Here is a 72,089-nt window from a genome sequence, read left to right as displayed (position 1 = left end):
GAAAATGCTATTAGCACTACATGTTATGTGATGAACATGGTTATTATAAGATCAATCTTGAAAGTTAGCAAGGTGTCTTTATTGTGTGACAACACAAGTGCTATAAATCTTACCAAAAATCAGATTCAGCATTCCAGAACAAAACACATAGAGAATCGTCATCACTTTATAAAGGATCATGTCAGTAATGGAGATTGTGAAGTGAAATTCATTGAAACAGAAAAGCAACTGACAGACATTTTCACTAAGTCTTTGCCAAAAGACAAGTTTTTTCTCTTAAGAAATTAGTTGGGTATTATTGATTCTCAAACTCTTTCTTAATTTTGTTTTTATCCCTTCTATTATTCTATTTGTGAAGACAAATAAGGGGAGAATATTCTAGTTTGTATGTTGCTTGTATGATGGTTTATAATTGTTTTAATTGTTGGTTTAAAGCTGTTGCAGAAACTTTGATTTTGCATACTTACATTGGTTTTTTTCACACTGATTTTGTTGATTTTCATTGTGAAAATCACATAGTGGAAACTGATTTAGTGGTGCAAGGGAACTTGGATATGATTACTCTCTCGTATTGCATATTTTAGTTTTTTTGCAGGTACCCTCAAATTCAAACAGAAAACACAAGCAAACCAGGGATTTGTCTTCATCAAATAGGTGGAGATTGTTGAACAAGAGCTTTGATGTCTCCAAATCTATATGGATTGCTTGAAGGTTGGATGTAGCTTGTGTGTGTGAGTTATGAGTAGTTTGAATTTGTAAATCCACTCTTAGTTAGGATTCAAATTTGGTTTAAATCAAATCCTTTTGAAAAAAAATGTTTTGCAAAGAAGTGGAAAAACAACCAGTTGTTTTATCGTTTCAATTGGTTGTTTGACACTTAGTGTTTTTGAAACAGGTTTTGACAAAGCTTGAAATTGGTTTAGTATGCAAGGGAATCTGAATATGATTACTCTTTGGTACTGCATATTTTAGTTGTTTTGCAAGTACCATTAAATTCAAACAGAACAACACAAGCAAACTAGGGATTTGTCTTCATCAAATAGGTGGAGATTGTTGACCACGAGCTTTGAGGTCTCCAAATCTATATGGATTTCTTGAAGGTTGGATGTAGCTTGTGTGTGTGTTCTGAGTAATTTTAATTTAAAAATCCACTCTTAGTTAGGATTCAAAGTTGGTTTAAATCAAATCCTTTTGAAAAAGAGTGTTTTGCAAAGAAGTGGAAAATTAACCAGTTGTTTTATCGTTTCAATCGGTTGTTTGATACTTAGTGCTTTTGAAACAGGTTTTGACAAAGCTTGAAATTGGTTGACTTGCTGTCAAGCCAATTCAATCGGTTGTTTCGACAATTCAACCGATTGTTTTTTGAAAACTCTTAACAAAATATGTTAAGTTTAGTAAATTTGTTTTAATTGATTCAAAACTGATTTGGCTCCTTATTAAATGTTTTCAACAACCTTTTGGAGTTTAAATAGTTTGTTTTACGCTCCTGGTAGAAATGATCTTAGATTAATCTTTTGAAATCAGTTCTCTCCAAGATTTAGATCAAGCTTATTGAACTTGTCTAAGAGTGGAATAGGACTGCTATGTTATCTTTTGTAATTCAATATGTATCAGGTGTGATCCTTCCTTATTCTCTTTTGATCTGTATTTCTGTAAAGAACTATGTTTCACAGAGTCAGAGTTTGTTCTAGTTTGTGGTGTGTTGTTTTGCCAAAGGAAGTGTGTGTTCTTGAGGCATTCAAGATCACTTCTTTGGTGTGTGTGTGGTTGTAATCTGTGGTTGATTACATAGTGGAATACCCATGGTTTCTGGGGACTGGATGTAGCTCTTGGTGTAAGAGTGAACTAGTATAAATGTGTTTGTGTGATTCTTTCTTTCCCTAATCTCAATTATATCTGTTTTAACTTATTTTTATAAACTGCTGATAAAAACAACCAATTGAACCGCATAAACAACCGATTGATTTTCTGGAAATCAATTAAAACAGTTTTGTAACTTGAGCATTTTTATTCCTTTGGCTTTGATTCTTCATTGGCTTTCTCCGTACCTTTAAAGTTTGCGAAAAATGTTAAAAAATAATTCATCCCCCCCCTCCTGTTTTAGGCCTACAATTCTAACACCACCTTCTTTGCTACCCACTTTAGAAGTGTAATGAGTCTTTTGGTATATAAATAATTTAAGAGTGTGTAATTTAGACAATGTGAGACTATATGCCTTTAGTAATACTCAAAATTCACAACACTAGATACATGGAACATGACCTACTAATATAAAGAAAGGGTTGTCCAAGACAATTATAGATTTATCAAACATTAAAGAACATAAAAGATGTCAAACAAAAAAATATGATTGTTTTTCTGAAGGTTAGTTTAGTCAAATTTTGTCAAAGTTTTTAGACCGTCTAAGTTTACACTAGAAGAAAAATACTGTATTTCGCCAAAAACAGATGCGTATGAACCAAAACCGACGAATAAACGTCAAATTTGCGTTGGCCAAGCAGCGGATGAAAAAGTCGTGGAAGCAAAGTGATATTTTCATCGGCCAGCACAAGCAATGGAAATTGCGTGGGCTAAGTCAACAAAAAACGCACACAAATTTCATCGGCCAGGATGATGTAAAAGTGACATAATATCGTTGACTTATGCGTGGGTCAAAGCGAAGAAAATGTATAAAAAAAAGCATATGCATTCGTTTGCCCGACGAAGAAGAGAAAAAAATAAAAATGGCATCATATTTTGCGTTGGCCAGGGTGATGCATAACTTAAGAAATAAAAACTTGTGTGGGCTTGGCCTATGCATAAATGGTAGCAAAAAAAATTAAAAATTATTTGTGTGTACTTGGCTTATGCATTAATGGTTTAAAAAAAACATTTTATTTTTTGTTCTAGCCATTTTTACCTGTAACAGTTACAGAATAACAAATCCCCATCATTCACACCACATTCACATTAAAAAAATTATCCAAATATGTAAACAAAGTCATTTAGATAATTTCATCCATCCAAATCATTCAATCTAAATATTAATACATAAAATAGAACTTAGAATTAAAATAAACCATAAAATAAAATTGTACTTTAGAAATTAACTAAAGGTACTAGAACTTAAAATGTTCGATAACACAATTACATAAAAATAATGCAATTGAAAATATAAAATGCATCCCATGAAGTAGAAATAGTAGTGATGTGATATGTAAAAACCTGTAAAAAAATACAAACAGTCTGGGATGCACTTTAAAGGAAGGGCTGGTCATCATGCTCTGGATCATACTTGTGTGGAATTAACTTGTGCTAGTGGAAGCATTATCACTTTGCAACACTGAGAAAATTTTTTCCTTTATGACCTTCATTTCGTCCTCTAATTGTGCATACTTTTAACCCCACATACTAAGTTTTGTACGAAGTTGTTGATTTTTAGTCAACTGATCAGATTGTGAAGCATTATATACAAAGGGTTGAGTGAGCGAAGAGACTCCTTGGCGGAAGTTACCAACCAAGTTTGTTGTACCATACACTCGACCTCTACTCTTTCATTCGGCAGCTTCCTTTCCAGTTTGAAGCTTTGTTGCTGGATCAACTTGATGGACATCGGTGCTAGAGTCTTGAGAACTATTTACTTGAAGGGTCCTCGAGCGCTCATGATAGTTTTCTTACATAATTCATTAGGAGATGGAAATGTTATGAAATTAAAATAAAAATTTAAAAAGACTTAGAACAATAACTTACATAAGTTTCGCGGACACGAGTATCAACTCAATCACCCTTCTTGTTTATGTGGGTGGCCATAAATAGTTCATCAGATTCAATAGGATGACCATATTGACGTTCCAAATAATGTTGTACAATTATAAGCATTATATGTTGCAAATGTAAAATGAATTCCATCTAAGACAGTGATGAGTACTTACCAAATTCACTACAATATCTGAATATGATGTTTGACCTGTGGAGTGCAATGCTCCACCATAAGCTGAAACACTTTTCACTTTATTCTGAGATGATTTATCTTTTAATATTTGTGTAGTCTAATAGTTCAGAAGCTCAACCCATGCCTACTCGCCTATCCAAGTAGGTCGGACACCCTTTGCCCTGGCTTTGGTAAACATGTCACAAAGTCATTTTTTGGCTTTAGGCTCATATACCTTTTTAATCTGCCACTCATCCTGAGGTGCCCAAGTGACTCTACTCTGTTAAAAAGAAGAAAATATTTTGTTTCAGCTTTACCATTCTGATTGATTTGTATGAAATTGTATTAAAAATTAAAATTATCTTAAAGTTAGTCTACCATTTTAGTTTATCCTCCTCAGTCATGGCATCAAACAAATCAAATTAGAGACATTTATTATATGAAGATAAAAATAAATATAACTTTAGGATGACTTACCCTTTACCAAGAAGTTGGATGATGACCCTACTAGCAGGGTGCCTAAAGGGGGAGGTCGTGCTCTGAAGCAGTAGCGGCGCCATGGTCAACATGGTCAGAAAGGCCTTGCACAGAGGCAGCAATAGTCGGGACAAAGGGAGAAGATGTGGTTTGGGAAATGGGACAAGGAGTGGCCTGCACAAATGTACCAGGGGTGGGATACAAAAATGTTCTAGGTGTTGAATCAAGTGTGATCAAAGGCTTTGAAGAATCCAAATCCAAGTGTTTGATGCAAGGCTGAAGTTGTTGTTGTGTTTAGGATAGGATCTAGGTAGTTTATCTGTATAATCCACTCTTTATTGAATCTAAAGCTAAAGTGTTTTTAAATCTTTTGAAATTAAAGTGTTTTTCAAACTAAGTGAAAAACAACCTGTTGTTTTGTCGAAACAACCGATTGTTTTACTCTTAGGTGTTTTTGAAAAGGTTGAAAACTGTTTTGGTTGGTTGACTTGCTGTCAAACCAAAACAATCGACTGTTTCGTGCTTTCAATTGATTGCTTGTTTGAAAATCCTAACAGAATATGTTTTGTTAGTTGAGTGTGCTTTAAATGATTTTCAACTTAATACGCTCCTGTATTAAATGCTTTGACCAATTTTTGAAAGCTTTAAATAGTTTGTTTATGTTTTATAACAAACAACAAAAACATATTTGAGTTTTTCAGTTGTGAGAAATTGCTTTCAAGTTTTGAACATTCACTTTTCAGCTTTGATTTTCTCAAGAGAGAGTGGAATAGGATTACATTTGTATTGATTTCAGTTTATTATGTAAACAAGTGTAATTCGTTCTGAATACTTTGTACTTTCTGGTGTTGTAAGCCAAGGAGTGTTGTGTGCTCTTGAGGTTGTCAAGATCAACATTCTTGGTGTGTGTTGTGCCAAAGGAAGTGTGTTTCTTGAAGGGTTCAAGGTCACTTCTTTGGTGGTTTTGTGTGTAATCTGTATTTGATTGCTTAGTGGATTGCCCAGTGGATTCTGGGGACTGGATGTAGCTCTTGGTTTAAGAGTGAACCAGTATAAATTGTTTGTGTATCTCTTTCTTCCCTTAAACTCATTTAAATTTAGTTGTTATTGCTTTGCTGGTATAAACAACCGATTGTTTTTCTGGTGCTTTGCTGTTTTGTGCTTTATGTCTTGGCTAACTGAATTTCTAATTGAGTTTCATTCAAAGGATTTTGTTCTAGCTTAAAAAGTTTTCGAAAACCCCCTTTAAAATATTCACCCCCCCCTCCCCCTCTCGTTTAAGGCCATATATTCTAACACTAGGGTGGGTTGCACAAATGTACCGGGGGTGGGCTAAAGTGGAAAACTCCAAGTGTGGTGGAGTGGTCTTTGTCATTGATTGAGTACACTTGTAAGAACAATCTTTGAATATTAATCGGAATTAGTTATCAAATTACACAACCTAAAATAATTTAATTCAAATTATGTACAATTAAAATTACTTAAGAAATGGTTTGACCTCATCGCAATTGATGAGGACTTGAACATGGGTAGAACGATGTTCTTTATCACTGAACAATAGTCTTTGTTAGAACCACTTGGGCATCCACATTTATTCAAAACCGACAATATGGATGTGTCTTCCTCATTTGTAAATGTTTGAGGATCATTTCTCAAACTTTTATTTGACAACAAGCTGACACATTTGAAATAATGAGAGCAAAAATATGTTATCTCTTGATGTAGGTAGAATGCATGTATTGATCCTTCTACTTATGAGTACCCATTGATTTCTTTGCATCTCTCATCATCTTAAACAAAAACAGTAGTTATTATAAGTTGCACACCTTCTTAAACATTAAAATAATTAACATAATTCTTACCTTTCAAAGGGATACATCCAACGATACTGAACAGGACCACCAAGTATTGCTTCCACAGGAAGATGAATGACAAGGTGTTCTATTGAATCAAAGAAAGTTGTTGGTGGAAATATTCGTTCTAACTTACATAAGATGCTTGGTATGTTTTCTTCCATTCTGACAAGATCATTCATCCTTAATGTATTAGAACATAAGTATTTAAAGAATCAACTTAAGTCATCAAGGGCACTCCATACAAATTTTGGCAATGACGGAAAACATATTGGGAGTAACCACTCCATGAAAACGTGTCAATCATGACTTTTCATGCCATGCATACTTCCCTTGTCTTGGTTTCCACACCTTGCAATGTTAGAGGCATAACCCTTTGGCATCTTCAACTCGGTAATCCGTTTGTAAATTGACTTAGCATCTTTCTTTGAGAATGTGTAGTTGGCATTTGGCTTTACAAACTTTCCATTTTGTAATTAAATCAACTCCAAGCCTCCACAGACACACAATTCAGCAACATCCATTCTCGCCTTTTGATTGTCCTTCGTTTTATTCTTAGCGTCCATTACAGTGATGAAGACATTATCAAAAAAGTTTTTTTCTATGTACATAATGTTGAACAAGATGCTTTGATGTCTCCAAATCCAAGAGGAAAGCTTGGAGACCTTGTTGTTGAGTGTGTGTGTGTGTGTGTTGTCTAGTTGTTTGAAACTTGTTAATTCACTCCTTAAGATGATCCAAGTTCATTTGAATCTTTAACCTTTAGAAAAGATGAGTTTTCTAAAATGCTGTTGAAAATTCAACAGGTTGAAATTTCGAAAAAACAGGTTATTTTACCTTAGTAGTTTTTGAAAAGGTTTAGAAAAGCTTGACTTTGCTGTCAAGTCAATTCAACCGATTGTTTCGACAAAACAATCGATTGTGTTTATGAAAACCTTAATAGAATTTTGTTAAGTGATTTTAATATGTTTTAAATGATCCTTACTACCTTGGCTCCTTTATTAAATGTTTTTTACCACTTGGTTGGTCTATATAAAGGTGGTTTTACGCTCCTAATCTTGGAGTAAGAGAAAGAGTTTATCAAAACAATTTTTCCAAGATTTGAAAGAGCTTTGGACCATCTTAAGTGTGTGGAATAGGATTGAGTTGTAATTCTAAACTTTAAGCTTTGTAATACCCATGTGTATTCTATTCCCTTCTTCCTTGATTACTGTATTTCTGTAGTTGTGTTTGCCAAGGAGTATTGTGTGTTCTTGAGGTGTTCAAGATCAATACTTTTGGTGTGGTTTGCCAATGGTAGTGTGTTTCTTGAGGGGTTCAAGGTCACTACTTTGGTGTGTGGTGTTTGTAATCTGGTTTTGATTGCACAGTGGATTACCCAATGGTTTCTGGGGACTGGATGTAGCTCTTGGTGTAAGGATGAACCAGTATAAATTTGTTTGAGTGATTCTCTCTTTCCCTTATCTCACATATATCTGTTTTAAGTTGTTTTTATTAACTGTTGATAAAAACAACCGGTTGAATCGCAAAAACAACCGGTTGATTTTCTGGAAATCAACTAAAACAGCTTTGTGCATTGCTTTCCTTAGTTTCTTTCTCTGTGATTCTTCATTGGCTTTCATTATACCTTCAAAGTTTTCGAAAATCTTTTATAAATAATTCACTCCCCCTCTTGTTTAAGGCCATATATTCTAACAATTGGTATTAGAGCTTGGTACCTAAAATCTACTCAAGTTTGATCCTAAAAATCTTTTTTCTATGGTTGAAAAAAAACCTTTTTGGGGAGGGTGCCTCAATTAACAGGCCACCTTTATTTTGTGGAAGGTACGTATGAAGATCATTGTTGAATATCTTGATAAAGGAATATAGGATGCAATTGAAAATGGTTCTTTTATTCCTAAGTTTGAAAAGGATGGTGTTTTTATTGAAAAGCCTTGGTCCCAATGGACTGATGCAGAAAAAAAAAAGAGCAAAGTTTGATTGCATTGCAAAAAATATTATCACCTCTGCCTTAAATTCTAATGAGTTTTTCAGGTTCTCAAAACGTGGATCTGCTAAGGAGATGTGTGATACACTTGAAGTAACTCATGAGTGAACCAATGAAATAAAGAGAGCAAGGAGAATAAGTCAAGCAAGAAGGAAAAGAAAGCAAAATAAAAAAGAAGCCAATTTGTGTTTGATGGCCAAGGAAGAAGATGATGCAAGTAGTGTTAAGTTCTTGTACTTCTTTAAATGCTGAAAATTATAGTCAACTTCTTCTAGCTTTTAAAGAAACACATGAGGAAGCTAACCGATTGGAAATCTTGAACAACCGGTTAAAAGGGTTGAATAACTGGCTTGAAAATAGAGTCAAGGCACTAGAAGAAGAGTTGGAGAATTCAAAAACTGATTTTGAAAATCTAGAAATGCTTTACAAAAACTCTTCTTGCAAGTGTGACTCACTTATTTGTGAAAATTGTGAATCTCTTGAAAAGAAGGTTCACTACCTTGTGAAAATTGTGGATAGGCTTTCACAGGGTAAATCCAACTTTGAGACTGTCTTGACATCTCAAAATTGTGTTTTTGAAAAAGTAGGTTTAGGTTTTAATCCACAAAGCAAGAAAACTGAGTTTTCAAAGTTTTTTTCAAAACTTCCAGAAAAACAACCGATTGAAAAATCGAAACAACTGGTTGTTACGTGTTTTTATTGCATGAAGAGAGGCCACTCAGTTATATTCTGCAATATTAGGAAGTTTTTTGTTCCTAAAGGTATTTTGAAATGGGTTCCTAAGGTTCTGAGGTTCCTAAGACTTCTACTAACATAATTGGACCCAAATTCATAAGGGGACTAAATCTTGCTTCTTAATCTTTTCTTGTAGGTATCCTTGGCAGCCAAGAATCACTTTTGGGCTTGAAGAAGGACTGTTAAAGGGAAGAATATCAAGAGCAAAGACAATCTTTGTACCTACACTTATCAATTGTATATGTCTTGCAGGGTTCTTTGAATGTCAAGAGACATCCTTGGCACATGCATAGTGTTGATCAAAAGAAACTTCAAAGAGAGTATGTGTGTTTTCATTTCTCAATTTATGTAAGTGTGCCTTGTGACCATATGAACATCTCAAAGTCTTCTTTTTGAGTGAATCTATTGGCGTTCTTTGTACAAAGTTATGAACAAATTGCATACTGCATTTTCATCAATTTAAAAGGTAATTTTTGGTTATGAAAAATGTTCTTTTTGTTGTCACAGTAAAACAACTGATTGTTTTTTCGAAACAACCGATTATTTTTCCTCTTGCACCTCTGTATAATGCTGCCAAGTTTGCTTATGCATGATTAAACCTTTTTCTCTTTTTCAAATCTTATTTTTGGAAAAATATACATTGAGTGTGCCTTAGAATTTGATAATAAAAGATTATATCCACTTGTTTTCTTGAAAGCTCTATATCATTTTTTATTCTTGAAATGTCAACATTGTTTGTACTGCTTGTCTACTATATTATCATTCTGATTTCTGCTTTGTACTACCCTTCTCATTGTCTATTTGTGAGAGCAAATAAGGGAAGTTGTTTATGCTTGATTTCGTTGTATAAGATAACTTTAAGACGAAAGCACTTGATTACTTCAATTTTTCTGGTTTTTCTGCTAATGTTGTATATGCAGAAAACTAGTTTGTGTGTGTCTTGTTATCTTACTGCTATACTTGCTTTGTATATGCATCAATTCTGTGTTGCAGGACCTTTCAAGTACATGTGCTATGTTGAAGACTAATCAAAGTGATGCTTCTTATTATGGTTCAAGAGCATACACCTTACTCATATTCTTGACAAGTCAAAATTCATGACCTATGTAAAGAAACTTCAAGAATAAAGAGTCTGATCTGGTGTTGTTGATGGCTTATAACTGTGGAGGAATCTGTCCATGTGGTGTTTGATGAAATTATTTATAGTGATCAGGGTTCTACAAAGGTTTATGCAGAAGATGAGTAGAACATCACCTTGGAGAAGCTGGAATCTTGTCCAGAAAAAGAACCGATTGATTCTGTGAAACAACCGGTTGAAATTCTGCAACAAGAAGAGTTGCCAAAGGAATGGAGAATTCCAAGGGATCTTTCAGTGGAGAACATCATTGGTCAAATCCAGAAGGGTGTTTCTACACGTAGTACTGTATCTAACTACTGCGAGCATATGACTTTTGTCTCACAAATTGAACCTAAGCCAAATGAGGAAGCTTTCAAGGATGATAAATGGGTTGTTGCCATGCATGAGGAGCTGCATCAATTCACAAGAAATGATGTCTGGTTTCTTATTCCAAGGTCTGACTAGATGAACATCATTGGATGCAAATAGGTTTTCAGAAACAAGCTGGATGAATCTGGAGTAATTACAAGGAACAAGGCAAGGCTTGTGGCTAAAGGTTATAATTAAAAAGAAGGCATAGATTATGGTGAAACCTTTGCTCCAGTTGCAAGATTAGAAGTTGTAAGGTTGTTGTTGGCCTTTGCTTGTATGAGTGGATTCAAATTGTTTCAAATGGATGTTAAGAGTGCTTTCCTCAATGGAATCATCAATGAGGAAGTCTATGTTGAACAACCACCGGGCTTTGAAGATCATCAACTTCCTAACCATGTATACAATCTGAAAAAGGCCTCGTATGGACTTAAGCAAGCTCCAAATAACTTGTATATCTTCATCCTATGTAAAGTAAGTTGTATATGTTCATCTTATGCTTTTGGCTTCATAAGACCAAATGAAATTCTAAACATGCTTGAGGTAATGCAAAGGTATGAATGTATTTCATTATGCATTTCCCATCACTTTGAAAGATTATTTGCTTTGAAAAATAACATTTTCTTGTTGTCTCAGGAAAATAACCGATTGTTTTCACGAAACACCCAATTTTTTTACCTCTGGCACATTTGAATAAAGTTGTTATGATTTCTTATGCATGATTACAACTGTTTCTTTTCTTTCATAACCCATTATGAGTCAAATATGCATTCTTTGTGCCTCTGAATTAGATCATAAAGAGATATATTCTTTATTTTCCTTGAAATTCAAAGCTTTTTATGAATGGCAACCACAATGGTTGATGTGATTCCACTAGCCATATAGAGAATGATTCTTGACATTCTTAGAAATCACCTTGAGCTGGACATTATTGAGGCACTTTTCTTAGAGTTGGATCATTGTTCTAAGACAAGAACTCACCAAAAACTAGGGATTTGTCTTCAATAAATAAGGGGAGATTGTTGAACAAAATGCTTTGATGTCTCCAAATCCAAGAGGAAAGCTTGAACACCTTGTTGTTAAGTGTGTGTGTGTGTGTGTTGTCTAGTTGTTTGAAACTTGTTAATTCACTCCTTAAGATGATCCAAATTCATTTGAATCTTTAACCTTTTGAAAAGATGAGTTTTCTAAAATGTTGTTGAAATTTCAACAGGTTGAAATTTCGAAACAACAAGTTGTTTTACCTTAGTAGTTTTTGAAAAGGTTTTGAAAAGCTTGACTTTGTTGTCAATTCAATTCAACCGATTGTTTCGAAAAAACAATCGAATGTTTTTCTGAAAACCTTAACAGAATTCTGTTAAGTGATTTTAATATGTTTTAAATTATCCTAACTACCTTGGCTCCTTTATTAAATGTTTTTACCACTTGGTTGGTCTATATAAAGGTGGTTTTACGCTCCTAATCTTGGAGTAAGAGAAAGAGTTTATCAAAACAGTTTTTCCAAAATTTGAAATAACTTTGGATCATTCTTAAGTGTGTGGAATAGGATTGGGTAGTAATTCTGAACTTTAAGTTTTGTAATACCCAGGTGTATTCTACTCTCTTCTTCCTTGATTACTATATTTTTGTAGTTGTGTTTTCCAAGGAGTATTGTGTGTTCTTGAGGTGTTCAAGATCAATACTCTTGGTGTGGTTTGCAAAAGGTAGTGTGTTTCTTGAGGGGTTCAAGGTCACTACTTTTGTGTGTGGTGTTTGTAATATGGTTTTGATTTCATAGTGGATTACCTAGTGGTTTCTGGGGACTAGATGTAGCTCTTGGTGTAAGAGTGAACCAGTATAAATTTGTTTGTGTGATTCTCTCTTTCCCTGATCTCACATATATCTGTTTTAAGTTGTTTTATTAACTGCTGATAAAAACAATCGGTTGAATCACAAAAACAACTGGTATAAACAATTTGGTTTGTTGACTCCATTAACGTATATAGTCTTTGTAATCGTGGTATTTTAGGCAAATAAAACATTCTTTTTATCGACACTCTTTTGTATGTTTTGTTCTGACCCTTTGGAGGCAAGTACTTGGGAAGACCACAAAATTTTCACTCATTTAGTTCGATGTCATCCATGTAATATAACATGCATCTAGCCTCACAACAATCAATCTTGACAGCCTTCAAGCCGAGAGTAGAGACAACATTTTTGCTTCATAATAAGTCTTGGGTATGCAATTCTCTATTGGAGCTACATCAAGTAACATTTCAATGAAATAATCTAAACACTTTTCAGTTGTGTGCCAATTGGTTCTAGCACCCAAAAGCCTTGTGGCTATTGACAATTTAGACTGAGTTTCTCCATCATAAATGGGTTGATGAGCAGATGCTAACATATCATAAAAATTTTGTGCTTCAATGTTAGGTTGTTCTTCTACATCATCGATAACATTAACATAACAAGTTCTTATATCACTTTCTTGCATGTATGCATTGTACATCACTTCGACTAATGACCCAAAGTCATCATCACACCTAATGTTATCATAAATGGTGGATGCAATGCTTAATGTTATCATAACTGGTGGATGCAATGCTTAAGTTAACCTCATTTGTCATACCCTATAGTTAGGTTAAAGCAAATGACTCCTGACATGAGAAGGTTTGAGAATTTTCTCACAACAACATTACACCTTACCCTTTCATCTGGTATGTATGAAACTTGATTCATTGCCTTAGAAACAAAATCATGAACGCCATTTATGAAGGGTTGTCTCAATCTTTTTGAAGAATCAAACATTTCATACATCCAATTCGATCCATTGTTATGCATGTTGATGATGAAATTATCAACACTTAATAGTATACTTACACCCTACAGACGATCTAATACATGAATCATGTGAATATCAGTGTCCAATGCATTGTATATGTCACATGTGAACTTTATTGTTTAAACTTAGTATGTAAATATTTAAAACATACCAATTCATGTAATTAATGATCGTGTTAGTGTAAGAATTTTGTATTTGTAAATCCTAGACGAATAGGATACAATAATGTTCAAGCTAAATATAATACAATAATTCATACATCGAAATTAATTATCGTGGTAGTGTAAGAATTTTGTATTTGTAAGTCTTAGACAAATAGGATACAATAATATTTCAGCTAAATATAATACAATAATTCATACATCGAAATTAGTATTGTGATAGTGTAAGAAATTTGTATTTGTAAATCCTAGACGAATAGGATACAATAAGATTCAAGCTAAATATAATACAATAATTCATACATCGAAATTTTAGTTAATGCGTATGCATAAACATCGTAATTTCATTTAAGGCTTATATATAAACATCATAACTCACACATCGTAATACATACAACGTGATTTCATTTAACGTGAACATATAAACACCGTAATTCATACATTGTAATTCATAGATTGTAATTTCATTTAACACGTACATATAAAAATTAAATAAATTTACTATCTTAATTCATTTTTTATCTATCACAATTTTTAAAATATTTTAGTTATTTAAAACTTGGGTCAATTTGTTTTCTACACCCACTAGTTGACTACTTGCAACATAATAATGGAAAAAGTGGGCCCACTCTGCTGCCCTTCACTTTTACTCTATTCAACCCCTATTTATTTTATACAACCCCACATCACTATTTCTAACATTTTATTGAAAAACATGGGCCCATTCTGCTATCCAAGACTTTTACTCTATGCATCCCCTATATGTTTTCTACACCCACCAGTTCACTATTTGCAACATATTAATGAAAAATATGGGTCCATTCTGCCGCCCTTCACTTTTACTCTATGGAGCCCCTATTTATTTTATACACCCCCACATCACTACTTGCAACATATTAATGTGAAAAACATGGGCCCATTATGCTGCTCATCACTTTTATTCTATGCAGCCCCTATTTAATTTATACACGCCCGCTGTAACTTTTTTTTTTAAAAACATGGGCCTATTCTACTGTCCAAGACTATTACTCTATGCAGCACCTATTTGTTTTCTACACCCACCAGTTCACTATTTGCAACATATTAGGCACATTCTGCTCCCTATTACTTTTACTCTATGCATCCCATATTTGAGTGTTTCTTCCTGCACCTCCATATCTTCTTCTCTCACCTCCATAAATTTTTAAATTTCCAAAAATACCCCTCTATAATATTCTGGATTATGTAATCCGTAAGTCATTTTTCAAATTTATAATTAGCTTCCGGATTATATAATCTGGAAGTTTTTTTTCAGATGCATTATTACTTTCCATATTACATAATCCGGAAGTCTTATTTAGCTTCAGGATTATGTAATCCAGAAGTCTTTTTTCAAATGTGTTTCGGATTATATAATTCAGAAACTAGTTTATGGAGGTGACAAAAAAGGATAAAAATGTATTTTCATATTGTGTATGCAGGTGGCAAAAGAAGATATGAAAGTGCAGGAAGAAACAATCCCCCTATTTAATTTATACAGCCCCAACATCACTATTTGTAACATTTTCTTGAAAAATTTGGCCCAATCTGCTGCCCATGACTTACTCTCTGCAGCACGTATTTGTTTTGTACACCGTCACCTTTTAATTTTTTTTTTCAAATAACCAATGGAAAAATGGAAAACTTTACTCTCTGCAGCACCAATATATTTTTTTTAAACACAATCGCTAAATGAAAAACTTCTAAATGTATTTAATTATTATAACATAACCAGTAGGAAAAAAAAACTTCTAAATTTATAATGTACTTAATTATTACAACATAACCATTAATTATTACATAATCAATGAAAAAAAAAAGTAAAAAAACATCGTACTTAATTATTACAAGATACTTAATGAAAAAAATTAAAAATACAATTTCCTAAATTATTCTTAAACAGGGATAAGTTTTTTTCTAAAAATATCACTTCTTTTATTAATTACCTTTCCTTCTTTTATTAATTACCTTTCTTTTATACTCATTTCCATATAAGAAAACTTTAACCTTCAAATCCTATTAAATTAGTTTCAATCAAATTAAAATTGTAAATCTTACTAAACTAGTTTTAGTAGAATTAAAATGAACGTTTTGTAGATCAATTCTCTACACACAACAGTGTTCTTCTTCTCCACTTTCACGCACATAAGCTTTCAAGGTGTTCCATTACATTATTTTTTGATTTTTTTAACTTCAAAACAGAATTATGTTTGCACTAAAATCATTTAGATAAACTCAACCACAATAAAATACATTCACATAAACAACAATAATCACACACAAAATTAATCAAAAACTCTTAAATTTTAAAAGTTTACCTCGGATGAATCACGTTGGAGCAGCGATGGTGAAGGCACTAGAAGTTGAACATGGTGGAGCAGGAGGTGGAGTTGGACTTGGTGGAACTTCGGCACTAAAGGCTAGAGCTAAAATGAAGAACACCAAAAAATGTTAGAGCTGAAATGGAGAAGAAGAACAAATTGTTAACAAAATAAGAGAAGATAACCGGAGAAAGAACACATCGGCGGTGAATAATGTTGGAGAAGTGACGGCGAGGTGGTGAAGAATGTCGGAGTAGTAACGGTGAGAAACTGAGGCACAAGGTGGGGGCAACCAAATGCGAAGAATGAGGAAAAATTAGGTTTCTTAATTTGGGGAAAAAGGGAAATTGGAGGGCGGGGCAACAAAATTTCTATTTAAATAGGATATTGTATGCGTCAGCCACGTCCTACACATAGATGGAAGCGCATTTTATGTCGGTTGGCTAATGTCAACTCTTGCTTATTTCAAAAAATTAATTTAATACATATTTAACTCACCATTTTCGTAATATTTTAAACATTTTAACTAAATCATAATAAACGGAAATAAAACTTTAAAAAAAATAATTTAATTTATACAACAAAAATAAATACATAATTCAATTAAACTTTGGTTTGGAAAACCATTTATCCTTACAAGTGTTGTTTCTATCTATGATTATCTAAAAATAATCAATTTATTAATGTTTGGACGAAATCAAAAAATAACTCTTAAGGTGTGATATTGAATAAAAGGTTTCCTTTCAGATCAAACAATTCCATTGAATAAAGTATAATTGTATGTGTGATAGCATCTACTACCAGGAATATCAATGAATCTTATTATTGAAATTGCTCAGGATACCCTCTTTTAGCCTTTACAATCTAGTTCTTAGTTAAACTCGTACATTACTAACTGCAATAAAAAAAACAAGTACATATGCTCCACCCAAAATGGCAATGGGCTAAGGTTATGAACTTATAATCCAAAATTTGATGATCAAGTCCTTTTCATGATTCTAAGTCCATTCTATACTGGACCCAATAGAAATGGAGTTATATATGTTACATTTATTAAGAACCAAGTCTAGTAAAATTACTATGTCAAAAACCTATTATTCATGCAATGAGGATTGTTTTACATGGTATAAAATTTATGTTGCTTAATAGGAGGTCAATGACATATAGTAAAAGAAGCTAAATCTGTGAGTTTGTTCTTCAATGCATTGGAAAATTGTATTAACGCACTTATATGAAATATTGCAGATGTACCATCTCGTGACTAAAAACTTACTATATTATTATGTGCTTTAGTTGGAAAACATAAGTTTCTTTTGGAGATCATAGTCAGTAAGTATAAAAATTCATGCATTCTTTTTATTTATTTCTTTTATTACTATTACTATATTTAAATTAAAAATTTCCAATATTGCATGGTATGTCCTAAATGGTTGATTGTAAAAACACACTCATATTCTGGATTAGTCACACCTTCCTCCATAAGAAAATGGAAAAGAGGTCCAATGATTTCAAATTGCATTTATGCAACATGTGGTCAAGTTTGGGACACTTCGGGTATTGTAGTAATATAACAATTAAGAATAAGTTACTCACTCACACTTAGTCTTAATGTTTGTATTATATACATTGTTGATAAATATTTAAGATGATCTTATATTTCATTTATGAGAAGTAAAATCTTTTAGATCACAATGAATATCAAAGGGAAATCATCAGTTCCTTCATCCATTACAGAGATATGAGATTCAAATTTATTTAAATTACCAATCAAAAGTTTTATCTCACTTTTTTTATAAAAACTTTCATGTTATGCATCACTAAGCAACTTGACATCTCAATTAGGCTGACACTTCAAGTAACAAAAATCATTTGTCATCACATGAAAAAATTATTTTTAAAAAAAAATACACAAAATTATAGGGGCGCTAGACCAAAACTCAAATGTTAACAAAAACGATACATAGGTAGACTATACTTATTCATAAAGAATTTTACGAACAAACTAGATGACCTATTGTACCAATGCAATTATTCTCTATGAATAAATCCTAAATTAGCCAACTTATCGGCACACATTTTCTTCACATAAAATATGAGTAACCCTAAACCTAATTTTCCCGCAGTAATTGAGATAAATATTTCTTCAAGGAACATTAGTCCTAGCAGTAAACGCAGCACAAATCAAGGCAGAATAACATTCAAGCCATACATTAATAAGCCCCATCTTTTGAGTTTCCTCCAAAGCATGTATAACTCCATAAAACTCAGCAATCATAATTGTTTGAACTTCAAGAAACGCAGAGAAAACACCAATAAACTCTCTCATACTCCCACGAAAAATACCTCTACAAATAGCAAGACCAAGATATCCCCTAGCAACCCATTAGTGTTAATTTTAACCCAACCTAGAGAAGAAAACTCCCACCTAACAGGAAGAGGACGAATAACTTTATCAATACGAGTATTAACACCAAAAAACTTAATCACGTTAAAATTCAACATATCATTCTTCATTGAAGCTTTAGACGAATTTCCCACTAAACAAGTTAAATCTTTAATTGTCGAAATAGCCCTAGAAACATCAATCTTATCCTGAAATCTAACATAATTCCTCATACGCCATATCATCCAAATAGAAAAAGTTATCACAACAAGCTTATTCAATTTAACCAAAGGCTATCATCACTCTTAATAAAAGAAAGAAGATCATCCTTATTAGAGAAATGAGAAGTAAGAAAATTTTGTTGAACCCAACTCCAAATATGCAAAGCATTAGAACATTCAAAAAATAAATGTTGAGTAGATTCCTCATGCTTTTCACAAAGCATACACATAGAACATATATGCAAACCTTTATTCTGAATATGTTGATCTGTAGGAAGTCGCTCATGAAAAACTTTCCAGAGTACTAGAGTTTTGGAAGGCAAAATATATGAAGACTAAATGAATTTACCCCAACCATAAGGAACAACTAGTTCCAAGAAAAAAGTCAGCCGATTTAAGAGTGAAACGACTAGACTCATCTAGAATCCAATTAGGAATATCTTGTTCCTCCCTAACCATGACATGATTAAAAAAATGAGGCATTTGTTGTAAAGACAAGGAAATATTCCAATCACAACCAGTCCAAAACCCCCTGCAATATTTGCTAAAGAATTAGAAGAATACCATTTGTCATTCCATAAATTAATAAAAGTACATGTATTAACAATCCAAGAAGTATAAGTATCGTAACATAAAACTACTTAATTCCAGGTCAAAGATATGAGGATCTATAAACCTTTCTAAACTCGTATTTTAATTTAAGAACCCTGACTTTCAGGATAAGCAAAGTTCCAAACAAGCTTAAGAAGATACACATTATTTTCATGATGAAGTTTAATCATTTTCAAACCTCCATTCTCAAGAGGAGAACAAATCAAAGCCCAATTAACAATAGTTATGCCTTTATTCAGGATATCACTTGATGGCATTGAGCTCTTCTCTTTTGTGGTTTTTGGGTGGTTTGTGGAAGCTTAGTGGTTTGTTGATGGATCAAGGCCCTCCTAGGAGGTGTGGTGGCCTTGTAGGTGCAGGAATAGTAGGGATGTGAGGGAGGTTCAGCCAGCCCTCTTTGGTGGGTGAATGGGTTGAAGATCAATAACCTAAATCTAGAGAGATTGTAGGCAAAGGGAGTATGTATGGCTCAAGTTTGGCAGCATAACAATACTCAAATTAATCTTATTAAAACATGAGGTAGGCTCCTCCTTAAATAGCCTTAGAGGACCTGAAATGCAAATGTAAATGAAGAGGAAATGCTAGCCAAATTACATGCAAATGTGAGCACATGGGAGCACATGGGAGCACATGGGAGCACATGGGAGCACATGGGAAATGTGAGCACATGGGAAATGTGGCACCTAAATGGAGGAAGGTTCTAGAATCCTTCCTTGTGTGGTTGGTCTAGAATTTACGCCCATTAAGTCTAGCTAATTGGGTTGGTCCTAAGTTTACTTAGAAATATCTAATTAAACTTAGGTTTAGCCTTTTAAGTACCACTTTGCATGTTTCATCATATTTACAAAATGATTTAACAATGCTACTTTGACTAGAAAAGTAAGAAAAACTATGACACACTAGAATCTCTGACATGTAAAATGTGTCCTATTGACCCCTCTTTGACTATGACTCCAGTGATTGCCTTAATGTAACATTTTGGTGGCCTCTCAAAGGGTTGGTGTTGGGGCCTCTTCCATCATCACTAGTCCAAGTAAAATTTCGACACCACTACTCAACTTGCTTAAGAAGTGAAACAAGTCATTTATACATATTAAAACTATAAGCTAGAAATTCAGTAATCACCGTATTGACCAATTGAATCTGACCCATCATGCTAAGAGATTTACCTTTTCAAGATGCTAGCTTCAATTTGACTTTATCAGTCAAAGGTTGAAGAAATTGACACTTTGGAATACCAACAAAGATATGCACTCCTAAATAAGTGAAAGACAAACAACCATATCAATTTTTCTTTTCTTAAGTTTACTTTCAAATTTTACGATAAAATTGACTCTCTATTTTGAAATACATCCATTAAATTTTACATTAATTAATTACTTCATGTTAAATTTATATTCCTAAATTTATGTATATTTTATATAACATTTACAAAATTTAAATACGTATTTTTTTTACTCAATTATTATTTTTCTACATTTTTCAATTCTTTCTAAATTTTTTATGATAATTTCTTTAAATAATTTTAAAATCAAACACTTAATCAATTAAATAAATTTAATTTAACTATCTTATATCAAAATATTCAAAATTAAAATATTTATTACAATATTAAAAAAAGAAATTTAATATAAATCAATCTATGCATGTAATAAAATTAAGCATACAATAAACAATTCAAAATTAAAATATTTATTAAAATATTAGAAATTAAATAAATTTAAAATAAATAATTTATAAAAAAAATAAAATATTTAAATATACTAATACGTCAATCCAAACTGACGTAAAATTAATTTTAATTTTTTTTCTTATTCTCTTCGTGTATCCCACGTACGTCAGAATATCCAAAAAAAAATCAATTTTACGTTAATTTTACGTGAGTTTTGGTCGAAGAAAATGATATCCACACTAAGTCGACACAAATATATGGTAGCTAATTTTTCACAAGACTATCCAATACAAGATATTCTATATTTGTCGTCGGCATATATGGTAGTAGATGTCTTGTCTCTTCTCTATTGAAACTAGTGTTGTCCGGAGATGTTACCATTTAACTCAAAATTGAAAAACATGATTCACGTATCTTCTTCTTATGTTTAAGTGTATTTCACAAAAGTTAATTATAATATGTTGTATAAATAGGAGCATGTAACAATAGTTAAGATGAGACTTGTGTGCTTAATTGAAAAAAGAAATTATGAGTTGGATAGGAGTTTAGTAAGATAAACTTGAAGTTGCAATTTCTTGGTGATTTTTTTCATAAATATTGATTGAAATTTGTGAATATTCATTAAAAAAAATTATTAAATATAAACTAATTTTAAAAATAAAAAATAATTAATTATTATAGTAAATAAATTAGATATTATTATATAAGTATCTAAAATAATTTCTAGTATTAATAAAATTTGTAAATTAGTATCTAACATTAACTATCATAATTTTAACTACTAACTATTTTATGTTATAAATTTTAGTGACGATAGAAACTATTTTAAAATTTAAAGTAGTTAGTAGTTAAAACATAATAACTAATCTAATATTAGATGTTAATTTAAAAATTAATTTAATTTTTTTATTAATAATAAAAATTATTTTAAATACTAATAATTTTTAATTTTTTAAATAATATTTAAATTAATCGTAACTAATTATTTTTGTTTCTAAAATTAATTTATATTTAATAATTTTTTTAATAACTTTAATTAAATCACGCGTGTATATATATATATATATATATGTGTGAATCTTTTTATTCATTTACCTTCTAGTAATTATATTTGCGAATTCTCTATTATTATATCATGTTTGTGTGTAGAGACTTCTATGATGAATTTGTTTGAACTATTTCACAACATTTAACTATACCAATTTTAGACAAGAAAAACAATTTCTACCCAAATTCACTCAAAAGATATAATATATACCATTTGAATTCCAATAACAGTAGCTGTAAATGATTCATATTTTTGAAGCATATACATGAGTTAACTAAAGGCACTCCAAGGGAATCTCAGGGTATCGTTTCCTATCAGTACAATAATCATAGGTCATATACTTGTGTTTGATACGTTCATATTCACTTTGTCTTACAGGATCCAACTGCCAAAACTTCTGCCTATTCCACCAGTACTTATCAGAAGAACAGTTTTTGGCATTTGAGGTTAAAACTTGACACCCACTAACATCAAAACCTTGGAAACTTGCTCTGAATGGTGCATAACTCCAATCAGTTTTTGTTTTTCCTCCATTTGTTGCCCAGCTTTCTGCATCCCACAAAGTTGCTTCTATTTGCATTCCCTTTGATGGGTATCCCACTCCAATGTTCGTCTTGTTCTTGTATACCCTAATGGGCACGTTATCCACGAAAAATCTGCTAATTTCTTTCAGATACATGTATAAAAAAAGGCTTATAAAAAAACTATCAAATTCATCAACTTTAATTTTCTGAAAAATTAGTCCTATTTTTATCGTGAAAATGCTCAAGTTTTACGTTGGAAGGGTATTTTTTGCTGGTTTTTGATAAGAGTGTAGTGCATCTTACACAATTTGGTGTTGATTCCAAAGAATTCTGTAAGTGTGGAAATGTGCAGTAGGGTCAAACCAAAGACGGATTCTTTGCTCTCTATTCCCTTGGCCATCTACAAATACATTGGTTTGTAATCTATATGGCTTCCCTTTTCTATTGCCCAAGAATTCAAAATCCAACTCGTCATGCCTACCTCCTTTGGAACTTAACTGCGATGCATCAAATACATTACAAACTTTCCAACTTAATTCCATATAATAAAACATTTTAGTTACATCGTATATGTGCAATAGTTAGAGAAAAAGGTTAAATGTAGTGTTTGTGTCTCATAATCAGAAATAAAAATATTTTATAATGAATAAGTAGATGAAAAAAAATAACAACTTTTCATTTGTTAACGGTAACATTGTTTATCAAAAGTTAATTCTTTATTAGAAATATTTAAACAACTTATTAATAAAAAAAAAATCCTATTTATTAGAGTGAAAAAAATAAGTCATATTGATTAAATTCAGCTAGTTTCTTATACAAATATAATTCAATCTTTTGCTATTTTACGAGAAGCAGTAATCACCAGGAATTTAGTATTTTTTTTTTATGTTTTTACCAATTAGTAATTTTGTATAAAGACATTCTTGTGGGATGATTAAGCGTATAACCGACTACTTGAATGTTGATACTATGGCTTGTCTAGCTAAGTTTCCTCTGAAGAGCTCTTTCAGCAGAAAGAGGTTTTCCTGTAAACTAAAATTAAATTATACAGAAATTAAAAAAAAACAAGAATTTTAAAAAATTATAATTAAGATAGAACATCAACCATTTATTAACTTCAAAAATTTATTTCATTTTTTTTTTAAATTCTTTCGACTATGTCCAAGTATCTTCACAGGACTTGTATGGACAATATTTTCCCAAATTATAAGAGAAAAAAATATAATATATGTTTTTTACAAGTTGAAATGTGAGTTTCTACATAAATTCTTTATAAAAAAAATAAAAATAAAAATTAACTTCTCCATAACTTAAGATTAATTATGTACAATTTAAAAATGAAACTTTTAAAAGGTAATATAAGTAATTTTCTATAAATTAATTTATGCATAAATTAATTTTAATTTATAAAAAAATAATTTTATTTTTTTGTCACACTTTGTAGAAAAGAGTTTATAAAGAAACTCTTCTAAAGATTCCTACTTCAATGACTTTGACCTTTGACACACTAATATCAAACTTTCTTGTAATGGAATCAACCATGTGTATGTATGAGATTATCCATTAAGTAGGATGAAAGTTGAAAGAACTCACATAGAATGCTGTGACAATTCCAGCAGAATTCCTGTTTGGTACTTTGATCCTCATCTGGAACAGTCCAGACCCATATGCCATCTTTGATCCAAATCCAGATCCTTTATATAGTAATAAATCCACATACAACATAGTTAAACACATTTTTATCTCCAAAAATTTAACTAACTTTATGTTCTCATTTAATCCATCATTTTTAGTCTTTGTTTTTTACTTTTATGTTGTTAAGTCACATATCTGTGAAAAACATAAAACCACTTTGAAAGAGAAGGGTATTGTATTGCTGAAAAAAAAAATTGTTATTTAGAGGAAAAATACTAAACTATAAAGTAAAAGATAATTGAAAAATATTGAAGGCCACATAGAGGAAAATGATAAGTAATTAACCTGAACAGTTATCCATTGTGAGCTGAACTTCTTTCCCTTGGTTTAAGGACACAACATGATCATCACCCCAAACAACCTCATAGTTTTGATCGAAACTTGTTTCAGTGTCCATGCTTCCTTGGACAGCAACATGGACAACAAGAAGGAGAAGGAAAATGAAAGATTGAGAACCCATAAAACCCAAGCTATGCAATGTTGTTTGCAAAAGTTATGCATCCATATATATACACATGTGATGATGTAAGCTTTGTTTATAATTGGAAACATGCATGCAATGACCCATAATTGCATGGCCAATACGCCATTGACTTCTCAATATTATCGTCCATATCAAACCACATCATTAGGGCTTTCTTCAGAAGCAATGTAAATGGAGACTTTTTGTACCTTCATATTCATTAATAAATTAACTTTCATGAGAATATTGTTAACACTATAACAAAAGCTTCAATCAGAAATATTGTCTTTTCCCTCTTTTAGATGTAATTGGGTTGTTCTAGACTTACGTAAATATCATGCCACACCAAAATCCACAACATTCCAGCTCTTCCATTTGCTGTGCAATCAATTATAAATATTTTCTTTTGAGAAAATGTAGTGATATGTTTCATAAAGCTTCAATTGTTTGCAAAACATTTCTTACGATTGCACCACGAATATTTGCTTTGAGTTGGAGTATTATTTTAAATTATCAATTATTTGAATATAAAACATGTAATTATTAGAATATGATGTTTTATCAATGAAGCATGTAACATTACAACTTCTATTTTGTATTTCGGGCATTATACGATTAGTATTTTTTATAAAAAGTAACCAATTAAAATAGTATTTTAAAAATATTAATCTCAATTGGGAGAATTTATTTAGTAAAAATTTAATTTATTTTTTATAATAATAAAAATTGAACCAAATAATATAAAATAATTTAGCAATATATAATTATTTTTAATGTTAAATGAGTCAAATTTATGCATTAATTAAGGAAAATAAGAAACGTAAAATTTTGTTTTGATTTAATAATTAGAAAGTTGATATTAGTTTAAATTGACTCCAATGTTGCAAATATTGTTTGAGTTTGAAAGTCTTCATAATTTAGCAATATATAATTATTTTTAATGTTAATTGAGTAATTTTATGCATTAATTAAGGAAAATAAGAAACGTAAAATTTGTTTTGATTTAATTAGAAAGTTGATATTAGTTTAATTTGACTCCAATGTTGCAAATTCACATATTGTTTGAGTTTTTTTTTAATAAAAATTTTCATGTAAGGCATCATTATCCAACTTGACATCACAGTTAGGCGAACACCTTAAGTAACAACAATCATCTGTCATCACATGAAAAAAGTATTATTAAAAAAATACAAAAATATGGGGGAACTAGACAAAAACTCATGTTAACAAAAACGATATATAGGTAGACTTTACCTATTATTCATAAAGAATTCTAAAAAAAGACTAGTTGGAAACCTATTATACCAATGAAATGATTATCTATGAATAAATCCTAATTAGCCAACGTATCAGCACATGCAGTGCCTTCACGAAAAATATGAGAAACCCTAAACCTGATTTTTCCAAAGTAATTAAGACAAGTATTTCATCTATTGCAAAGCATACACGGAACATTAGTCCTAGAAGTAAACGCGACACAGCCAAGGCAGAATCACATTCAAGTCAGACATTAGTAAGCCTCATTCTTTTGAGCTTCCTCCATAACATGTATAATTCCATAAAACTCAGCAACCATAGCAGTCTAAACTTCAAGAAACGTAGAGAATAAACTCCCTCATACTCCCACAGAAAATACCTCCACAAGTAGCAAGACCAGCATACCCCCTAACAGCCTCATCAGTGTTAATTTTAACCCATCCTGGTGAAGAAAACTACCATCTAACAGGAAGAGGACGAAGAACTTTACCACTACAAATAGTAATACCCAAAAACTTAATCACGTTGAAATCCAACATATCATTCTTCATTGAAGCTTTAGACAAATTTTCCACTAGACAAGTTAAGTCCTTAATTATCGAAATAACCCTAGAAACCTCAATCTTATCCTGAAATCTAGCATAATTCCTCATATGCCATGTCATCAAAATAGAGAAAGTTACCACAACAAGCTAAATCAATTTAACCAAAGAATTATCATCACTCTTAATAAAAGAAAGAAGTCATCCTTATTAGGGAAATGAGAAGTAATAAAAATCTGTCGAACTCAACCCCAAATATGCAAAGCATTAGAACATTCAAAAAAATAAATGTTGAATAGATTCCTCTTGTTTTTCACAAAGCGTACACATAGTACATATATGCTAACCTTTATTTTGAATATGTTGATTTGTAGGAAGTCGCCCATGAAAAACTTTCCAAAGTACTAGAGTTTTGGAAGGCGGAATAGATGAAGACCAAATGAATTTACCCCAACCACATGAAACTCCTGCTTTCGAGAAAAAAAAATCCTAAACAATTTAAGAGTAAAACGACCATACTCATCTAGAATCCAATTAGGAATATCATGCTTCTCACTAACCACGATATGATTAAAAAAATGAGGCATCTGTTATAAAGACAAGGGAATATTCCAATCACAACCTATCCAAAATTGAGAGACTGTATCCAAAAGGCTAACACCATTAGATAATCCTGCAATATTTGTTAAAGAAGTAGTATAACACCATTTATCATTCCAGAAATTAATAAAAGTGCTTGTACCAAAAATCCAAGAAGTATTATCAAGTATAGTAGAATAAAACTGTTTAATTCCAGGCCAAAGAGATGAGGATCTACAAACCATTCTAAACTCGTATTTTGATTTAAGAATCCTGACTTTCAGGAGAAAACACCAAGGCCTATTACTATAAGCAAAGTTCGAAGCAAGTTTAAGAATGTATGCGTTATTTTCATGACGAAGATTAATAATCTTCAAACCTACATTCTCAAGAGGAGAACAAAGCGTATCCCAATTCACGGTGATTATGCCTTTTTTCAGACTATCACCAATCCAGATAAAATTTCGACACCACTGCTCAACTTGATCAAGAAGTGAAATAGGCTATTTATACATATTAAAACTATAAGCTAAAAATCCAATAATCATCGTATTGACCAACTGAATCCAACTCATCATGCTAAGAGATTTTCCATTCCAAGATGTTAGCTTCAATTTGACTTTATCAGCCAAAGGTTGAAGAAATTGACACTTTGGAGCACCAACAAAGATTGGCATACCTAAATAATTGCAAGACAAACAACCATGACTACAAGAAAGAATACGTTGATTTTTTGTGACAAATCTTGCAGAATTATCCACGGTGAAAAAACTACATTTTTAGAGTTATTAACATATTGACTAGAAAAATCATCATATGTTTTAAGAAAACCTGAGTTTGAATGTTCTAAGTCTTCAACTTTAACTTTAAGTTGCAAATTAGTACAAGGCATACTGAGTTCTAGCACATAAAATCTGATTCTGAATTCTAGCACAAAAAATCTGATTTTTCCATAAAATTATGAGACGACATATTAATCTTTGGGAACTATAAGAAAAAATGTTTTAATGAAATTTATTTTTATCTTGTCAAGGATTAAAATCTCCATTAAATTATTTATCAGTATTTAACAAATGTTTCATAACTCGTTAATTATCATGGGTTTTAGAGTATCTGTAAGATAACATGAGTTTCAAAGTCTCCGTAAAATACCATAAGTTTCAGAGCCTTCGTAAAATATTGTGGGTTTCAAAACCTTTGTAAAATACAATAGATTTTAGAACCTCCATTAAAGAACAATAACATGTATTTCAAAGCCTCCATAAAATACTAAGTTTCAGAGTCTTCGCAAAATATCATATACCATAGATTTTAGAACCTCCGTAAAAGAACAATAACATGTGTTTCAAAGCCTCCATAAAATACTATAGGTTTCATAAATATGAACATTTATGTGTTTTTTCAACCACAATTATTTACATATATAGTATTTATTTATCTATATTTGATAAAGTTCTCTTTAAATAAATAAAATAAATAAATGGATATAACACTTATAAATTGACAAGTTATGCATATATAACTAAATTTAAATTTATATAAAAAATTTATCAAGTATACACATTGATATTCAAACTCAAGAACAAAATATGAGTTAAAAAAACTAGAAGGAAACAGTAAAAGAAGAATACTACTATATCGCTCACAAAGCCACTTCCATATTATACTAATTCTTCAACTACCACATATGTTTCTCTTGATGTCCAGAATTAGTTCTATTAGTTAACACACTTCCTTGATCGGAAACCTACAATATAAATATGGTGAAAAATAAAACAAGTTATTTAAATTTTTAAATATTATCAATGAAGGATTGAACATAGTCAACTCGGGAGGCAATTGATCTTGATAATTTTGAACAAAAAAGTTTATCATTGCCTCAAATCTTTTGTCACGTTCTTCAAATCGTTTGTTTTTTTAATCATTATTCTATTTTGTTCATCCAATTATAACTTTCATGCAATGAGCTATATTAGAACATAATTTATCATGAAAAAGAGTGAAAAAAACTCATACACATTAAAAAATAACAAATTTATCAACAAAAGTCACACTACATTTACTACAATTGTTAATATTGTCCAATAATATTCAATGCAACAACATTTCCAATCTTGGCATAACAATTCAAAGTAAATAACACCAAATTGCTACATAATAAAATGCATGTTCAATAACTTGATTCACCAATTCAAGATAAGAAGGAGAAGATGGAGATATATTAGTGCGAGAATTCCTAGTATATCCAAACACATAAGAAGGGCAAGGTCCCAATTCCATCCCCAGACACGATCACAATGTTCTTGACTTTCTAATGATCAGCTAATGAATCTTCAATTGTGAAAAGGAATATGTATTTGATTTAATATGCTTCAATTTTTTTTCTACAAATAATAAAAATGTTATGAATGAAGCTCTCATCCAATTTGGTTGAGTTTTCGTCTTTACAAAATTATGCTTACTTCAATCTCTCTTGCCCCATCATTCACAAATTCTCTATTAACATGTTTATGTGTTGTTACCCATACTTCTCCCCTTTTAACTTAGCGACCAAGTTCTTGCTCCTATAAAATGTAACAAAAGTATATACAAATTATGATATATGATATAACTAAAATAATTGAAGAATCAAGTCATCACCTCATCTTTCTTCCATGCAGTGCTCTTAGATCCACTAGTGTGAGGAACTATTTGCCTCTTTCTATTGTCCTTGTATTTTTTGGCAATTTCCTAAACATAAATATAGTAAAATTACTAAATATAAGTAAAATAACACTTAAAAGGATAAAAATGTGATAGTCAACAAAAGAAGTCCAATGGTCTCTATTCATTCCTTTTTGACATATTGCAATAATTTCATCTCTATAACATGTTCCATCCTCTTTTTGTTGTCATAGTTGTTGTCTATACTCAACTCCATTTTGTGTTAAGTGATTTGAAGATATATGTTTCATGCATATCATATTCAACTTCAAACTTAGCCTTCAAAATTATTAAACAAGTAAATGAAAATTGAAATATAATATGAACTAAAACGTAGGAAAAAATCCATAAATCAATTACTTTAATGGTTTTCTTAAATATTTCTTCTTTGTAATCTTTGGGAATCTTCCTCCAACTTTGTTAGCAGATAGGAAATTCCTTAACATTTCTTTCAACACGATTTAAAAACTTATTCAACAATGTTATACTATCATCAATTGTTTGATTCTCGCTATTCCAGTTCACAAGAATTCTCTCATAAGTAGATAAAAATCAAATATCATTCACTGTTAATTGTTTTCTAACTTTTGTGTCTTCATTATTTGGCAAAATAAATGTGAAATTTATTGTTAATTTAAGACAAACATAAAAAAATAATACTATGTGAGCTTGCAATGTTATTGATTCAAGCTTACCAATGATATCAATAAGCCATCATACTTTGATTGTTTAGTTTGCATCTCAATATCCACATTTTCTTCCCCTTCACCATCAAATTGTAACCTTGGTGTAGGTTCATATGTAAATTCATGGATATATTCATTTTTAGGTTGATTATCAATTTGAAATTGAAATTCAAGTGCAGAATTTGACTTACTAGTAGAAAATAATTTTTTTCTTAAAACATCCTGGAAATTAATACAAGTCACCAAAATAAATATATTGTCTATGCGTTTTATATATAAGTACCAAAATGATATGTAAGTAAGACATCTTACTAGATTGAGATATTGAAAGTATTGAATTAAATTGAGATGCAAGTGGGGTGGAGGTGGATTACTATTCCCAAAAGTATGAGTATGCACATGAGGTGGGTTAATGAACAAAGGAAGATGAGTATGCACTTGAGATGTATTATTAAGCCCAAGAGGGTGAGTGTATACTTGAGGTACTCTTAATAATAAACATTAGTTAGGTTTTATCTTAAACTATCATTTTTCAAAATTAGCAACTAAACATTTTTAATTCAACTTACTTGGATCAGATGGATGAAGGGCATATGGAAACATTGTACATGAAGGTTGGATACTTCTATTTTTGGAAGGGGGTGAAACATGGTCAAAAGTGTTATCGAGAATCTCATGTTTTTCTAATTTAATCTTCCTAATTGATATTTTCTTTATCTTTGCGTATTTTTGAAACAATAACATTAATATAAGTCAAATCAAAAATTCAATTAATCATAACTACCTAATATAATGCATATATAAGTAATAAGGATGATAATTTTTAAACAAAAATAATATATAAATTCTCAATTAAAAATAGGACCTTGTTAATGATATATTCATTTTTCCATTTACAAATAAAGTTTCTAAATTTTTCTACACAAATAGTTCACATTCATGAAAAATGGCATCATTATCTTCACTCATGTCATATCAGACTCATGGCTTTAGATGCACATGAATGACTCAATATTTAACAAATTCATCCACTATATAATAAACTATTTGAGCTAGTATAGCCTGATGTATGATTCGTGATCATCATTATCACCACTGTATATCAAACGTGTAAAGTTTACTAATGTAAATCCAGATTATCTATCAAAATTCCTCTATAAGTAATTATATTAGTCCACATACATTTGAACAAAGTAACAGAAAATCGACTGTCACAACCAGGGTCAATACAACAGACGACAGGCCAAAAAAATTGATATGTAAAAATAGATAAAGAAGATTGCGAAAAACTACAAAAAAACTGAAAAGATGGTCTACAAACTAGATTTAGGATCCGAAAGTCGGTTACGTGCAGGGAAAATATTAGTACCCTTACAATGTCTGTTTGAATACGATACCTTTAATTAAATATGTGAAATGAGTGTGTTTTTTTCAAAATGTTTATTTTTTCCCAAAAATAAAAACAAAAAAATATGTTTGAATATAAAGAAAAAAATTGAAATTTTTATTTAAGGCTCAACAAGGATAAACCTTGATGCTCCGTATTTTCGTTCATATCGGGAATCAGACTTTACATAGTTCTAAAGTTAAACTATTTGAAAACGTGTGTGCTAGTGTGAGCTATGCTTTTTAAAAAGTGAAAAAACTTGAAAAAATGTAACCAAATTTTTGAAAAAAGTGAACCCAACAAACCTTAAATTTATGTTCATTACAAAAAAATAAGGGATCACGTAGTTCTGGAGGTCAAAATGTATTTTTACCTTATGCTAGTGTGAGTTAGACTTTTCCAGTTGAAACAATGCTTTTGAAAAAAGTGAAATCAATTTTTTGCTCCTACATATTTTTGTTCATAACGAAAATTAGAGATCACGTTGTTCTGAGTGTTAAACTATTTGAAAAGGGTTGTGCAAATGCGAGCCTGGCTTTTCAAAAAACAAGACCGAAATTTTGAAAGTTAACCCAACAAGGACAAATTTTGCTCCTACCTATTTTAATTCATAATGAAAAAATCAGATATCACATAGTTTTGGAACCTAGAATTGATTGGGCTAGTGTGAGTTGGATGTTTTAAAAGAGTGAACCCGATAAGAATTGGCATTCCTCCTACGTATATGTTCAAAATGAAAACTCAGGGTTCTCGTAGTTTTATAAGTTAATGATGTTTTTGAAAAAGATTGGACCAATGTGAGCTAGAATTTTTTTAAAAAAAATGAACTTGACAAGGACTAACCTTCCTACATATTTCTGTTTATAATGAAAAATCGGGGATCACGTAACTCTGAGAGTAAATTTTTATGTGTTGATATTTTTTTATTTTTATGTTTCTCAGATTTAATATTTTTTAATTTTTATTAAAAAAGGTATTGAGAAAAAAAAATATATGTACCATCATATAAATATCCATATAAATTATTTTTATTAAATATCGTATAATTTGTGCAGTATACAAATAACTAAAAATTTATTTAAGAGAGAGATATAACACTCCAAAAGTTGATGATGGGAATAACAACAAATAAAAAAGGCCTAAAATAGAAGTCTAATATTTGGAACAAAAGGTGCAATAAGTAATGGCAATTTCTTTCTCCACCTTCAAATTTTTTTGAAGCACCTCCATAAATCTTTCAATTCTAAAATAACTCTTGGGTACAAGGTGCAAAATTTGTTTTTTTTTTCTAATTGTATAATTCATACCTTTTCAAACTCTAAAATTTGGAATACAAAATTGTATTATAAATTCTAGAGTTTGAAAGGTATTTTATGGGTTTAAAAATACATTCTGAACTCTAAACTTTGGAATACAATTATGTTTTCCAAAAGGTATTTTGGAACCTAGAAAATATATTCCAAACTTTAAAATTTTGAATAAAAAACTAAAAATCTATTCAAGTGAGAGATATAACACTATAAAAGTTGATGATGGGAATAACAACAAATACAAAAGGCATAAAATAAAAGTCCAAGATTTGGAACAAAAGATTCAATACGTAATAGAAATTTCTTTCTCCACCTACAAATTTTTATCTTGCACCTCCATAAATCTTTAAATTCCAAAATTACCCTTAAGTAAAAGATGTCATATTTGTTTTTTCTTTTGAATTGTATAATTTGTAGACCTTCCAAACTCTAAAATTTGGAATACAAAATTGTATTATGAATTCTAGAATTTGAAAGGTATTTTATGGGTTTGAAAATACATTACAACTCTAAACTTTAAAATACAATTTCGTTTTCCAAAAGCTATTTTGGAACTCAGAAAATACATTTCAAACTTTAAATTTTGTAATACAAAGCTAAAAACCTATTTAAGAGAGATATAACACTCCAAAAGTTGATGATGGGAATTACAACAAATAAAAAAGCCTATAATAAAAGCCCAAGATTTCGAACAAAATATTAAATAAGTAATAGCAATTTCTTTCTGCACTTCCACAATTTTTACGTGCACATCCATAAATCGTTCAATTTCAAAAATTACACTTGAGTAAAGGATGCAAGATTTGTTATTTCTTTTGAATTGAATAATTTGTAGAACTTCCAAACTCTAAAATTTAGAATACAAATTTTTATTATGAATTCTAAAATTTGAAAGGTATTTTATGGGTTTGACATTCTGAACTCTAAACTTGGGAATACAATTATGTTTTCCAAAAGGTATTTTGGAACCTAGAAAATACAATCCAAACTTTAAACTTCGGAATACAATGTTAAAAACCTATTTAAGAGAGATATAACACTCCAAATGACTAAAATAAAAGCCCAGATTTGAAACAAAATATGCCATAAGTAATAGCAATTTCTTTCTCCACCTTCAAATTTTTTTCTTGCACCTTTGTAAATCTCTCAATTCCAAAATTACGCAAAAAGTAAAAGATGCCAGATTTTTTTTTTTTAATTGTATAATTCGTAAACCTTCCAAACTCTAAAATTTGAAATACAAAATTTATTATGAATTCTAGATTTTTAAAGGTATTTTATGGGTTTGAAAATACATTCCAAACTCTATACTTTGAAATACAATTTCGTTTTCGAAAAGGTATTTTGGAACTCATAAAATACATTTCAAACTTTAAATTTTTTAATATAAAGCTAAAAACCTATTTAAGAGAGATATAACACTCCGAAAATTGATGATAGGAATAATAACAAATAAAAAAGGCCTAAAATAAAAGCCCAAGATTTGTAACAAAAGATTAAATAAGTAATAGCAATTTCTTTCTCCAACTATAAATTTATCTTGCACCTCCATAAATTTTTCAATTCCAAAATTACCCTTGAGTAAAAGATGCAAGATTTGCTTTTTCTTTTGAATTGTATAATTCGTATACCTTCCAAATTCTAAAATTTGAAATATATAATTGTATTATGAATTCGAGAATTTAAAAGGTATTTTATGGGTTTGAAAATATATTCCAAATTCTAAACTTTGAAATACAATTTCTTTTTCCAAAAAGTATTTTGTAATTCAGAAAATACATTTCAAATTTCAAATTTTGGAATACAAAGTTAAAAACCTATTTAAAAGAGATATAACACTCCTAAAATTGATGATGGGAATAACAACAAATAAAAAAAAGGCCTTAAATAAAAGCCCAAGATTTAGAACAAAATGTGTATAATGGCAATTTTTTTCTTCACGTCCAAATTTTTTTCTTGCACCTCCATAATCTTTCATTTCCAAAATTACCCTTGGGTATAAGGTGCAAGATTTGTTTTTTTTAATTGTATAATTAGTAGACCTTTCGAACTCTAAAATTTGGAATACAAAATTGTATTATGAATTTTAGAGTTCTAAAGGTATTTTATGGTCTTATTCCAAATTTGTAATGCATTTTCTAATCGAGAAAGTACAGTTGGAACTTTAAAATTCAAAAAATATATATTTATTGATGGTTTGATAGCGATCCAATAACGAGTGACCTAATAAGCCAAACAAACTCTTGTTATGATAAGCTCTAAATGACGTTAATACCATATTATAAAAAAAGTGTTATGAGAGTCATTTATAGTCTATCTACTGAGAGTTTGTTGGATTTATTATATCATCTACTATGAGAATGCTATCGGAACATCCATAAATATATGAATATTTTATAGTATATAAGTAGATTCAAATATGATATTATAAACTATTTTTTTAAGATTGGGTTATGATTAAATCTTGAACCCTAAACCCTAAATCATAAACCCTTCAAATATAATTTTTAACATAATATTTTTTTAATTATGAATTCTAAAGTTCCAAATTTTAAAATAAAAAAGAAAAAAAATATCAATAAAAAAGGGCAAGTTGTCATTTTACGTTTTCTAGACATATAAATTGCATAGGAATGTGAAAATAAAGGCCCATTAGGATGCAAGGATTTATCTGAGCAAGAAAAGTCGTGGGACCCAGACACGGACCCCATTCCTTTTTCTCCTTTGCCTTCCGTGACCTTGCTCTGATCCTCCTTGAATTGCAATTACAGTTTTGCACTGTCCAATGTAATTAAACCGTTGGCTCCACTTGCATGCAAAAATTTCCACTCACCCATTTAAACCAAATCCGTGACCCATGTGCCTTCTCCTCTGCTCCTCCAATTATAATTTGGATGCACTTCTTTCACCCATTCATGGAACATGCATTCAAATAACATGAAACAAAGCCACGGGTGGTCCCACTCAGAATAAAACAACAGAGGAATTGCTACCTGGAAAAGCATGAGAGAAACATGGGACATGCAAATAAAAGCCAAATCCTCGCTGCACCCAAAACCGCGTTGTCTCGCAACAGCAAAACAGAAAACAGAGAACCACCATGCATGCGTCTAACAAAAAGCAAAACTATGTGCAAAACGGGAATACAGCAGTTATGGAACAAAACAAAACCGGACCAACTGTTGCATCCAACAAACCAAAACCAAAATACAGTGAAAAAAAACAAAAACAAAAGCAGACCTTGTACAGCATTTTGTATGTATCTCCACTCATGCATATTTCGATTTTTTACAAGAGACAGAGCCTACTGGAAAAAACAGTGTGGTGTGGTGTGCGTGAGAGAGAAAAAGTGAATATGAGAGTGTGCATGTTACTTGAGGCATACATAGCAGAGTAGGGGTGTATGAAAAATCTGAAAAAGTTCTGTGGGGGTGCAATTAGTGAGCCTGGGGTAAATGAGTGAAAAGCTACTAAATGGGCTGCGGGCGTGTAAAAAGTGATCATGGAGTGGATTTTTTTTTATTTCATTTTGTTTTCCTTTTTATATTTTTTTTGTTTTATTATTATAATTTTTTTAGGACTGTTTCTTCCTGCACCTCCATAGGTTCTTCTGTCATCCCATACACAACTTGAAAATACATTTTTAACCTTCTTATGCCACCCCCATAGAGTAGCTTCCAGATTATGTAATCCGGACACGCATTTGAAAAAAAAACTTCTGGATTATATAATCCGTAAGCTAAAATAAAATTCCGAATTATATAATTTGGAAAATAATCATGCATCTAAAAAAAAGACTTTCGGATTATGTAATCTGAAAGCTAATTACGAATTTGAAAAAAGACTTTTAAATTACGTAATCTAAAATATTACAGAGGGATAATTTTGGAAATATGAAAATGTATGGAGGTGGGAGAAGAATATATGGAATTGCAGGAAGAAACAACCTTTTTATAGTGATAAAAGCTTGGACCCTTCATGAATGGGCTAGGCTCAAAACATGTATTTATTATTAAAAAAGAAATAAATAAAAGAATAAAAACAACTACCATTTTTTAATTCTTTAGAAATATTTGAAATTAAAAAATTTATCATTTCAAGATTTTTTATTTTTTATTTTATTTTATTTTTTAAAAAAAATAAATTTTATTTACTCTGACGAAATTGAGTGTCGACATCGGTCATTATAGTTTATCTCAATTATGTCTACCAATTTTTCATAATAAAACATTCTTCAAATTGTATTTGATGGTCAATCTTGCCTAACTCATTATTATTATCAAATATTCAGCTTTTTTTATTTCCTTCATTTCTCTCTAATTGATGGAACTTGAAGTCATTAACATTTTAAGCATTGTAACATTTTGCATAATCAATTAGTTTCATATTTAAGAACTTTAAATAATGCAAGTAGGTCCATTCTGTTGAAGATGGTTGTTGCATAAAATCTATTCGAAGTGATCATGGGGGAGAGTTTCAGAATGCTAGATTTGAGAGGTTCTGTGAGAAACATGGGATATCACATACCTTTTCAGCCCCTAGGACTCCCCAACAAAACGGTGTAGTTGAAAGGAAAAACAGATCACTAGAAGAACTAGCTAGAACCATGTTAAATGAATCCAAGCTTCCTAAGTATTTTTGGGCAGATGCAGTCTATACTGCAGTTTATGTGTTAAACAAAACCTTAATCAGACCCATTCTTAAGAAAACTCCATATGAATTGTATAAGGGCAGGAAACCTAGTGTGAGTCACCTTAGAGTGTTTGGGTGTAAATACTTTGTATTGAATAATGGCAAAGAGAATTTAGGTAAGTTTGATGCTAAATCTAATGAAGGTGTGCACATTGGTTATGCTTTGAATGGTCATGCATATAGAGTCTTCAATAAAAGATTGCTCATAGTAGAAGAATCAATGCATGTTGTATTTGATGAAGCTGATCATAGCATATCTAAAACTGTCGTTGATGACCTTGACTGTGATGAATTTAAATCTGTTTTAAATCAAAATGAATCGATTCATATTGATACTGCTGACTCACATGCTATGCAAGAACCTACTGTGTCTGCAAGTTTGCCAAAAGAATGGAAAACCCCAAGAGACCTAACCCTTGATAATGTCATTGGGAACATTGAGAAAGGAGTATCAACTAGGAAATCCTTGAATAACTTCTGTGAAACAATGGCCTTCGTATCTCAAGTGGAACCCAAAAATTTGAATGAGGCCCTCAAGGACTAACTGGATTCTGGCCATGCAAGAGGAACTGAATCAATTTGCTTATAATGAGGTTTGGACTCTTGTTCCTAGAATACCTGAGATGAATATCATTGGAACAAAATGGGTATTCAGAAACAAAATGGATGAGCATGGGGTGATTACCAGAAATAAGGCTAGGCTAGTTGCTAAAGGGTATAATCAAGAAGAAGGAATAGACTATGATGAGACATATGCACCAGTGGCTCCGCTAGAAGCTGTCAGATTGCTACTTGCTTTCTCCTGCATCAAAGGGTTCAAGCTATTCCAAATGGATGTGAAGAGTGCCTTCTTGAATGGTTATATAAATGAAGAGGTATTTGTTTCACAGCCACTAGGTTTTGAAGACCATAAGCATCCAGGACACGTTTTCAAACTCAAAAAGGCTCTCTATGGGCTCAAGCAAGCTCCTAGGCAATGGTATGAGAGGCTAAGTGATTTCCTTACCTCACAAGGCTATGACAGAGGCACATCAGATAAGATCTTGTTCATAAAGAAGAAAGGGCATGACATAATTCTAGTACAAGTATATGTGAATGACATCATTTTTGGATCAAACAATGGAGAATTGTGTGAAACTTTTGTGAAAATCATGAAGAGTAAGTTTGAAATGTCAATGATGGGTGAGTTAAACTATTTTCTAGGCTTGCAGGTCAAACAACTCAAGGATGACATTTTCCTTAATCAAGCCAAGTATTGCAAGGATCTGCTGAGAAAATTTGAAATGGACAAGTGCAAACCAATCAGCACACCCTTCTCAACTAGCTGTCACTTGGATCATGATGAAGCTGGAATTCCTGTTGATGAAACTAAATATAGAGGACTCATAGTATCTCTACTGTATCTCACTGCCAGCAAGCCTGGCATAATGTTTGCAGTATGCATGTGTGCTCGGTTTCAATCTGCTCCTAAAGAATCACACTTCAATGCTGCCAAACGGATTCTGAAATATTTGCAAGGAACTAAAGAAGTTGGCTTGTGGTATACAGGTAACATTTCATTGAGTTTGACTGGCTATTCTGATTCAGACTTTGCAGGTTGCAAAATTGATAGGAAGAGCACCAGTGGTACCTGTCACTTGCTTGGATCAAGCTTGATCTCATGGCAATGCAAAAAATAGGCATGTGTTGCTCTCTCCACTGCTGAAGCAGAGTACATTGCAGCAGGGAGTTACTGCGCTCAAACCATATGGCTAAGACATCAATTGAATGACTTTGGTATCTTACTTAACCATATACCTTTGCTGTGTGATAACACAAGTGCCATCAACTTAACCAAAAATCCAGTCATGCATTCAAGAACTAAACACATTGAAATTAGGCATCACTTCCTACAGGAACACATTTCAAATGGAACATGTGAGATTAAGTTCATTGGTACAGATTTACAGCTTGCAGATTTGTTCACAAAACTATTGGCTAAAGATAGGTTTAATTTTCTGCTCAATGAATTGGGTATTATAAATGTTAATTGTGCCTCGCAGTGAAAAATTAAATATGTTTATTCGCAATTAAATGTGTTTATTTTTTGTACTGATATGCTTTGATGACTAGAAAAGAGAAAGTAAACTTTGACTGATTGACTGACTTAGTGGGCATTAACCATTGTACCTTTAACGGTTCTGGTCATGGTTATGTAACCGATTTGATGCATTGGCTGCTCAATGAAGGTGTGATATGTGTGCATCATGACCCCAAATATTTGCTGCATTTTTCAAAGATTCTCTGCACAATTTCAAAGCATAAAATCTTCGTGCATATCCATTCATAACTGCTTCATCATCTCATTCATTTTACAATATAAATCTGTGTAAAAACTTGCTACCACATTGGTTGCCCATTTTCGTTACTCACCATTTAAATCACAAGAAAAAATTTGGTTCAACCATGGCTTCCTCTTCAAGACAGAAAAAGAAAAACCAGGACATGCAAAGCACATTTCAAGGAGTGCTAGAAGGTTCGTTCGTTGGAGATGAAGAGGGTATCAATGCCTACATTCACGAAATGAGCAGAAAACAGATTAACATACCCAAGGTGCTGGATTTCAACTGGCTGAAATCTAAAAAATTGGCTGAAATAAGGTTTGCACTAAAGCACCAGAAACTGAAAAAGCTGCTGGAATTAACTGGTAATGTGTACCATGATTTAGTTAAGGTGTTTTACACAAATCTAACCTTGGATGGAAAGAACATTGTATCCTATGTGAAAGGAATCAAAATGAAGGTCACCAGTGAAGTCTGGAATTCAGTGGCTGGAATCAAATATTCTGGTCTAAAGGTTGGAAAAGGGAACACAAGTGGGATTCAGGAGTTCAACAAACTTCAGTATTACAGATGCTGTATGAGGAACCCTGCCCAGAGCATAAGCAGATTCCATGCAGGAAATCTGAACCTAACACCACGGCTTGTTGCCTACATCATAGCATGGCAGCTCATCCTTAGAGGTACAAATCATATTGTTTTACATGAAGAGGATTTAATCCTTTTATACTGCATCATGAATCTGATCAAGGTTAACTGGGTGTATATCATCAATGAGCATATGCTGAAATCCAAAAGATTAGCTGATTATCGCTTTCCTTATGCTATACTTGTTTCAAAATTGATTGACTACTTTGGCATTGACACTTCAAATGAGCGAAATGAAACCATCAAAGCTGTAAGTGAGATTGATAACTCAACTCTCACAAAAATGGGGTTTCATAAAGTGGAGGACAGCTGGATGATTCTCAAAGGTAAGAATCCTCAAGAAGAACATGGAGCCTCAAACCTCAACAATGAAGATGGAGATGAGGCTGTTCCTATGGAAGATGACACGGTTCAAGCTGCAGAACACTCATGTTATGTTATCCATCACTCCTACGGGCAAGAGCCATCTGCTGATCATGCTGGAAGTCAAAGGATAAGCTCTCCATCTGTAGAAATCAGAGAAGATTCACCAGCTCCCCAATTAGTGCATGAAGAAGCTGCTGCAACTCATCAAAATGCTATTGTTGCCTATCAAACCCCAGAGTACAGAGATGAACCATTATCCATGTTTGAAAGGCAAGTTCTATATCGCCTTGATGCCATGACAGTAGAACATAAAGCATATTTTAAGACAACTCAAGCAAGGTTTCAGCACCTTGATGATCAAATTGAAGGAGTTCAGTTGCAGCTTGCAGAGTTATATTACAAAGATTAGAAGTATCTTGCTTTCCATGCTTTCCTTTCATCAGTTTATATTTCTGTAATGTTGAACAATTTGTATTTGTTTTCTGGACTGTTATGGTTGTGTTTCTGTTTTATCTTTCTCTATGCTTAAATGTTGTTTGATGAATCCAAAGGGGGAGAAAAATAGCTCACCATGCTAGGTGAAGCTAGGTGAAACAGGAAGTTACATTCTGCACCTTAAAACTGATTCACATGTTATGCAATGTATCAATTTTCTGGTTTGGTATTTGGTGCAGTACAGGTTCTTAAAGCAACAAAGTTATGGGGATTTGTCTCCATCAAACAGGGGGAGATTGTTGAAGATGGTTGATGCCCCTTCAAGACATGTGTTTGATGAAGCCATTTGTGTAAATTTCATGTATATTTACATTTGCTTTAAGAATGTCTTAGGTATAGTTTAGAGGTTGTTTAGAGTAATCTTTTTGCTAGGTAACTCACCTCTCAACACCTAACCATGTGATAAGAGCAAGCACAAATTTTCTGAAACTGTTTTTCACATGTTTTGCAAAAACACCCTTACTGCATAAAAAATAAATTTGTTCTTTTCTAAATGAATAGATTCTTTTTCTTAAACTGATGCATTGATTAAGTCCTTTTGAAAATCAGGTTTTATGCATCATGTATTTTGACTAAGTCTTCATTCCATCAAAACATCTGTGTTTCAATAGTTAAGTTTTTTTTGTTATCGTTTTGAAAATAAATTTGTTCATCTGTAAATGAATAGATTCTTTTTTAGTCTGGTGTCATGTTTACTTTAAAAGGTTTTTTTCGTTTTGTCCTTGCACCAGAGTGTTTGACTAAGTCTCCTTCACATAACAGATTCTCTAACTACTTTTGAAAATAAATCTGTTCATTTTATTTTCAATATGTTCTTTTTATAACAGCTTTAACTGTTTTTTGAAAATCTGTTATAAGTTGTTTTTCTATAAAAAGAAAGTTTGTTCCTACATTTAAGTGTGAATCATACAATTGAGAAAACAAGGTTTACAACAGAGAATTAAGGATTTAAAGAGAATTAACATGTGTTCTTGAAAGATTTTGCAAATCAAAAGTGTGCTTGTTCTTGGTTGGCTCTAAGGCTTGGTTAGAGGTGCTGCTACTGTGTGAGCAATCTGTTCTACTGGTCTAAGGCAGATTTCTGCATCCTCTATCAGGTGTATTCGTTTCATATTTCATTCCTTGTAAAAGTGTGGTTGTAAACTCTTCTTGATAGGGTTTCTTGAAGAGTTGTGTGTGCTGGAATAGTGTTTTTCAGCAAGGTTTGTCACGTTCTTGTAGAGTTGAAGAACAATGGTGTTTTATAATTGTTTGAATTGTGTTTTAGTGAATTTCACCTTGGATTAGGTGAAGACTGGATGTAGCTCATTGGAGTGAACCAGTATAATTGTTTTGTGTTCATTTCTCTTCATCCCTGCACTCGTTTTCTTGCTTATCTGTTAATCTGTCTAAAATTGAATCTGTTCAATTAAAAATAAATCTGTTTTTTTCTGGGCTTGTTCATACTGTTCTTATTATCTGGAAAATCAGTTTGGTTTTGTTAAGAAGATATATGAACTGTTAATTACAACTGGAACAATTTGATTGTGATAGGTTACCCAATTGATTGTCAAGCTAATAATTGAACCTTTATCACTCGCTTAAAAATTGAAGGTCACTGTTTTTGTTGTTCATAGTTTTCTCTTTAAAATCAGTGTGTGTGGTTTGCAAATTAATCTGCATAACCTCAAGAATTTCATGGCTGGTATAATCGCTTTTAAAACATAAACAATGTCAAAATAAATTTGTTCATTGCCAAATAAATTGATTTATTTTCTGTGTACTGTGGTAAAACTTGAATTTGCGCGAAAGTTTTAAAAGGTCAATTCACCCCTCCTCTTGAACTTTGACACTATTGAACCCAACACATTCAAGTCATTTTTTATCTAAAAAAATATGATCGAAATAATTGCATATGTACAATATAATCAAATCTCAGCAACGTAAATATACATACATAACGAGAAAATCATATGCAAATTTCTTATAACTCTTAGTGGGAGTGTAAAAAGTGAACATGGAGTGTTTTTTTTTTTATTTCATTCTATTTTGCTTTTATTTTTCCTTTTTTTTATTATTATAATTTTTAGAGTGATAAAAGTCTGAACCCTTGTTAAAAGTGCTAGACTTAAAACAAAACATGTATTTATTATTAATAAATAAATAAATATCTTTTGAATTATGGAGACCTTCCAATACCAGATATTAATTCAAAACATATTATTAATATATTTTAGGCTTTTAGTATAAACACAATTTCTTTTTGAATATATTCCATAAAACATATTTCAAAAAGTCTTTAAGTGTGTGAAACACGTGTGATCTATTTTTTCAAAATCATTCTAATAAAAATTTGATCTTGATTAAAACAATTGTATTAGAAAACAATGTATAAACATTTAAGAAAATATTTTCTTTCATTTAGCATTTAAAGCACAAAGTATGTTCATTTTACATTGTGTTTTGTTTTACGTTCCCACTGTTAAAACATTCTATTCTTATTTCAATCAATTCATTTTGATTTTAACTTTGACTTGAATGCATTCGTAATAACAAAACAAATTTAGAAAACATTTTATAATCATATGATCATGTAAGTAATTAATTCAACGAGTGAGTGTATGATCGTCTGTCATATTGATTTGATCATTGATCAACGTCTGTCGCATTCACGACTTTCCGTGTTTGGAACTTTAGTGTTAGCTCTCTCTAACAATTATGTATTGAGCATGGTCCCTTGAGTTCTTGTATAGACATTATCTATCATGCTTTGTGAGACCTTTGTATATCTCTTTCATGTTTGAACATTGTCTAGGGAGTTCCTTTGGGACATCGTCTGTCATTTGTATTGTTATCCTTGCTTTATGAGTTCTTCTCTTTGCTTCATCTAGCGAGTCTAGTTGACATCATTTGTCACTTTCAACTAAGACTTCTTTTAGCACGTTCTCTAGCCTGTTCTTGTTCGCTTAATGTCTTGCTCATCTAGACTTTGATTGTATGATTCGTTCACCAGATTTAATCACCAGTCATGGATATATAGTATTTGACAATGTAAAATACTTGGGTAACATCATCTTTCTCTTCCTTGGAAAATCTTTGTTATGTATATGAAACTCATTGTCTATTTGTTTTTGAAAACTCCTTTTTATTTGACAAACATCTAATATGTCATGAGCTTTTAGGCATAATCTATCACATTCATTCTTTTCATCATTAGATTCTTTGTATTTACAATGTCTGACATGTTTTGTGAATGACCATTCAGTCTTATTGTATGTTTAGCTTTATAGATCATTTGATGTATTAATTTTATTTGTTATGCACATGAGTGAGCTTGGTTATACATCATAACATATCTTAGAGTATTTTGTTATCTTCAAAACTCTTAGACCAGTCTAATAAGTGAGAGATCATCTAGTATCTTTATAAACACTTTATTACTATATGAATACAACAAAATTAAGTCGAGTGTTACATAGATATTTTAATTATTCTATTAATGCCATTAAATATACATCGATATCATTTACTAGTGTTCTTCTATCGGGAATGATCATGGAAAGAATGAATGAATTTTACTTCATACACATCCAAGGAGGAAGATTGTAGGGTATGAGTACAATAGGCCAAGTACTATGACGTGTACAAAAATCACCAAATAGATTGAACTCATCAGTAGCTAAACCAAGTCTATCATTTCGAGGATTTGAAACAAATTGAGGATTCATTAGTTCAAAGTTCTTCCATGCTTCAAAATCCCTTGGATGTTGTAGTAGGCCTTCATGTGTACTTCCTGATGCATACCATTGTTATGCTTGAATATTATAGAAAACATAAACATTGGAATAGAAAATCACATGTTCTTATCACACCACTCTCCCTTAAATTCATAGTTGAGATTTTCTATAGGCTTCAACTACTTGCAATCCTAGCTAGTTGTGCTTTTTGTTTTCTGTTGGGTTATGCTTGCAAATGTTAATAGCTTTGAAATGTATGATACTTTATAGAGGTTTTTGAAATCCATGATGTTTTATGAAGACTCTAAAATTCATGGTATTTTACGAAGGATCTAAAACCCATGGTATTTTACAGAGGTTCTAAAATCCATAGTATTTTACGGTGGCATTGAAATTCATGGTAGTTAAGGAGGGTTTTAAAACCTCTATTAAATACAAAAAGCAAATTAAACCTCCGTTAACGTTAGCTTTTCCTAGGATTAAATTTTTTTAAGGAACATGTTCCCAACAAATGGTTTGCTTGCGAAAACCATAATCCTAGATAAATGACTTAGCAGAGGCTTTAACCCTCGGTAATGTAAAAATAAACATCTGTAAACATATTTTTTTCTTGTAGTATAATAACAATAATCATGTTTTACAAAATGTGCCTATTTAGAAAAAAAAAAATATAAAGGGATTTAATTGATCAAACTGCTTTATCCCTTATCAAAGACTTATGTAAATGGATAATTTGTGCTTTTGAAAATAACGAAATTGAATCAGAAAAACAAAAAGTTTGCTTTCAAACATCTTGGAGAATTTCATTGCTTCTTGGATCATTCTTGTATTGTAGTGAAGATGTTTCTCAGTTTGTATTCCTCTGTACAATATGTTGTAAACACCTGAGGTGTTTTCAAAACTTTCCTTATATTCTTGTTTAGGGTTTTTGTGTTTCTGTTATTGGTCGTAAGTGAGAATTCTTGTAGGGTTTAATAACTAAACATAAGGTTGTTTAATTGTGTAAACTAATATTTTTTTTTTAGTGAATTATTAGTTGATTTGTTAAGAACTGGATGTAGCTCTTGTGTTAAGAGTGAACCAGTATAAAAACTTTGTATGGATCCCTTTATCCCTCTCTTTATTGTTTTTATCTGCTGCATATTTGATAATCACAATATCTTAATTGATTGAACAAAGATAAACTAGTTGATTTTTGTTATATTTGTTTATAATCGGTTGAGCAAGATAATCAATCAATTGATTTTATTAGAATTTTCAATCTGACTTCTAGTTTTGCGAAAATCTTTTATAAAAAACAATTCACCTGGCCAACAATTCTAACACATGTTTCACGCTTACGAAAAGCATAAAACACATAGATACTCTACAATATGGTAGACATGACTAACTATATAAGATGACCCTCCACCAGACAAGTGTACAAGATAATCATCCATTAGATGAGTGTACAGGACGACCTTTCACAAAACAAGTGTACAAGAGAATGTTCACTATATAAGTGTAGCAGAAGATATTCACTCTACAAGTCTATTAGATCTTTTACCAGACAACCCATGAAGAGTAGGCAACCTTGTTCAACTAGAGGAAGTTTAACAATTTTAAATGAATAGAGCTTTACACATTGAATAATTTTTAATGATAGAGAGAAACTACTTGACACCTCTTAATAATGGTACTTTTAATGGCCTCAAGTATTCAACATGGCTTATGTATTGTGCAACTTGGTAAGCTTTACATGCTCTGCTTTTCAAACACAATGTTAACAAAACATAAAAACTTTCACTTTCAAGTTATATTGGAACCCTTGTTTGGACAAGATACCCAAACACGTCTACTTGATTTTCAATGTTGTTCATGAAATTAGAATTTAAATTTTCTCTAAAATTTGTAATATAAAACACAACCTAGGTTGATTATTATAAGGGACATGTATATTGTATTCAATCTTTAGTATTTCTTCCATACAAATTAAATTTACGGAGTTTTATGTAAAATGTAATTGATTAGAATTGAAAACAACAAATTGTAATAAAACAAAATCAAGAATGTGAAAGGTCAATTTACATATTCAGGAATCAAACAATTTCTCTTATCACATTTTTTTAAAGGTGCAGGTTCAAGTTTGAACGATTAATTGATTCAATTAATCAATTAAACTAGTTATATGAATCAAATCGAAGTATCATTCAATCTATTATGTATATAATTATCAAATCAAGATGCAATTGATTCCCAATTTAATTTCTAAAATCAGAAATGCAAATTCACTACAAGAAAATCTGGAATTACATACCGATGATTATATACAGATAAAAATTCGTATGTAAAGTGAACATGACATACAGATATTTACATACAGATTTTATTCAGTATGTAAATAGACATTACATACAGATTTTTCCGTATGTAAACCAAAGGTAATTTACATATGGCTATAATCCGTATGTAACTTTGGCGCCATGAAGCGAGAATAATTACATAAGGATATAATCCGTATGTAAGATATTTAAAATTTAATTTAAAAAACAGAAATTATTACATACGGATATCCGTATGTAAGGTATTTAAAAATTTAATTAAAAAAAAATGTTACATATGGATATAATTCGTATGTAACTTATTTCAAATTTAATTAAAAAATAATAAAAAGTGTTACATACAGATTATATTCGTATGTAATGTATTAAAATCTAATTAAAAAAACTGTTACACACGGATTATATCCGTGTGTAACTTATTTCAAATTTAATTAAAAAATAATAAAAAGTGTTACATATAGATTATATTCGTATGTAATGTATTAAAATCTAATTAAAAAAATTGTTACACACGGATATAATCCGTGTGTATCTTATTTCAAATTTAATTAAAAAATAACAAAAAATGTTACATGCGGATTATATTCATATGTAATGTATTAAAATTTAATTTAAAGAAAACGGTTACATACAGATATAATCCATATGTAACTTATTTCAAATCTAATTACAAAACATAATTTGTGAGTGATGTGATAGTTGTTGATAAGGAATTTAGAAATTATTTTAAAGATATAAAATATAGGTTTACAAATTTATTTTTATTATTAAAAAATATTTGAATAATAAATTATGATATATTTTTATGAAATTTAAATTAATTAAAATTTTCTAATATATAATATTCATAATTATTTGTATTTTTGAAAAAATTGAAAAATATAATAGAAAATATTATTGTGTTAAATATAAATAAATTTATTAACTATATTAAAATTTATGAAAATAATATTTATTATTATATATGACAATGTTTAGGGTTTATATTATAATTTTCATTATTTATAATTATATGTTATTATTAATAATATAATTAAATATTTTTAAAATTGTTAAATAAATTTTTGTAATATTTAATTTTTTATATTGTATATTATAATAAAATGTAGATACCTTTCTGAACTTTTAGCTAAGATCAGTATTTATTCTTATCAGTTTAATATATTATATATGGACCATTGATATTAAATTAATTTTTTTAAAGAAAGGGTCAAGGGTAGTGGCTTGCTACTGAGAATCTCGTGCTTCACTTTTTTTTTTTATCAGCAATGAATAAATAAAATAAAAGGGATACTTCAGGGTATCCCAACCCATATACAGAAATCAGAGGTGGACTTCCTATATCATCCACAAATCACAAAAGAAACCCTCCTTTATGGTTGGAGCATAGCAACCTTAAAGTAACAACATTCAACTATACCAATACACCCAAAACCGAGGCCACCTACATTCACCTCCATACACCTCGTCACGTGACGAGCTACCCATGCTTCACTCTTGTTTTGTACTATTGTAAGAGCTTGGTATCAAAAAAGTTTAATTTTCTTTTTGGCACTAGTCAAAGGGACTAGTGCATCTCACAAAATAAGGAAAATAAATATTTAAAGTCCTGTAAATTTAATGCATACAAAATATATTTTTTATTACTAATTATAATACCTAAAGACGATTTTGATTATTAAGTTGTTTTTTAAGTCTAATTTATTTTTAAAGTTCAAAGATTAACTTCTTATTAAGTGGCATAAGATGACGTCATTTTATACTTATATAGGGATTTAAATAAAAATAGTTATTTACTCGTAATATGATAAATATTATTTGTTTACATGTTATATTTTTTAAAATAATATTTTACTTAGTCTTTATATTCTGTATCATATGTCATAAAATAAAGAAAATAAATATTTAAAGTCCTGTGGATTAATGCATAAAAAATATTTTTGTTATTACTAATTATAATATTTAGTCACTCAAGAGACAACTAAAATTAAGTAAAAAGTTTTTTTGGAAAATCATTGCCAAAAATATGACAATAGACAACATTTTTAGAACCACTTTTAGGTAAAAAATAAAATAAAATTGTGTTACTTATTCTTATAGGCAACACTTTTTTAACTATTAATTAAAGTCTAATGCAACATGCTGTGTTTAGGCAATTTTTTTTTTTTTTTTTGTGTTACTTATTTTTATAGACAACACTTTTTTTTAACTATTAATTAAAGTCTAATGCAACATGTTGTGTTTAGGCGAGGATTGTAAAATTGTTGTCTATGGTACTATGAACCATGAGCAACACTTTTTCAAATGTAAAAAATATAGAAATACAACCATTTAAATAAATTTCACTATACTGTTTTAAATTTTAAATTTTGTTTATACATTTAGATGATCTTATTTAAAATCATATATTAATATATATTTTTCTAAAAGATATTAAATAAAAAAATGTATTTTATTAATGTAGTGGAAATTAAATAAGACAAAAAAAATTGAAATTATTAATTAAAACATTTATAGTATATATTATAATTTAAAATACATATGCAATTATCATGAATATTATGAACTAAATGAAAGTGATAGTGTCATGAAAATAAATAGTCATATTTGCAGTCAAATAGATATTATAAATTGTAATATCTATTAAATTCATTTTCACATAACAATTCCAAGTTTTAAGTCTGAAATCTCAATTTTAAGTCTGAATAAATTAGATTCTAATATAATTCTTCTTCAAGATGGTCTTCATCAGGAAGCTAGAAAAAAAAAGTTGTGACATATATTACTTTACCAATCTTAGTATGTGTCATAATCTTAATACGAGACCTACTCAATGAAATAAGAAGGTGTTGTGGAATTGGAAGAAATAAAGGCCAAATAACATGTCTTCCATTCCAAACACCATGCCCAACAGAAATCAGTATGTGTTCTGGAATGCATTCCACCCAACAGAAGCACTGAACATTCAGATGGGAAGAATAACTTTCAATGACAACCCCAATTTTGTTTATCCAATCAACACAAGGCAACTTGTTGAGCTATGAATTGAGCGTCTAAAGTGGGAATCTCGCTATATGACTGTCTATAATAAAACATAGACACAGATACAAGACAAACACGACATGGAGTTATATTTTATATTTTTTTTTTCATTTTAATTTGATTATTATAAAAAAAATATTTTTAATATTTTATTTTTTTCCTTAGGTAAAAGTTTAATATTATCTTAAAATATTAATTTTTAATAAAACTTTAATTTACTATTTAAAAATAAATTTAAATTATAAGAAATAATTTTATGTTTGTGATTTAAAAATAAAGTAAAATAAAAATATAATATTTAAATTATAAAAAAATAATATTATATAATTATATAATAAATCGTATTTAAATTTAAATTGAAAATATAAATTAAATAATAATATTAAATTCAAAATAAAAAGTAATTTTTCTCGAAACTCCTTCTCTTTCTCTCACCTCTCGTCGTTGTAAAACTTGTTTTTATCGTACTATACTTTAGTGGGGGAGCAGAGAAAGCATGAGCTTGTGCAAAACGACGTCGTTAGTGCAACTCATGACTGTTAGTTTTTTTGTGTGACAAACATGTCTAAAAACTTAGACATAGGTTGTCATCTTTGGCGTGTCGAAAAGATGAGTTACCGACCCAGAAAAATGTGTCAAACACCGTGTCATCCACATATTCATCGTGTATTCGTGTCCAGCATGCATTCGAAGCACAAAAAGGAAACTTCTCAACCCGTGTCTGACATGCGTTTGAAGCGTGCTTGATAGGTCAGTTTTACTTATAGCTTCAATGATCACGTTTAAATTACTAATTACTAAAACTATGTGGAACAACAAATTTAGTATAGGAATCTATATGATGGTCAGAATGGCTGCATTGTACTCTTACCTACATTCACAATCACAACTGTCATACGAGTTAGTGTTTACCTTCTCTTTTTTGTCTATTTTTATTATAATATGAATTGAATATTGCCCTTCTTCAGACATTTTAACAAGATTTATATATTCTTGATTATCACGGTAATCAAGAAATTAGCTGCCAAGAGAAATGTATAGGCTTTCCATCATTATCTTTGGTAATTTTAGTAGTAAACGTGCTTTAAAAATAAAGAAAATGATACTTTCATAATTTTTGGAATTAATTTGTAATTAAATAATATAAAAAGTATTAAAATAATAATATTAGGAGTTGTAATGGGGTTGTATAAAAAATTGGAATTGTCCTTATATTATTGCCAAATTAATACATTTGTTGTCTTTGCTTGCCAAATTAATACATTTGTTGTCTTTGCTTGAGTTTTACTAATGCAAGAGATACCTAAGGATCTTCATTGTATTTAGAAGGGAATTCTCTCAAAGAAATTCTTTGTAAAATCAATCCAAGTCTGTCATTGGTTATGAGAGTGAGTTAAACCTAAACGCAGAGGAGAGCTGGACGTGGAGGAGAGCTGGACGTGGAAGAGAGCTGGACGTGGAGGGAGAACTGGACGCCGAGGAAGAGTTGCACGCAGAGAAGGGAACTGAAGGATTGAGAAATTAGGTTTTCAAATTTGGGGTTGTTGGAAAATCGGGAACACAAAAAATTTAATATATAGTCTCAGTATGCGTCAGCCACATCCGACGCATACTTTAAAATATTTATTTTTATTTCAATTTAAAATCGAATTCAAAATTTAAAAAATAAATTAAATTTTTTTTTTATATAACAAAAAAATTTAATTTAATGTAAAAAAAATTTAATTTCATTATACAACAAAAACTTTTATTAATTTATAAAAAACAATTTAATTTATACAATACAATACAAAAATTAATTAAATTTATACAAAAATATTTAATTTAATTTATACAATAAAAATTTACTTTAATTTATATAAAATAATTTAATTTAATTTCTACAACATAAAATTAATTTAAATTGTAAAAAAAACTTTATTTAATTTATACAAAAATATTTAATTTAATTTATACAATAAAAGTTTACTTTAATTTATATAAACTAATTTAATTTAATTTCTACAACATAAAATTAATTTAAATTGTAAAAAAAACTTTATTTAATTTATACAACAATAAACAAATTTAATTTATACAAAAACTAAATTAAGTATAATTTGTATGTGACATAACATTTACTACCACAAATATCAATGAACCATATTATTGAAATTGCTCATGATACCCTCATCATCCCTTCTAACTTATAATCCAAAATCTAATAATCAACTATATTCCATGATTCTAAGTTAATTCTATAACTATCACGAAATGACTCATATTTCTCAAATTGTTTATAATACTCTTTTTCAGCCTTTACAATGCACTTCTTAGTTCAACTCTTACCTTGACAATGGACTAGGGTTATTAACTTGTTCTTGCTAAGGAGATGGGACTGGGGTGGTTGACTGGAGTCCTTCTCGTCTTCGTGCTTATCCCTCGACTCTCGGTCTCGGGCGAACACTGGATGTGGGGTACCTGCGAAGGCACTCCGACGCTCAAGTCAGTGAAGCGGGTGATTAGTATTATTGTAGATGAACAGTAATAAATGACGTACCTTTCTCCTTGGGATGTGTGTTATTTATATTATTTTAATGGGCTTACCTTATTGGGCCTGATTAGCGGAGTGGATCTCGCTTAGGGTTGTATTACATAATCCTTAATGACGGATTAGCTTCACTGACCTTGGTTTGAGCATTAACGATAGTATGGGTCGGTCGGCCTGGCCGACCATGATGATTCCACTCGTCTCGGCCAAACTTCCATGGTCTCGGCCAAGTCTCTCAGGTCTCGGTCAGGTTCCCCCTGGTCTCGGTCAGGTACACCAGGTCTCGGACTGCCAGGTGGGTCTCGGTCAGGGAGACCAAGTGTCGGTCTCGCCCATACCGGTACATAACTTATAATCCAAAATGTAATCATGAACTCTATTCCATGATTTTAAGTTCATTCTATATTACACCCAGTCGAAACTTACTTATTTATGTTACATTTATTAAGAACTAAGTCTACTAAAATTAGTATGTCAAATACCTATTATTTAGTACATTGGAAAACTATATTAACACACTTATAAGGAATATTGCATATGTGTCATCTCGTTACTTACAACTTACTACATTATTATGTGCTTCAATTGGAAAACATTAATTTCTTTTCGAGATCACACTCAGTAACTATAACAATGACATTTATAAAGCATGTAGTCAACTTTGGAACACATTGGATATTGTATCAATCTAACAATTAAGAATAAGTTACTTACTCACGCACTTAGTCTTAATATGTTTTTATTATATACATTTTCGCTAATTCTTTAAGATGATCTTATGCTTCATTTATGAGAAATAACATCTTTAAAATTATAATGGATATCAAAACAAAAATCCTAGTTCATTCATCCATTGCACACATATAACATATAACATTTAAATTTATTTAAGTTACTAATAAAAATTTTTATCTAACTTTTTTTTTTCTTATACCAAATAAAACATTTTTAGATAAAATTTATTCTCTATTTTTAAATACATCCATTACCATTTGCATTAATTAATTACTTCATCTTGAATTTATATTCTTAAATTTATGTATATTTTATATAATATTTACAAAATTTAAATAGGCATTTTTTATACTATTTTTTAATTAATTATTATTTTCTACATGTTTTTAAATCTTTATAAACTTTTTAAGATAACTTCTTTTAAATAATTTCAAAATTAAACACTTCATCAATTTAATAAATTTAATTTAACTAATTTATATCATAATTTCAAAATAAAATATTTATGACAATATATAAATAAAATCAATAATCTTTAAAATAATAAATATTTTATATAACATTTAAATAATTTAAATACATCTTTTCTTTTACTCAATTAATTTTAAATCAAACACTTAATTAATTTAATAAATTTAATTTAACTAATTTATATTAAAAATTAATAAATTAAATAATTTATTATAATATTAAACAAATAATTTTAAAATAAATACAATAAAGAATTAAATATTAAAATATTTGTTATACATTAAATAAATTTAAATAAATAATTTTAAAATCCTAAAATATAAACATGTGACTGACGCATATGCGTGGGCCGTGACCGACGCATATGCGTGGGCCGTGACCGACGCATATGCGTGGGCCGCGACCGACGCAAGTCGATGCATATGCGTGGGCCGCGACCAACGCAAGCCGACGCATATGCGTGGGTCGCGGCCGACGCAAACTGGACTTTTTAAAAAAAATAATTAAATCCATAAGTACGTCCGTTTGACGTTGAATGCCATTGTTGCGTGAATTTTTTGCCATTTTGACCGACAATAGTAACGTCCGTAAATGGTCCACGCAAAAATTTGGAAGTTAATTACTTGTTTTCTTGTAGTGTCCAAGTTTCAAAGACATGGTGCTCATTTCTACTCTTTAAAATCCTTGCCAACCAACATATATTTGGTTTAAACCACACATAGTATTTTTTTAAGATAAACATTAGCTACTAGTTTCTGCTGCGGCTATAATAAATTATGAACCATAAGTGACACAAATTAAATACTTCAGCAATAATTTATGTAATTTATGAACCATAAGTAAAAAATGTTAGTGTAACTAAAAATACAAAATTAATATATATATATATATATATATATTAAATTTAATTTATTAATACTAAAAGAAAGTGAGTTAAAAGTCAAAAATAAAACATAATGTTCAACTTATAAATGTGTTTATAAAACATGTATCATTACGCCTAAATACATATATGACATGCTATAAAATAAGGTGTTAAATCGTGATGATTGTGCATGATTGTGCGACTGTAAATTACACATGAAGAAAATATAGATTCCCTTTGGTGACTCTTGATAACAATACTACTTCTTCCCTATCCCTTGATATGCATCACTCTACCCAAAAGATGAAATCTATAATCCTTTGTATCCAAAGTTCTTATAAATATAAAGTTCTTTTTCAACTTTGAAAAGTATCTAACAATGTTTAGATAATGTTGTCAGGCATCTTTGTTTGAACAAATCTTATACAAATTGTCTTATAACAAACGTTATTTTTCATAAACCTTCATAATCTTTAAATATGGCAAACTAATCCCTTCAAGACCATATAAAAAAAAAAAACTAGAATGTAGTACCTACTCATCATTCTAGTATCTCCGAGATGCAACAACTAATATTATGTCTTCATCAAATAGAATGTTAAACATGAGCGTTTGAACGTAACACACGAGTAACACATGAGTCACCAACGATAATTCACAATGACACACCGAGTGTTTGAGCGTAACAACAAGAATGAATAACCCTTCTTCTTCACAAATTTTTCAAACAATTTTGATGAATCAAATATGTGGAGGATCTTTCATAGATGGGGTAGAATCAAAGAGGTTTTCATTCCTATAAAGACTGACCGGAGGGGCAGAAGGTTTGGCTTTGTTTGTTTCTTTGATGTGGGAAACGCTAAAAGAATTCAAAAAGAATTTGATGCCATCATCATTAGAAATAAAAAAAAAATCCACGTGAACGGACAAATTCAGAAGAACACAAGGGTACACAAATCAAACAAGGTCTCAACAAATCCCAATCGCTAATAGGGTGTCAAAAGTATGGCGCAAAAAGGAACCAATGCAAACGTATGCACAAGCGGTTAGGAGACAAAATGATAGAGCAGATTTTGGGGCCTCATGGAAGGGTATGGACTTAAACATTGAGGTAAGCAATAAGGAATGGTTAGACAAATGCTTGGTGGGAAGAGTAAGCGAATATAGTTCTCTAGTCTATTTGCAAGAAAATCTGATTCTGGAAGGGTTGGGTGTTCTGAAAACGAGTTATCTGGGAGATAATATGATGCTCATTTATAGTGATGAGGAATGAAATTTTGAAAAGATCTTTGAAGAAAATAGAGCGTGGCTTGAGACTGTTTTTAATTCAATAACACCATGGTGATATGCTTAAAAGAAGTTAAATTGCTAACGTTTAGGGAAGAAAAATGTTGTCAACTTTGGGGGGATAATGACATTGGGTATTTATACAGCGAAGCAATTAATGGGGCATGAAGGATTCTAACTGTATGGCATAATAATATTTTCCAGTGCACTAGCCACATCATCAATAAATGGTTCATAGCGTTTATAGGGGTCTTTAAGGTGATTAATATACATGTTGTTATTGTAAATGTGTACTCATCATGTAACTTACAAGAGAAAATGCAAATGTGGGATGAACTAAAAGTTGTAAGACTAAGGGAAGCTTGCAATTCCTGGTGCATCTTAGGGGATTTTAATTCAATAAGAAAGGAAGGTGAAAGAAGGGGGGTAAATTGTGGCAGAAGTAACAAGAGAGAAATTCAAGGCTTTAATAATTTCATCGAAAGTATGAAAGTGGTTGATATGCCTAACATTAACAGAAAATACACGTGGTACAAGCCTAATGGAAAGACGAAAAGTAGGCTTGATAGGTTCTTAACTTCTTTTGAATGGCTGCAACATTGGCCGAGTAGTAAGCAATATGTTCTAGGCAGAAATATTTCTGATCATTGTGCATTGGTGTTAAAATCAAAGGTGGTAGATTGGGGGCCAAAATCGTTCAGATTTCTCGACATATGGCATGAAAATAAGGATTTTGGTAGCTTTATTAAAAGTAAATCGGAAAGCTACATTTTTCGTGGAAATAATTTCCAAATGCTAAAGGACAAGTTGAAAATGCTAAAGAGTGATTTGAAAGAGTGGAACAAAGAGGTGTTCAGATATACGAAAAGCTCAAGTTTGATCTCACTAATAGAATACGTGAGATAGATTCCTTGGATGATGTCGATAACCTGGAAGAAAGTAAGAGTATGGAGCTTCTGAGCCAAATTATAGGTTATTAACATGAGAAATGAATCCCTTATACAACAAAAATTAAGGGCTTTATGGTTCAAACAGGGAGATTCTAATTCCAAATGTTTCCACACATCAATTAAATGGAGGAGGACGAGAAATGAGATTAAAGGAGTACATAGTATGATCTCTGGATCCTGGGAGGAAGATCCCATCATTGTGAAGCAAACAATATAAGAGTTTTACAAAAGCAAGATGTCAACATATGAAGACATTGGGGTTAGGTTGGATAATGTTGAATTTAAAGCCCTAACGAAAGTAGATAATCAGTTGTTGACTGAACCTTTTAAGGTGAAAGAAGTTAAGGATATATGGAGTCGTGAAAGTAGCAAAAGCCCTGAGCCTGATGGTGTTTCCTTCAAATTTGTAAAGAAGCATTGAGAATTATTTAGAAAGGACGTGTTCGATGGAGTAAAATACTTCCATAGAGAAGGGAAAATATTGAAAGGATGTAATGCTTCATTCATAATGTTGATTCTAAAGTCAAAGAACCTTTAATCTTTAGAAGAGTATAAACCCATTTCACTAGCCAAATGCTTGTACAAAATACTGGTAAAAATGCTTTATATAAGGATTAAAAAAGTCATTGAGAAGGTCAAAGATGGGTCACAATCAGCTTTTTTTTTATCAAATAAAGGGCTATTAGAAAATATCCTTGTCATTAACGAGGTTGTGGATGAACTTAAGAGAAAAAAAAGGAGTGGGGGTAATTGTGAAGCTTGACTTTGAAAAAGCGTATGACGGTTAATTGAGAGTTTTTGTTCTACATGATGGGCAAATTAGGATTTTGTGGGAAATGGATTCAGTGGATCAAAGTATGTTAAGAATCTGCTACTATCTCAATTTTGGTAAACGACAACCCAACAAAAGAATTCAAACCCTTTAGAGGCCTAAGACAATCCAATTGCACCTTTCTTGTGTTTAATCGTGGCACAAGGCCTATCCGAGTTGGTAAACTAAGCGACCAGAAAAAATCTATTTTCGGGAATTAAAGTGGGAAACAAGAAGGTGAAGGTCAATTTATTCCAGTTTGTAGATGACACCTTATTTGTCTATGAATCAAGTATGCAAGTATTATGGCTATTAAGGCTATGATAAGATGTTTTGAATTAAGTTCTGCCTCAAAGTAAAATTCCACAAGAGTACACTAGGTGCAGTTTGTGGGGATAGGAATTTGGTCAATATGTACTACGAAATCCTTCATTGTAGCCTAATGGACTTACCCTTTACCTATTTAGGCCTACCTGTAAGTGGTAACCCATCTAGATGTTCCTTTTGGGAGTCAGTGTTATCAAAGATAAGAAAAAAACTTTCAGTGCGGAAAGGTAAAAACTTATCTTTTGCCGAAAGAGTTTGCCTCATAAGATCTGTTATCAATGCTATATCATTATTCTTCTTATCATATTTTAAAGGCCTGATTGGTGTGTGCAGGAAATCATAAAGCTACATAGGAACTTCTTGTGGGGATGGTATGTAAAAGGCAATGAAATCGCTTGGTGTAGTTGGGAGAACATATACAAACAAAAAGAGGAATGTGGCCTTGATATTAGACACATTGATATATTTAATAAGGCTCTCTTGGTAAAATGGTTATGAAGAATGGGGTTCCTTGAGGTTGGCCTATAGAAGGACGTCTTAGAATTGAAGTACGGGTCTTGGAGGGTGTTAAACTTAAATACATCGATTCAAAATAAGTACAAATCTAGATGGTGGAAGGATTTATCCAAAGTAAGCATCTTAGATCAGGGAAATAGATGGTTCAATTCAAATATGGTTTGGCAGGTGGGAGATGGCTCAAAGTTTAAATTCTAGGAAGATGAGTGGTTAGACAATACTCAGCTCAAAGAGAGATATCCTAGACCCCTAGAGGAAGATAAACCAATTACTAGTTTCGAAAAATGGTCCATAGAGGTTTGTGAATGGGTTTTTCGCTGGAGAAGGGTTTGGTTCGAATGGGGAAAACCTATGGTAGAAGACTTCATGACAAATATATTGCAGGTATCCCTTCATTCAGATAAAGAGGATTTATGGCTATGGAATGACCTCCCCCCCCCCCCTTATAGGTAAAATTCACATATTCAAAGCTAGCAAGTCATGGTTATGGGAGTATATCTGGCTCGTTTTCCCATCTCTTGAATCTAAGCAGAACCTTCACAAAAGGGGAGAGATACATCATGTCCTCTATGTGGAAGAGAGGAAGAGTCAACTCCACACATCCTCATTACGTGTACCCTTTCAAATTCTGCATGAAATATGTGAAATAGGTAGCTTGGGGTTAGTACGGTGAACCATAATGTTATGGTTAATCAGTTTGATCAATTTTCATGCTTGTGCTTTAACAAATAGGGTAACAAGTTATGGAAAAGTTTATGGGTTTCTCTGATTTGGTGCATCTAGAAACATAGGAACAAAGTTATTTTTAATCAAGCAAAGATTGATGCTAAGGAAATCTTTCCCTTAGCACAAGTACAATCTTGGGCATGGATGAAACACAAAGTAAGGAATACCTACTTCTCTTTCTCTGATTGAATTTTATCCCTATTAATTTGCATTAACATGATAACTAAATAATCTGTTAGGTTTAAAAACTTGATTCACCTTGTCTTTGCTTTGCTATCTTGTTAGGTATTGGTGGCATTGAGTTTTCAAAAATTTGGTATATAGGTTTTTTATAGCATAAAGGTGCAGTGATGTTTCTTTGTGAGATGATTGTGAGGCGAGGGAGAACATGACAAGACTATTAATTACGGGCCAAGGAATTAAACCAAGTACCTCTTTTATTGTTGGTTAAATAATTATGAAGGTTTTGCTGCATAATTTTGTTTTGTATGGGCAGTGGTGGCTGAGCTTGTGAAGCCTAGGCCTTTCTTACTATAGGTTTTGTTAGCTTTACTCTTAACCAATTCTGAATCTTGTAAAGCTATTATGGAATAACTAGTTAGGTGGTGAGGATTTTGGTGTTTGTATAAGGGTTGAGACACTCCTGAACATTAACTTTTGTTGATAAAAAAAATAGAATTCTAAACTATAAGTACTACTTGGTCATACTTTATATTTTCTTTAGAGGAAAATAATACTCTACCATTCCTTACATCCATTCTACAACCCACTTTAATAATATAATAATATATATTAAATTTTTAAATGAAAAAAGAAAACAGATGTTATTAAAATTTTATTATTTTGAGTTCTCAAAAATATTTTTTTGTTTAGTGGGTATAGTATGAGCACAAAAATAATAAATCTTCCATTGTCCCAACTTTTGCAATGTCTACTAGTGTCATTTGAATTAGCCTTCATCTTTCTCTACTTCATCTCTTATTTTTCTTGAAGACCACTAACCTACAAGACGATGCATCATCATTATTGTGGGTCAGAGGTGGGTTTTAGCATGCAACGCGCAAACCACACGTGACACCATCGTGACTAGTTCGTTCCCCTTGGTGGTTACCGACAGAGAGTGCATTATTAGTTCAACCATGAGAACGAGTCCGTGTTCTCGATGATGTCTGCATGGTGCACGCCACGTCAAAAAAACCTCACATAGTTAGTTACTGGCGGTTGCGACGAGCATTGGCCCACGGCGGAGCAACCTCATGAACGAGAACACACTTTCTAGAAAACGACGGTGCAAGGACGCGTAAGATATGTCGTGTGATGGGAGACGCTTCATATCCTTTTCTTTTCACTGAAACGTGTTGCCAAGGTTCAATGGTACTCGTTCACTTGTAGTTGTGGGAAGAACTCAAAACAAAATCACTGTAACCCAAAGTATGAAAGAAACTCAGACAAACCACGAAAGTTCCTTGGAGTACCTTTCACAATTTTAAAATTCATTTTTATATTTCATTGTTGTTTTTTCTTTTACTTTCTTTTGTCCACCTACTTACCATATTATTAATAATATTTCTATTTTTAAAATTAAATCCCATATTTCTCTTTTGTTGAAATATTTAAAAAATATAACTACTAATATTATTCAAAACTTTAAATGCAAATGCATATATAATATTAACTTAAATATTGAATTTATATCATTGGCCTAAATTTTCAATGTTAGAAACACAATAATTTGGTCATAATAGTTAAATGTTAATTGTGTTTAATCCATTAAATTTGATTCAATAACATCAAAAGAAAGTCTATAATACTAAGTATACAATTTTACATATCTTTAATATAAATTGTAATATTATTTTTTTAATTATCATAAAAATTTGGATAAACAAGTGTTTATTAGCAGTAGTAATAATAATAATTTATTATTAAAAGTGAAATTAAACAACAATATAAATATTTAATTTACATTAAATTGTTAATTATTTATATAAATTTATAAAATAAATAAATTTTCCTTTATTTCTCTTTTTTATGGGTGTTCCAACAAAGGCTTATAATTTATGACAATGATATTTGATATACTATTGTATTTATATAATTAAATTAAATTCTAAATTCTAAATATATACAATTAAATGTGCTAATATTTGATATACTATTGTATTTAGATAATTATCCCTTTAAAAAATTGTTGTTTATATTTCCCCTTTCCCATTGTAGCTGTTAGAACCCTTAACATAACCCCATTAATTAGGTTTTGAAAGGAAGAAAATATTGTGAGAGAAGATCAAAGAGGGGGTTTCATCCATTCTCTAACCGCCACACAGGTTGTGTTTTCTGTGTTTCCTAATGCTTTCTCAGTTCCTTTTCAATTGCACATTCCAAACCCACACATTCAAATGGCCGAATCTCCCATGAGAAAAGCCCTTAAAATAACTCCAGAGAGCGATGATGATAGCACTGATAGGTTAAGTGCTCTTTCAGATTGTGTTCTTCTTCACATCCTTTCACGCTTGGACACGAAGGAAGCTGCAGTGACCTCAATCTTGTCCTCTAGATGGAGACACCTTTTTCTTTCATTGCAGGAAATTAATTTACATTTTTGTGTAAATGACGATGCTTCTGACTTCCATGGACTCTTTGAGCTTTTCATAAGGTTCGGTGTTAGAGTGCTTGAACAGCGAAACAAGGCACCCATTAGAAGGATTCGACTGTACGTCAAGCATTTCGTGGAGAGTTTCCGATTTGGGTTTGAGTCATTGTTGATGTTCATCGCTGCTGCAGTTTCTACTTACAGGGTCGAAAAGATCAATGTTTTTGTTGAAATGGATAAAACAACTGTGCCATGTTGTGTTACTGTCCCACCTGCAATGTTTTCATCTGAGACTCTAGTTGGATTGCATCTAAACCTTAGTGTGGGTTGGAATGTTCCGGAATTTGTTTGGTTGTCGAACCTCAGGTATCTTCACTTGATCTCGTTCAGATTGGTGGACGAAGATTCTATTCAGAGGCTTCTCCAAGGGTGCCCTTCTCTCGAAAATCTTGTGTTGATTATGAGGTCTTTGAATGAGAGTGAGAGTGAAGAGGGCGTGGAGGTTGAAGCTCTTCGTGTGTCGAGTCCCTCCCTGAAATGTCTGATGCTTTTCTGGGATGAGAAAGTTGAATCAGAGTTCAATGTTTTTGTGAAGTCGGATAGTCTTGAGACTTTGTTGTGCTCTCTTGAGGGACGACACAAAGTTACCTTAGATTCCCCAAATCTGAAGTCCTTGACCATTACTGGTCATGTGCTTCAAGTACATATAAGTCAAAGCCTCGTCTCTATTGATGAGGCTGTGATAGAAGCTGGATTTATGTTTCAGGTGGCAGATGTGGATGAGCTTTTTTCACGCGCTCAACATGCTTTCGCGTTTTTTGGTGAGTTGCAACATGTGAAATCGCTGAGTTTGTCCGAGAACATTATGAAGGTGTGTTTTTTTGTTGTCTGTCTTGTTTAATTTGGCTTGACCAAGGCTTTAAATTGAGGTTGGGTCGCAGTTTTGTTGTGATCCTTGATGTTTTGTGAAGCTGGACACTGGCAATAAATGTGGTCGACGTAGTTGTAATTGCAGTGTCCAAATGTTGTTGCCTTGGACTTGACTTTCAAGCCTTTTCCTTCAAGTGTTAATAGAAGGACTTGACCTTTGTTGTTATCTAATTCATGTTTTTTTTTTTTATGTTTGAAGGCTCTCTATTTCTCCCCACCAGTCATGCCAACTTTCAGGAACCTGATCAAGCTAAAGCTTATCCCTGATTATTGTCACTATTTTCCCCGTCACGGAATTGTGCAGGTTTTGTTGAATTTGTTTGAAAATTCTCCTAACCTCGAAGTGCTTGTTTTCAGTGAGGTAAGTGGCGTTTGATATTTTGGTGTTCTGGCTAAATACTATGAATTTGCAGTCCCTTATATACTTTGTATGAACAGGTGTTTGACAACTACTTTGGTGAAGATAACGAATTTGACTCTGTTTTGACGCGGGTTCTTCCGCTATCTTTTGTTGAACATCTTAAGGTAATAGAAATGAATAATTTTAAATGTGGGGAACTTGAATTCAAGCTGGTAGAATATTTTTTAAAGAATGGAAAGTCTCTGGAAAAGATTGCTCTCGAGAGAGATGGTTGGATGTCTGTACCGAAACATTGCAACAGGATACTCTCCTTCAAGAAGTACTCGGAGGATTGTCACATTGTATTTAGAAAGAAATGGGATTTTATAAAATGCCCACAATTACGACAGGCGATGAATCTTTCTCCTTAACGTATTTTGTGGAAAACTGATAAACATACAATTTAACTGCAGATGAAGAAATTGTTTTCATAGTTATAACACTTTAAAGCCAATTTTCTGTGTAAAAGTATTCTGTTCTATGATTTAGTATTAATTAACACCTGTGGGCTAATATTTTGTGTAAGAGTGTTCTGTTCTTAGATTTTTAGTAGTAATAGACTAGGTAAATGGATGATAGCTTACTAGATATATACTCTTAATGAGAGAGCTTTCAATTTAGATGTTTTTCTGATTTGGTCACTCTTTGATTGATGAACCTGTCTGTAGAAGTGTAAGCAAGTTTTCTAGAGAATGTTAGTTTTTAGGTTATTAATAGTTCAACAGTTGCTTGAATAGATTTAAATTTGGTTAAAAGTGAGTGTCTTTCATGTGACTGCAATCGGTCTTTGGTTGGAGAGCGATTAGTTCATCAATTTGTTTTATGTAGGAGAAATTTGTTGTATGGAAGTATACTATATTGAACGTGGGAATTTGAACCTATAGGTTGTAGCTACCCTTCCAAGATTTTTCTATTAATAAGCACATGTTTCTTTCTTTTATTTTGCCTCCTTAGTTTGAAGCTTTTCATTACAAGAGCAGAGGACTTCACAATAGTAACGAGTGCATGATTTTGGTTTTCTCATCTCTATGATGTATACTCTATTACTAAGTTTCTGACTTTTAGAATCAGAAGTATTTATAGTTCAGTTCTTTGGAACTTCTCATTGTTATCTATATATTCGTGCCAAATTGTGGAAGACGTTCAAGCTTACATCATGCAACTCCTATTCTTGAATTGTTTGCTTTTCATCCAATCATGACTACTGTTTGGACCTGGAATTAATTTCAGCATCTTTTGCACTAACTACTAATTTTAGTGATCATGTATGTGATTAAGAACAACCTCAGAGGAATAGGATTTGTAGTTTTCATTCCATAGGCTATTTAAACATACAGGCTTGAAAATATCATATAAAGACAGACTATCATAACCTTTATAGTAGACGAACAGGAACTTAGGAAAGTTAATTTTGTTGGAAAGCTGGACACATGTTATCAACTTTTGGTGGAGAAAGAGCCTTTTCTAAGTCTTCATTAGGAAAATCACCATGGGATTTTGTAATTCAACAATTGCTCTTAGACCTGTTAATTGTGTGTAATAGGAAGGAAGAAACAGATTAAGCAATATTTGGCGTATTGTGAATACAATGGTCTGTTATTTTTTCTTCATTGGGTGGAGGAGTGGTTCCTAATATGTTTGTGACATTTATGCTGCTTTATATCTTCTGTTATAATCTGTCTCTTTATCATTATTTCTTTGTGAAGACAAGTTTACACATCAGTTGTACATTTTGAAGTTCTATCTGAAATTTATATGTAGAATTGTTTAGCTTTTTGGATGTAGTTCTTAATGAGTTAATGATATGTCTATAGTGGCAAAACTTGGTTCTGCATTATCTGGAAGTAGGTTCATTGTGCATTTTCAGATTGAAATGTATATGATCTCTTTTGTGTATATATAGGACACTAAGAAAGAGCTAAAGAAAAACACCCAAATCATTTTTTTCAGTGGAACCATATCCTGGTGTGTAGGCCCTATGCACAAACTTGTTTCTAGATCTTGACATTCAGTAATACATCAGTCGACACCAGAAGTAGCATCTCAGACTTTCTGGTTCTACTGATGTGCACATAAATTGTCTGGTTGAAAGATAGCATTAAAGGCTCCTAAAAAATTTGTGAGATAAGAAAATAAAGAACTTCTGCAATCTGCTCTCCTTCTCCGCATGCAATTTGTATTCTTTTGTCATAATATTTTAGACAGCAAGTACTCAAGACTTGTTGCGGAACTACAAGTTGCTTTCACAAAGCTACCGAAATCACAAGATATGGGAAACAACAGAACAAACTATTGGCCTTCCTTAGAGATTAATTGAGGAATTAGAACACCAGCAAGCATTGTAAGTACTGATTCAAGACCACATGAAACTTTTATGAACCTGTGTATACCGAAACATGATATGATTGTTCATGTTATTATGCAAGTAGGGTTTTGAGTCTTTCCATTTCAGCAACTATCCAACCAAGAAATTACAAGACAATTGGAAGTAGGAAAGAACTAACCTTTAGCTAGAAAACCTATGTCTAATTGAAACTTTTAGTTTTACATTAGAGTGTTTGCGGATCAATTTGGTTCGGATTGGATTGGATTTGTGAAACACTAGCCTGAATCAAACTTAATTATTGGGAAGATGGTGGTGCATTGAGGGAGGGTGAAGCAGGAAGAAGTGAGCTTTTATTTTTCAATTATAGCAGAGATTAAAAATTGTCATTATATGTAGTAAAAAAGTTTATAAAATGTGTTTTTTGGTAGAGTTTAAACATGTTTAAATTATTGATGGAATTAATTTCAAACTTATAAAAGGATAATTTTGGTATCATTTTAAAAATATAAATAATTAAATTGAATTTTTGAAAGAATACATTTGAATAATTAAATATGAAAATGAATAAAATGTAAGATATAAAGATCTCTTTTAGTAATTGGCCTTTTTTTTTCTGAAAGAATTTACGATGGTTAGAAGTGTGATGCATGGCTTTTTCTAATAACCATAGAGTAAAATTGATTCAAAAAAATGTTGAATCATAAAAAGTAGTATAAGATGTCATCTGTTTAAGATATAATCTCATTTGTTGCATCAATGTAATTATTTAGTTTAATATGAACCACATTTTAGATGAAAAAGAAACAGATAACATAACAAGTACCATTATAGTTGATATTGTAGTTGTATGAAGTTCATTTACACTTTTATAATAAATTAAATAATTTGAAATTAATTGATGAAAAAAATGATTTAAAACTAATTAGTGAAGAAAAACAATTATTTTGACGCAAATTGTTTGTACATTGAACATGATATGTTCGTGTTTAAAAAAGGCCATATAACATTACCCGTCATCACTTGAGAGCTATGCATTCTGTCTATATAATTTAAATGCAGAAAAAAATTATCAAATGAAAAAAAGCTAAATAAACTTTTACAAATTTGAAAAAAAGAGAGTAACAAATGAAATAAACTAAATGAGCTTTTATAACTTTGTTCAATAACAATTATTTGAATATAAAAAAAAATTACCTTTGCTTATATTTACATATTTCAGTCATATCAGAATTCATATAAATTTGGTTAAAAAATGTTGTATATTTTCTTCTTACCTACATTAAATATAAATATAAGTGCTTATTTGCTTATTGTCTCTTGGAATTGAAGTACAATGCATTTGAATCCACTGTTAGCAAAACTATATATTAAGATAAGAAGAATTTTACAAATAAGTGTTTTTTTAACTTTCATAACTCGATAATTAAGATGTGATATAAGGACTCAGACATTTGGGGCTTTTGTAATTCTTCTTTGAAATGATTTATTATTAATAATAATATGTTTATATACCTTCAATAAATAATAGATTTATATCTCATATAAAAAATTAGATAATTAAAAAAACTCCAAATCTTAAAGCGTGGATTTCTGACTAGTAATTTAAATTTTGGTTTTTTTTTGCCATCAGTATATTTTCCATTAAATATGTTGAACTTCTGGTCAAAATTCTTTAAAGCATATATTCATATATAATCAGAATATATATTTGTCAGCAGCACTATTAACGTCCCATGTACCAATCACTCGTCCCTTCAATCTCCAGTGAATCATTATAACAACCTTTAATTAATTTTTAAGTAAATTTAGATCTTTTAATTAAATTTTTATTAAAAAATTATTCTATTAAGTGTTAAAAATGTTTTTATTTTTATATAAATATTCTGTTATTTGATTTTTAGTGTTAAATATAATGGCGTGACTTTTAATTCCATCTCTGTGTCTTTAACTCATTAAAAAAAATAAATTAATTGGCTAACTCACATTTATTTTTTTTGAAACAAGTTAGAGACAAAAGTATGAGAAAATGATGTTCAGAAGAGAAACATAAAGAAGATTAAGTGTTATAAAAAATGTGTCAACATAAAATACCTACATACCAACTCTAATAAAGCACTAGCACAAGGTGGAGGATCTATGTTTGCTTTCAATGGTCCTTTTTCAAGGCCTATATACTTAGTTTCATTGATCCATACAAACTTTCCAAATATACATCAACTTTGCATGCCAATACTCTATATGTAAATATTCTCTTAATATTTTTGTATAAATTCCCTAGACCATGGATGTTAGTTTTTTAGTAGAGGTTATTTTGTAAATTTTTCACTTTGTAAAATTATCTCAAATAAAGAGATCATAAAATCTAACTCCTTTGTGGTGAGTTGAAAGTCTTGTCTTTTAAACACTTATCTTTGTTTATAAGTATCTGTTGAACAAGATGTTTTGGTACTTCCAAATTTACTTTGAAGACTCGAAAAATCTGCTAATGTGTTTGTGTGTCTTATTTAGTTGATTTTGAGTTGTCAATTCACATATAGTATTGATCCAATTCACTTGATTCTTAATCTCTTTTAAAATAAATGTTTTCTAAAAAGTTGTGTGAATTTTAATCAGTTGTTTTGAGCTTTCAATCAGTTGAAAAAGTTGTTGTTCAAAGTCTGGTGACTATAGCAAATTTTTCATCCCAGTTGATTTGTCGTGACAACCGATTGAATTGCACTTGTTTTCTAAATGATTTAAAAAAGCTTTGTTTTATTTTGTTTTTTGTCTTTGCAATAAGTTATTACGATAAAAGAACTAATTATTTTATGTGAAATCTTTAATAGAAAAATAATTCAATTAGTCTATTTTAGAACCAATCAACTATTTTTCAAATCTAATTCTCTTATGAATTTCAAACTAATTTTAAATGTTGATAATTATTCAATTAATAGTTTTAACCACTTTTTAAAGTTTATATAAAGACTGCTATGTGGATAGATGAATAATGATTTCAATTTTTTGTATTTAGGATAAAGAGAACTATTTTCTCAACTAAAAATTAATACTATCATATGAATATAGTGAAAGAAATAAAAAAAAAGTTAAATTTCAATACAATCAATATTATATCTTAATCTCAAACTCCCATAAAATCAAAGTGAGTTTCTTTCATTTTGGAAAGATATAAACAATTTTAAAGTTAAACAGCCTTATTTGTAGTAAATGTAGTGAGTCATTTTTAACATTATATATAAGAAAAATTGAGATATAGTGACTTTTTCATTGTTGGATATATAGAAGGAGGTCCAAGAAAGAGTCTTTTGAGTGATAATATAGGCACAAATCTTATCAGAGACTCTATTTCTCTTCTAAACAAATAAAATATATGATATATGCTATTTTAATATATCAATTGATAGCTATTATTATATTTTGGAATATTTGTGCAGATATATATAATAATGTTTTTATAAAATTTGAAAAATATTAATAAATAAGTCATTTAATAGGAAACTAATAAAAAATGAGTAACAACTTTAATACTGATATATGCTCAATGCACTTTTTAGGATGAGTTCTTAAGCTTCTTTCAGAAATTAAATTAAAATTACAAGTCATAAATTTTGGATTTGAATAACAAATTATATATGGGAAACCAATAAATCTGATCAAGATTAAACAGTTTAAATGAGTAAAAAGATAAAAATATATAAAATCAATTATAAAATGAGAAATATTTGACTGATGAATACAAATATAATATCATGAATTCTTTTAATTTTTAATTTTATCTATTTAAGAAAGAAATAGTTAAAAAAATATCTATATAAATCCAATGTAATTTTATCTTCTAACTATAATAAGTTACACACTCTTGATGTTTTACAACTGAATTAAAAATTATTACATGATGTCATCTTATAAGTATTAAAATATTTGTACTTTCAAATGATTTGACAGTTAATTTAAATACAACCATAAATAGAAATAGTAATCATAAAATATATATTTGATGTCCATTTATAAAGTTAAAGAATGTGGTCTTTTTCCAATAAATAAATTAATAAAATAAATTTGCTTTTTAACTGTAGTGCTAGCCATAGAATTGTTTGGGTAAGGTGTTACGGACTGTTTTACTAAAGTGATTGAAGAGCTCTCTAAGTCGGTAACGGTGGTCTCTATTGACGAAGCTTCTCTCACATGGGAGGTCTTAGAATACACTAGGTTGAAAAGAGTCCAGAACTTTGGAAGTGTTAGATGAGTGAGAATAATGCAGATTAACGATCATATGTGCAACATCCTAGTTGAGGAGTAACCCAACGGTTGTTTTGGTTGTGGATGCAAAGAAAAACTGGCCTGGGAAGATTCATCCGATACCGTTTCTTCCTCAGAAACGAATGTTGAAGAATCTGCTCTTTTTGTTGGGAACGGTGAGGAGCATGATCGGATCAGTAATGGAGATCTTCGATGGCCAGAAGAGGAGGACAGAGGAGGAGAAGAGGAAGGTGTTGGTGAACAGTCTTGCTCAAGTCAAATGTACATTTTGTTAAGATTATTTTGTGCAGTTCAAATGGTGTTTTATTTAAGTCATAAAACCCTAATCTCACTACTTGCTATAAGTTAGAAAGTCACTGTCTAAACCTTGTGCCCACTTTTCAATTCTTCCATTCTCACATAACAAAATTTTCAAAGTTTCCAAAGTTGAAAACCATATCCTTTGAAATGGCCGAACCTTCACCAGAAAAGATCCCTAGACTAACCCTAGACAGAGGAGAAGATGGAGAAAACCGTATTGATAGGCTGAGTTCACTTCCTGAATGTGCTCTCTTACTTATTCTTTCTATTTTGGACTTGAAAGAAGCTGTCACCACCACAGTCTTAGTCAAAAGCTTGAAGGACATTTTTTTGCAACTTTCCAATATTGAAGGACCTTCACCAGCAAAGATCCTTAGACTAACCCTAGACAGAGGAGAAGATGCAAAAAACCGTATTGATAGGCTGAGTTCACTTCCTAAATGTGTTCTCTTACTTATTCTTTCTTTTTTGGACTTGAAAGAAGTTGTCACCACCACAATCTTAGCCAAAAGCTTGAAGGACCTTTTTTTGCAACTTTCCAATATTGAAGGACCTTCACCAGCAAAGATCCTTAGACTAACCCTAGACAGAGGAGAAGATTGAAAAAACCGTATTAATAGGCTGAGTTCACTTCCTGAATGTGTTCTCTTACTTATTCTTTCTTGTTTTGACTTGAAAGAAGTTGTCACCACCACAGTCTTAGCCAAAAGCTTGAAGGACCTTTTTTTGCAACTTTCCAATATTGAATTAACTTTTCCTGCTAATGATAAATATTGTACATGTATTAGACTCTTTCACCTTTTTTCAATGTTTGCTAATAGAATTTTTCTACAACGAAACGAAGATGTACCCATCTTAAATCTTAAGATATATGCGCAACAATTTGTTGGACATTTCATACGGGATTTTAGGTCAATGTTGTCCTCCACGGCTGAAGCACTTTCTACTTATAAGGGGAATGAACTTAATCTTAATCTTGATGCAAACAATAACAAAACTGAGGCATATTCTATATACATTCCATCTAACATGTTCTCGTCGGAGAGTCTAACTAGTTTCTCTTTAACCTTTTCTGCGGGTTGAAAAATTCCAGAAACTGTTTGTTTGCCCAATCTGAGGTATGTTGAGTTCTATCCATTCAGAATTGAGGATGAAAATTCTATTCAGAGACTCAAAAGCTTTATGTTAACGATAATGGTAGAAGCTTTTGTCAAAACTGTGATTCCCTTCAAAAGAAGGTTAACTATCTTTAATTTATTTAAGTTAACTCGGTTAAGTCAACTGTAATTTATATGCTATAGAATTGTGCGTCTTTGTGACAACAAATGAAAACCACTGATTATTTTTAATCCGAAGGTTCGGATTTAAAGACGACAAATCTCCTCACTTACCAATTATGTCTCTCCCTTCCTATATAAGTTTCTTTATACACTCATCTCTTTCACTCACACTCATCTCTTTCATCTTCACAAGTCTCCTTTATCCACACTATTCTCTTAATCTTCTTTCACACTCATATCCTTCATCCAAACTCATATCCTCCATCCATACTCATCTTTTTCATCTTCACAAGTCTCCTTCTTCTACACTATTCTCATAATCTTTTTTCACACTCC

The 72,089-nt window shown here is 31.0% G+C and overlaps 2 protein-coding genes and 1 long non-coding RNA gene across 5 annotated transcripts; 1 reads left to right on the top strand and 2 right to left on the bottom strand.

Moving 5' to 3' along the window:
- Positions 1-3,077: 3,077 nt before the first annotated feature.
- On the bottom strand, positions 3,078-16,120 carry LOC137826686 (uncharacterized). 2 transcript variants are annotated; one of them, XR_011083570.1, is made up of 4 exons: positions 15,955-16,120; positions 15,767-15,874; positions 4,388-4,561; positions 3,078-4,190 (listed from the first exon to the last, which is right to left on the bottom strand). It is a non-coding gene; the product is annotated as an uncharacterized lncRNA (long non-coding RNA). The 2 variants fall into 2 exon arrangements; XR_011083571.1 differs by lacking the exon at positions 4,388-4,561.
- Positions 16,121-21,890: 5,770 nt separating this feature from the next.
- On the bottom strand, positions 21,891-24,400 carry LOC137826965 (xyloglucan endotransglucosylase/hydrolase protein 2-like). Of its 2 annotated transcripts, none has more exons than XM_068633130.1 (4): positions 24,210-24,400; positions 23,823-23,923; positions 22,533-22,726; positions 21,891-22,361 (listed from the first exon to the last, which is right to left on the bottom strand). In XM_068633130.1, exons 1-4 carry the CDS (start codon positions 24,382-24,384, stop codon positions 21,980-21,982), a joined length of 852 nt encoding a protein of 283 aa, XP_068489231.1. In that variant the 5' UTR covers positions 24,385-24,400; the 3' UTR covers positions 21,891-21,979. The 2 variants fall into 2 exon arrangements, with proteins under 2 accessions (XP_068489231.1, XP_068489232.1); XM_068633131.1 differs by having other exon boundaries at positions 21,891-22,334.
- A 37,460-nt stretch (positions 24,401-61,860) lies between these two features.
- Positions 61,861-64,115, top strand: LOC137824951 (F-box/FBD/LRR-repeat protein At5g22660-like). The gene is made up of 3 exons (XM_068630623.1): positions 61,861-63,131; positions 63,390-63,551; positions 63,629-64,115. Exons 1-3 carry the CDS (start codon positions 62,067-62,069, stop codon positions 63,959-63,961), a joined length of 1,560 nt encoding a protein of 519 aa, XP_068486724.1. The 5' UTR covers positions 61,861-62,066; the 3' UTR covers positions 63,962-64,115.
- The last annotated feature ends 7,974 nt before the right edge of the window (positions 64,116-72,089 follow it).

Source organism: Phaseolus vulgaris, chromosome 8, assembly GCF_000499845.2.
Source record: "Phaseolus vulgaris cultivar G19833 chromosome 8, P. vulgaris v2.0, whole genome shotgun sequence".
Taxonomy (NCBI): domain Eukaryota; kingdom Viridiplantae; phylum Streptophyta; class Magnoliopsida; order Fabales; family Fabaceae; genus Phaseolus; species Phaseolus vulgaris.
Note: the sequence above shows the minus strand (reverse complement) of the source record. Positions and strands in the feature narration are given on the sequence as shown.

Bases quoted from the DNA above. Each gene is read 5' to 3' on its own strand.
- LOC137826965 (XM_068633130.1), bottom strand. From the start codon at position 24,384: ATGGGTTCTCAATCTTTCATTTTCCTTCTCCTTCTTGTTGTCCATGTT. The intron at 23,924-24,209 runs GTTAATTACTTA...TACTATATAAAG, and splicing joins CACAATGGATAACTGTTCAG to GATCTGGATTTGGATCAAAG. The intron at 22,362-22,532 runs GTAAGATGCACT...AGAAATTAGCAG, and splicing joins TGGAATCAACACCAAATTGT to ATTTTTCGTGGATAACGTGC.
- LOC137824951 (XM_068630623.1), top strand. From the start codon at position 62,067: ATGGCCGAATCTCCCATGAGAAAAGCCCTTAAAATAACTCCAGAGAGC. The intron at 63,132-63,389 runs GTGTGTTTTTTT...TTATGTTTGAAG, and splicing joins TGTCCGAGAACATTATGAAG to GCTCTCTATTTCTCCCCACC. The intron at 63,552-63,628 runs GTAAGTGGCGTT...TTGTATGAACAG, and splicing joins AAGTGCTTGTTTTCAGTGAG to GTGTTTGACAACTACTTTGG.